General features: G+C 21.1%; 11 protein-coding genes across 11 annotated transcripts; 8 read left to right on the top strand and 3 right to left on the bottom strand.

Annotated features, from left to right (window-relative positions):
- Positions 1–353: 353 nt before the first annotated feature.
- On the bottom strand, positions 354–1,155 carry SRAE_0000047800 (Astacin-like metalloendopeptidase; the record flags this gene model as incomplete). Its single annotated transcript, XM_024646373.1, has 2 exons — positions 354–1,058; positions 1,096–1,155. 2 exons carry the CDS (start codon positions 1,153–1,155, stop codon positions 354–356), a joined length of 765 nt encoding a protein of 254 aa, XP_024500561.1.
- A 9,896-nt stretch (positions 1,156–11,051) lies between these two features.
- Positions 11,052–11,955, bottom strand: SRAE_0000047700 (Hypothetical protein; the record flags this gene model as incomplete). Its single annotated transcript, XM_024646372.1, has 2 exons — positions 11,052–11,336; positions 11,377–11,955. The coding sequence occupies 2 exons, from the start codon at positions 11,953–11,955 to the stop codon at positions 11,052–11,054; spliced, it is 864 nt and encodes a 287-aa protein (XP_024500560.1).
- Positions 11,956–12,751: 796 nt separating this feature from the next.
- Positions 12,752–14,713, top strand: SRAE_0000047600 (Hypothetical protein; the record flags this gene model as incomplete). Its single annotated transcript, XM_024646371.1, has 1 exon — positions 12,752–14,713. The coding sequence occupies one exon, from the start codon at positions 12,752–12,754 to the stop codon at positions 14,711–14,713; it is 1,962 nt and encodes a 653-aa protein (XP_024500559.1).
- A 7,592-nt stretch (positions 14,714–22,305) lies between these two features.
- On the top strand, positions 22,306–24,068 carry SRAE_0000047500 (Acetylcholinesterase; the record flags this gene model as incomplete). The annotated part of the gene is made up of 2 exons (XM_024646370.1): positions 22,306–22,404; positions 22,443–24,068. 2 exons carry the CDS (start codon positions 22,306–22,308, stop codon positions 24,066–24,068), a joined length of 1,725 nt encoding a protein of 574 aa, XP_024500558.1.
- A 3,484-nt stretch (positions 24,069–27,552) lies between these two features.
- On the top strand, positions 27,553–28,735 carry SRAE_0000047400 (Astacin-like metalloendopeptidase; the record flags this gene model as incomplete). The annotated part of the gene is made up of 2 exons (XM_024646369.1): positions 27,553–27,612; positions 27,650–28,735. The coding sequence occupies 2 exons, from the start codon at positions 27,553–27,555 to the stop codon at positions 28,733–28,735; spliced, it is 1,146 nt and encodes a 381-aa protein (XP_024500557.1).
- An 8,390-nt stretch (positions 28,736–37,125) lies between these two features.
- SRAE_0000047300 (LP14331p) lies at positions 37,126–41,083 on the top strand (the record flags this gene model as incomplete). Its single annotated transcript, XM_024646368.1, has 3 exons — positions 37,126–37,160; positions 37,208–38,175; positions 38,217–41,083. The coding sequence occupies 3 exons, from the start codon at positions 37,126–37,128 to the stop codon at positions 41,081–41,083; spliced, it is 3,870 nt and encodes a 1,289-aa protein (XP_024500556.1).
- Positions 41,084–44,611: 3,528 nt separating this feature from the next.
- On the top strand, positions 44,612–45,436 carry SRAE_0000047200 (Zinc finger, CCHC-type domain-containing protein; the record flags this gene model as incomplete). The annotated part of the gene is made up of 1 exon (XM_024646367.1): positions 44,612–45,436. The coding sequence occupies one exon, from the start codon at positions 44,612–44,614 to the stop codon at positions 45,434–45,436; it is 825 nt and encodes a 274-aa protein (XP_024500555.1).
- A 13-nt stretch (positions 45,437–45,449) lies between these two features.
- On the top strand, positions 45,450–45,653 carry SRAE_0000047100 (Hypothetical protein; the record flags this gene model as incomplete). The annotated part of the gene is made up of 1 exon (XM_024646366.1): positions 45,450–45,653. The coding sequence occupies one exon, from the start codon at positions 45,450–45,452 to the stop codon at positions 45,651–45,653; it is 204 nt and encodes a 67-aa protein (XP_024500554.1).
- Positions 45,654–46,260: 607 nt separating this feature from the next.
- Positions 46,261–46,986, top strand: SRAE_0000047000 (Hypothetical protein; the record flags this gene model as incomplete). The annotated part of the gene is made up of 2 exons (XM_024646365.1): positions 46,261–46,362; positions 46,486–46,986. The coding sequence occupies 2 exons, from the start codon at positions 46,261–46,263 to the stop codon at positions 46,984–46,986; spliced, it is 603 nt and encodes a 200-aa protein (XP_024500553.1).
- A 94-nt stretch (positions 46,987–47,080) lies between these two features.
- On the bottom strand, positions 47,081–47,314 carry SRAE_0000046900 (Hypothetical protein; the record flags this gene model as incomplete). The annotated part of the gene is made up of 1 exon (XM_024646362.1): positions 47,081–47,314. One exon carries the CDS (start codon positions 47,312–47,314, stop codon positions 47,081–47,083), a length of 234 nt encoding a protein of 77 aa, XP_024500552.1.
- A 1,752-nt stretch (positions 47,315–49,066) lies between these two features.
- Positions 49,067–49,984, top strand: SRAE_0000046800 (Reverse transcriptase domain-containing protein; the record flags this gene model as incomplete). The annotated part of the gene is made up of 1 exon (XM_024646361.1): positions 49,067–49,984. One exon carries the CDS (start codon positions 49,067–49,069, stop codon positions 49,982–49,984), a length of 918 nt encoding a protein of 305 aa, XP_024500551.1.
- Positions 49,985–50,556: the final 572 nt, after the last annotated feature.

The following is a 50,556-nucleotide window of genomic DNA, read 5'->3' as shown; positions in this document are numbered from 1 at the left end:
GTATAAAAATTTTAATGTTATACATATATGATTTATGATTGATAAAATATAATAGTTATTTTAATCTTATTTTAATAAAAATATAATTTTGTCTTTAATTTCTTATTGATATAAAGTGTTTTTTATTATAACTTATCTGAATAAAAAAAGTATTCAAATAAATAAATATTTTACTAATAATTTATTTTAAAATTTAATTTATTATAAAATAATGTTAATTAACATTTTTAAAATATGATATTCATTAAAAGTAGTTAACAAATTGGAAATAAATTTAATTTAAAAATTACTTTTACAATTTGTAAAATATATAAATTTTTTAAAATTAAAAAAAAATATTTTTTTAAATTGAATTAAACTGAACGATATTTAAGTTCCAAAAAGTGATCTTGACGTGTACCAACATAATGGATAAGCAATTGAGATCCTTCAGCAGTTATTTGTTTATTTTGGATAGATCCACAAAATGTTGGACCAGTAATAGTTACATCTTTATTAAATTTAACTTCAAGAGCAATTCCANTTGGTCCTATCCATGACCAACAACCTGGTCCTTTATAAATTCTAAGACCTGGTTTATTATTAAATGGAGCAGATTTTTTAAATGTAACACAAGTTTCTTTTGCAATATTTTTAAGAGCATTATCTACAACAGTTTGTTCAACACCAGCTTCAATAAAGTATGGAATTGGAAAACTCCATTTGTAACGTGAATCTTTTTTGTAAGCTCTATTTTTTTTAAGTTTTTCAACAATTTCTTTATCAACATCACTTCCTGTTTTATTTGATTTTTTTGCTTCTATTTTTAATTTTGCTTCATCAATTAAATAAGATGCTTGTTGTTCTGTTAAAAGCATATCTCCTTGATACAAAGATGGATTTCCTCTTGGTGTTATTTCAATTTCTTTTTTATCATCTGCACTTGAAACTTGTACATTATTAAGTTGATTACTTAAATTAATTAATTCAGCCATAGATTTTGCATGTTTATCAAATGCTTTTTTTGAATTTTCGCTCATTGAATCACGAGTGTTTTGTTGAATTCTCAAACTAGTAAGCTAAAAAAAACACTTAAATTCAATTAATCAAACTTACACCTCCAAAAATGAATGGAACACAAGTAAGAGCAAATAATATGCTAAATAAAAACTTCATTGTTAAAAATGATATATTTTCTAAATATTTTTTTTCTTTATATACCAAAATAAAAGATGAATATTTAATTAAATATTTACAACTTTTTTAACTGTTAATATTTTCTTTTGTAAATTTAAATATTGTTTAATTTAATACAATATAATAATAGCCTAAAAAAATTTACATTCAACCATTTTTGTTTTAACAAGTGTTATTATTGATACATTTATTTTTTTTTATAAAAATCAAATAATACAAAATAATCAGTAAAAAAATTTCAACTATTTGTATAAAGTTATATATTATTATTTTTATAATAATTTATAAAAATTAGCTTAACAAAGCAACTTTTGGTTTTTAATAATTTTGTCTCTCTTTCTGTTGATTATAAAAATTAATTTTTAATTTGGTAAATGAGAGAGTGTCGTTGAAATTTATCATTATCATAGCAAACAAGAGAAAAAATAATATATAAATTAAAATTTATTTATTGTAAGACATTGTTTATTTTTTAAGTTATTTATAATAATCTAAAACAGTTTATTTTATATAATCTTGTTATCGTATTCTTGTACATATTGTATTTATTAATTAATTCTTCATTATAATAATTTTAAGAATTAAACTTTTGAATTAATGTTGTCTAGAGTACGATCTAAAAATACTAAGCAGAAAACATGAGCAAATTTGAGGTAATGTTAAAAATAATTTTAATTATTTAGAACTTTTATAATATTGATTAACCTATAAAAAGTTAATAAGTACTAAAAAGTTTACGATTTTGTTCTTGCCTGATAGTAGCTAAATCACTAATAAAACTGTATTTATAAATTTTACAATTATTTAACGTTGATAAAACTAAAATTACTTTTTTAACATTAATAATTAATATAGATAAAAAAAGGTAATTGATATTTTATTTAATATTTTGTATATTTTTATTTTTAAATTTTAATATTTATTGTGAAAATTAAAAAAAAATATTTTTCTCTAATTATTATTAATGATAATATATTATTATAATTTATTTAGTAATATAGCAATCTATATTAGTTGTTTTTTTAACTATTAAATTAAAAAACTTTGGTAAGTTTAAAAATATAAATGATATAGAATGTCTATTTAAAGTTATTATCACTTCATTGTATTTTTTGTTTATCTAATGTTATAATTTTTGTACTGTTATTTATTGTATATTAAAAAGATTTATATAAAGACATTTGTATTATATATATAATTATCCATTAGTAATATATCATAAGAGATCGAAAATAATGTTAACTGTAAAATATTTTAATATAATAATATCATCAATTAAGTGATATCTTTTAATAATTTATTATATTTGTAAAAATATTTGGCTTTTGTTTAAATTTAAAAAGTGAAATTTTAATAAAATTTTTAATATATTTGGTGTTGTTTAGAAGTAGACTCAAAATCAGAAGTAACGACAAACTTCATATTTTTATTTTGCTATTTAAAAAAAAAGTTTTTTTTTTAACTTTATCTACTTTTTTTAAAATTACAGTGGTATGATGCTACTATATTTGCTATCTTTTTCTGTGCCTATATAGATATTCTAGGCTTTAAACTTTAATATTGTAGTCGTTAGATGGTGTATTATTGAAATCAATCTTAAGTATATTTAAAAGTAAAAAAATTCTGTTATTTGGTTTTATTTATTGTAAATTATCATATTTGCTTATATTAGTATTAATATTGTAATACTATATTTTTTTATAGGTTTAATTGTATTATACTAGTGTATGACCAATTAATAAGGGTCATCTAAACATATATATATTTTAGTCTTCAAGATTTACATTATTATGAAAATGTAAGTGAAATGATTTTTTATTATTTTAATATAACATCTAATAATTAAGGTAATGCTTAATTTATAGAATTATAAAATTGAGTTTAATTGATAATTATTAATTTGAATAAAAATTATATAAATTATTTGAAGTTATAAATTTTAAAATGATAAAAAAGCGATTAATTTTTAAAGACTACTGTTTTATATAATAAACTTTAAGTTTAATATTTCTTATCAGTACCCCACACCAACACAAATTATAAATTTTTTACAACAAGTAATTTTTTAAAGTATGTTGGACATTAAATAAATAAAAATATTAAAAACAGTTTACTAAAAAAACTTCTATTTTAATCCTATTCTAAATTCTAAATATATGTAAACGAGAATTGAAATAAAAAAATGTTTTCAAATATTTAATTTTTTTAACTTTTTCTAGATAAAAAATGTGTTAATAACGAAGAGTTTAAAAACCTTTTAAAAATATTACATCTGTATATGGATATTGAAGCAAAAATAAAAAATTTTTCATTTGCTACAACAATGTAATTTGATGAGTTTCTAGCAACTTTTTATAAAAGAATAAAAAAAAGGAGAAAAGAATGAAAAAAGCGTTTCCGGTTTTAATCTTTTGAAAAGATTTTTTTTTTAGTGACATATGATAATTTTAAGTGAAGTAAAAAAACAAAATTATTCAAAAATTTTCAAAATTATATAAAATTAAAAAATTAAAAAATACTTTGGGAGAATTATTTCCTGCACATTTTGAGTACTATATCATATCTATATTTTGGTTCATTCTGAAGGAATTTTTTTTTAAATTAAAAATTACTTAAATTTAAAAAGTTTTTTTTAACTTTAATGTATTATACCATTTTAAAACTTATTTCTACAATATATTGATAAAAATTAATAATTTATTTGTTCTTTTTAAAATAAAAAAAGTATCGTCTCATGTAAATAAACAAACATAAATCAAAAAAAGTTTTCATGAAGAATTTTTAGCTTTAGATTTTAAATACTACTAGTTTTTTAGATCTTTTTTCGTTCTTGAAATATTAAAAAAAATTTTTCCACCTTTTTTTGATATCAATTAATTTTTTAATTAACTATTACTTTTTATAAAGTTACTTTTTTCAATGTTATTTTAGATTAAATAAATAAGTTTGGTCTATATTCAATGTTTTAAATTTTTTTAAAACACACAATTTACAATAAATATGATTTAAATTAATAAGTGATTCTAATAAGTAAAATACAATATTTAAATTATTTTAGCCTATTGCAGAAAAATATCAATATAAAAAGTTGACATTAAATAAAAAGCAGTCAAACGGAAAACAATGATGTTGAATAAGTATAAATGTAGCAAAAATGTAAGAAAACAATCATTTTTATTTCTTTCTTTTTATACCAAACTATTATATAAGCGAATTAATTTATTGTAATTATAAAGCTTAGGATTGTTGAGAAATAACTCAATAATATATGAAACTTTAGAAAAATTTATAAAAACAAAATAGTAAGTAAATTAATAATTTTAATAATTGTAATAATCGCTATTTATATAGTTTGGCCAAAAATATTTGTTTAGTTGTAAAATTTAATAAATTTTTTAATCATTATTAGAGTTTCAAAGTGATCTTACTTTACCAATTTTTATTTTTTATAAAAAATAAAACTTCTACTTTTCTTTTATAAAACTTTAACAAATAAATTTAAACAATATTCTTATTACAAATTGTTAAGTATTTTAATATTCCTTATGGTGCCCATGGTTCTCATCTCTGTTGAGAAATGATGTAGCGGTGTGGGCTCTCCAAGGAGAATAGATGAAACAGATTTATTTATTAAATACATTTATTAGATTGATAACAACAGAAAAATACAAATAATAAATTAAGAATATTTATAAGCAGAGTTGGACTGGTATTCTCTTTATTAAGCAGACTAACTTTACTGAATAACAACTAACTTCTTTTCTTATTTCTTCTCCTTTTTATACTCCCTGTATCCGCCTATATAATGCCGTCTATCGACTGGCATTACTTATTTTATATTATAAAATAACATTCATAATAATAGTTTAAAATATAAACAAAATAATATTTAAAAGTAGAAATGTAAAGAAATTCATTTCTAAATAGTGTTTTGTAGACAGTTTAGCATGTCGCGATGGCCGAGCGGTCTAAGGCGTTGGACTTAAGTTCCAATATCGAAAGATGCGTGGGTTCGAACCCCACTCGCGACATTCATAACATTTTCTTTCTTCTTGAAATAAATTTTTTTTTATAAGTATAAATTTTATCAAACTTTCTTTAATGAATAATTTTATTTTATTTAAAAAATATTCTAATATATATCAAAAATTTTTAAAACTATAAACAAATTTTAATAAATATTATTTAAAAATTTATTTACTAAACTTTTTTGAATTAAAAAGTAATTTATTTAATTGTTATTTAAAAACATTTTTGTTAAAAAGTTTAATTTAACTTTAATTTAAAAAAAATGTGTATTTAAGTTGTTTGTGTTTATTTTATGCTAAGAATTGTTTTGTTATTGAAGACAAATATTTATATCTTTTTTTTAATGAACTTTTGATTATTCTTTAATAAATAATTTTTTTCTATATTTTAAAAGTAAATTTTTATTTTCCCTAAAGCTTCACAATAAATAAGACATAGAAATTAAGTTGATATAATAATTAAGATTTAATTTGTGAAAACTTTGACCTACATTTAATTTATCTTCTATTTAGAAAAATTTGGTAGATATTAGTTATATTAATAATGCATTACTTAAAAATAAAAACACTTAAACTATTAATAGAATGGAAAAAAGTTATTCAAATTTTTACATCTATTGTTAGTTATAGAAAATAATTGAATTACATTCATTAAATAATTGTACCAGTATAAAATGATGTTTATATACTAGTAGACTATAGAAGTCAAAGCGTTTAGAGGAGAAACATTTAAAAGATATTTTATAATTTGATATACTGTTGTAAAATTGTACAATATTTAAAACTATGTTCAAAAATTATAAATATATTGTATAATTAATCATTTTTTTTGTATTGTTTTTTTTATTGGAATACAAATATTGATATTAATTAAATTTTTACTTTGGTAAAATAATTTTTTTATACTTTTAAACAAAAACAAGACTAACTGATTTAAAAAAATAAAACTAATAAGTATTATTGGTAAAAAATAATTTGTTTCTTACAAGTTTTGGAAATATTAACCTTTTTTTCGCTATTTTAATTTAGCAGCTATTTAACTTTCTACTAATAAAATAATATAATTTATCACAATTTTTAAATGTTTTTTGAAGCTTAAAAAAATATTATATTTTTTTTTGTTTAAATTGTTGTTCTTGTTATTCAAATCTCATTTTTCAAGTGCAGGCGAAGTTTTATTTCAAAATTGAAAATTTATTTATTTTTCTTTTTTTATTTTTAAATATTTTAAAAAAGCAGAATTTGTTAGTTTTTTTTAAATCATTAATAAATTTTTATTTTTTTGTTGTTTTTTTAATAAACTATAATCAAATCGTTACAAATATTTTAATTATTATAAAAATTATTTTTATTAAATATAATAAAAGATTTTATTAAAACAAATATTTGCATATTTATAATTTACAATACATTTACAAAAATAATTATGTTACAAAATTATAAAATCTAATAATTATAAATATAAAACACGCGTTTTAGATATTAACATATTTTTTAATATAAATTATTTTTATAAACGTTTTTCTAGGTATATATATTATCATGGAAACTATTTTGAGTACAAAATTTATTTGATATAATTAATTTATTGGGAATCGTTAAATTCATTTTTAACTTAAGATTATCAAAATTATTTAATAATTTTTATAATTTAAAAACCATAACAATGCTATGAAATTTTATAATAAAAATAATAAGATATAAGTTAAACAATAAAAAAATTTTGTTACAATATTGCGTTGACCGGGAATCGAACCCGGGACTCCCGCGTGGCAGGCGAGAATTATACCACTTAACCATCAACGCTGTACACTTGAAATTTTTACAATATAGAAAAAAAAATTTAAGCTTAAAAATTTAATTTAGTTAAATTAAATGTTAAAAAATATATATATATATATAAACTTTTGCATATAATTATAAAATCTTAATTTAAATAATTATTATATTTTATTTAAACTTTTTTTATATTTGTTAAGTTTTTATATTTTTATAATAAATATTTTAATTTTTATAAAACATAAATGTTTTAAAAAAATTGTATAAAATTTCTTATTTCTTATTGTGTTTACAAATTTGTGCGTGTTTGAAACAATAATATTAAAAAAAAATAACGGTTTTATTTAACGAAATTACAATAATCCTAAAAAAAGTTAAAATAGTAATATTCACTATATCTAAAAATTTATCTAGTGGATTACTAATAATTAAAACAACTATTTTTTAAACTTTTTTTTTGTAAGTTAAAAATTGCATTAATAAAACAGTATTTGAATTAAAGTAACAAAAATACATAAAATAAATTAGATAATAACAATATGAAAATTTATTTATTTGTTAAAGTATAAATTATAAACAATTTGTTATAAATTAGTATTAAAAGTAACAGAACAAAGTCAATATTATCACTAAACATAATATTTAGTAATTTCATATATTTTAATATGTACAATTCAAGATATATTAATAATTATTAATCCACTAAATAAAGGAATAAATTATTTATATACGATATCAAGGCTAAATTTTTGGTAAGTAAATTAACATTATTATAATACCTTATTTTTATACATTTAGTTTTCTATTTTATCAAATATTATATAAACTTATTTAACAACCTTGTTGTGTTTTTATTAATTATTTGCTTTTTTTATTATTGTTTTTCTATTGATTTCAAAAATTATTGACTTAACAACAAAAAAAAATTTATTTAATAAAATTTTAATTAATAATTTGTATTATTTTTTAAATATAAATGCTATAATAGTGCAATAAAATTATTTTAAATTTTTAAATATTAAAAAAAATTAAATAACAATAAATAGAATAAACGATTTTTAAAAAAATTTGTATTAAAAAAATTAAAATTAAAATAATTTATACGTTTTTTCATTAATGTATTAAACTGATCTTGCGGAATCAAGCCTCATTAGTTCAGTTGGATAGAATGTATGACTTCTAATCATAAGGTCCTCGGTTCGAGCCCGGGATGAGGCTAAAAAACTATTTTGAAAAAGGACTTTTTTTTTTTAATTGTTAAGTTAATAAATTTTTAGACTCGTTCAACTATTTAAAAATATTTAAAATAATTAAAATTGATTAGAAAAATAAATGTACAATTTTTTTATTTTTATTCTTGAATATTACTAACGATGAATTATTTTTTGTTGTAAAATTTTGTCTAATGAATGAATTAAATAATTTTAAATTAAATTTGTAACTAAAATTGCAATAATTACAAGTAATTTTTTATGTTATTTCTTATAAATTTGTATAGTTTTAAGTTATTTAATAATTAAACAAAATTTATCTTAATATTATTAAAAAACACATAAAATATAAAAATTTTTAATTATAATAACGAAATAAACGTTTAAAATTAATAACACTAGATAAAAAAATAATTAAATGCTTCATCTCTTTTAATATCTAAAAAGTTTTTTAAAAAGCTTAATATTATATAATATAAATCTTTTCATTATGTCGTTGATTCCATCTATTATATAGAGTTTAAAAATTGGCAAATTTAGGTGAAAAATTCACTGAAATAGCCCCATTAGCGCAGTTGGTTAGCGCGTGGTACTTATAAGTTATTGTGCCTTACTAAGCAATGCCAAGGTCACCAGTTCGAGCCTGGTATGGGACATAGTTCAAACTTTTTAAATTTTAAAATTTAATAAATTTTTAATGATTTTTCAAATAATATTTATTATTGTATATTTTTTGAGTTCATTATTAAATAGATGTATGAATTCACACAATAAAAAGCCAAAGCATAATTTATTAGTTACATAATTTTAATAGTTTATACAAATAAATAATATTATTTTGAATTATGATAAGTATAAATTTAATTTTTGTATATTTCTAATAATAAAAGTTTATTTTTCTTTTTAGAAATTGTTAACACGTGAAACTTATATAAATTAAAATGTGATATTTGTTATATCTTACTATTATGTTTTTATTATCAATTTTGTATTTTATCTTTTGTTTTTTCACTAAATAATTTACATTTTACTTAAAACGTTTAATTATTAAGGTTAAATATTTTTTTAATAAGCATACTTTTAACATTTTAAAAATTTATTTGGAGTCAACTATCTAGAATATATAAATTTGTATTTATGATTTGAAATGACATTTCAAATACTTTGATAAAATTTTTTATATTAAGTTATAATTTATTTTATTTTAAAAATTTGTTTAAGAAATAAATATAATATATAATTTTAGTAAATTACATGATATATGATTATTCCGATATTTTTTAAAAGGATAAATTAACTAACTTTATACAAATATAATTATTATAACTGCAAAAATATTATAAATAAATTTTTTTCATAATGTTTGTATAAATTGTCATGTTTTGTGTGTTTTTAACAAAAAATTATACATTTAAAATGTTATTTAAAATATAAATTTTATGAAAAATATGATGTTTAATAAAAAAAATTAAAAAGATGCCACGAGCCGGGATCGAACCGGCGACATTTAGATCTTCAGTCTAACGCTCTCCCAACTGAGCTACACTGAGAAAGAAATGATCACTTCAAGGTGCTGTTTTCGACACTTTTTTGTCATATGCTTATTCATCACCTTGAAGTGATGTTTTTAAATTTTTTTCAAAGTGACAGTATACCAAAATTAAGAGTTTTGAGATCACTAATTAATTAAAAATATGAAATAATGTTAATTAATAATTTATTAAATATAATTTTATAAGTATATCAAAATTAAATAAAAAAACACTTCAAAAAATTAAAAAAATTATTTATTATAAACATTTTTACAATAATTTTGCGGCAAATTTAACACCAGAACTAAATATATAATTCTATTTTCTCCAGTAACAATATGTATCCTAAAATAAATAAAATTTTATCAATTAACAAATAACTTAAAATATTAAAACTTACAAAACAAAATACAGGATAGAATAAAACAATATTAATATCTAAAAATGAATATACTAATTAATTAAACTAAAAAGAAACTTACTTTACATTAATTATTCCAGTAACTGTATATACCCTAAATATAAATAAAATTACATTAATCAACAAAAAACTTAAATTATTATAACTTACAAAAACAATATACAGCTTAGAATAAAAGAATTTTAATATCTAAAAATGAATGTACTAATAAAATAAACAAAAAGAAACTTACTTTATATTATTCTGGTAACTATATATATATATATATATATATAACTTAAAATAAACAAAATTATATCAATCAACAAATGATTTAAAATATTGTAACTTACAAAACGAAATACAGGATAGAATAAAACAATTTTCATATCTAAAAATGGATATACTTATTTATCAAACTAAAAATAAACTTACTTTGTATAAATTACTCCAGTAACTTTATATATCCTAAATATAAACAAAATTATATCAATCAACAAATGATTTAAAATATTGTAACTTACAAAACATAATACAGGATAGAATAAAACAATTTTCATATTTAAAAATGCATATTATGTAAACGACAATAAACTTATTTTTATCCTACAAAAAATTTATAATTAATTATTATAAAGTAAAAATTAGAAACTTACAATTTTTTTCTAAAAAGTATTAATTATAACTTAAATAATAAATTAAGTTATAACTTAAAAAAAGTAGTATGAATGATGAAATAAATAAAGATGCATACACATTTCTCTACGTGTATTTTGATACAATGATCATAACACGCTTTTTTACAAACAAAGCATTTTAACTACACATACTACACAAAACTACAAACATCTACAACAAAAAGACTAAATTCTTAAATAAACAATAAATTTATTAAACGAAAAAAAAAATATAAAATAGAAATTAATTAAATATTCTTGACTAATTTATTATATTTTCTTGAATCCTTAAAAAATGCTTTTGCTGTAATGCCAAATTTAAAGGCAAAAAAAGATAGCAGTTTTTCAATTGTTTCATCTGGCTTGATGTTAGACTTTACCACAATAGTAACTGCTTTAACTATTATTTCACTAATTGTGGCACTTTCTTTTATCATTGTTTTTCCAACAAAAAGATATTTCTTATTTGATAAAAAAACAAATGATATTTGCTCCTCCATTGGACTTTTTTTCCATAAGTCTCTTGCATTTATCTAGAAATAAAATATAAATAAGTTATTAATTAAAATTTACCTTTAATTTTTCAAGCAAAATTGCAAAACTATCCCTTTGAGGTTGGCCAGGCAAATATTCCTCTTCAATGTAATTTTCAATTATTTCTTCAACCTTCTTAATATCTCCAATTTCTCCCAATTCATCAAGAAATTGAGGAACAGTTTTTTCTGCAAGATATGTAACAAAATCTTCATAACTGTTAATAAAAATTGAATAGTTCGTTACATTATTTTTCGAATTATTTTCTTCCTTTTCACGAAATTCATTTGATTGTTTTGATGTTTGCATTCTTTTTTGAGAAATTAAAGTTTCTGGTATTTTCAATTTCTTTTCCAATTCTTTAACAAATTCTCGAGCCATACCATGTTTAGATGCTCTTCTACTATTTTTAAATGATAAATAGTAAAGAATGTTGGCGAAATGTTGAATTCCTTGTTTCTCTTTATTATTAAAACTTGAAATATCATTTCTTTTCCCTTCAATGCATTCAGAAACTAAAGAAGGAACAAATCGCTTGTGATTATAAACTTTTTCTAAAGCAGCATCAAAATGTACTTCAATTCCTTTTTTAGCATCTTCTTTTAAATCAAAATTCATTTTACTTTCTGAAAAACAAAAAAAAATAAGTAAAAGTACATTTTTTTTTTATATATTATAATAATAAAAGTATTAAATTTTTTAGATTAATTTTAACATATGGTCTATACGAGAGATATAAAAAAAAATTTTTACACAATAAAAGTTCTGCTAAAGTATGATAAACAAATGAAATACATGTAGTAAGTAAAAAGCAAAGAAATGTTAATACACTGCACATAAAAACATTATTTATATCTACTAAGATAAGGAAAAGTATAGTTGATTTTGCAACAAAAATTTATGAAATTATTTTTGAAAATTGTTCTAATAAATTATTATATTTTAATGTTTTTGATATATTTATTTATACTTTTTTTTTTCTAATTATTTATGTAGTTTTAATTGTTAAAATAGTAAAAATTTTTATATATATTAATTAAAAGTTTTATTTGTGCAAATTAGGTGGAAAGAAACAAATTTACAATACAAAGTTAACTTATTTAATCAAAAATAAAACTCCCAGATTATAATTTTCTTTTGTCTTTTATATTTATTATTTCATGATTTTTAATTGGTTTAGCATCATTAATTACATTTAAAAATTTCTTTTTTTTTTTTTTTAATATATAAGTTTGTTATTAAATTTTTACTAAATAAAATTTTTTTATCTTTTAGTATCCGTGTAATATTATTTTTTCACATTTTCTTCAATTTAATTTCAAAATTTATTTATAGAAAGTTATTTTTAAGTTTATTAATAATGACAACTCCTAATTTTTTTTTCAATTGTCCTTATTGTAAAGAATCTAATTTTATGGAAGATGAAGAATATACAATAAAACAATTAAAAAAACACTTTATTGAATATCATAATTACAATGAAAATACAATCAACAAACAATTTTGTAAAGAATGTTTGAGAAAAAAGAATAATGGTGATCTTGATGTAAATCCAAAAAAAAATACTCCATTTGGTATGCTTAGACATATGAAACTAAAAAAATGTTATCAAAATATGAGACAAATTGAAAACTTACCTGTTTTAGAAGATATTATGGAAATTTCTGGAGAAAATAATATTGAAAGTGATGGAAATTTAGATTTTACAACTAATACTTTTAACCAACAAATTAGTATAACTGAAAACAGTGATTTATTTAATTTTTTAGAGGAAAATAAAGATCCTCAATTAAAAATTATAGAAATTGTTTTCAAAGGATTTTCAAAACTTTTAAATGAAGATGGAACTACAAATAAAATGTTGGAGCTCTATCTTGAAACTCACCAACAACATGCTATAATGTATGGAAATTCTGTTTTGGTAGATATAATTGAAGTAGCGCTTCAAACAGTTAGAAATGATTTTTTAAAAGAAATAAAAATTTGTTCGCCATTTGATCCAAATGAAATAATTTTAGAAAATTTTGAAAATTGTTTAGTAGAAGGATTAATTATGACTGAAAACAAAAAAAATATGGGTGTTATTGTAGATATGAAGTATCTCCTTACAACAATTTGCCAAAATCAAAGCAAAATTATCAATTCATTAAATGGAAAAGTTCCACTTCAGCTTTATTGCGACGAAATTAATATGAATCCATTTGCAGAAGGATTACTTCAATATCTTCATATTGCTTTTCGTATAAGTGGTGATTATGAAGAAATTTCGCAACTTGACTCAATTTATACAGTTGCACTTTTGCCAACTTTTAAATTGAAAAATTCAACTGAAAGTAGTAAATATACCCATTTTTTCAAACGTTTCAAGGAAAGATTTGATTCTTGTTGTCAAATATTATTTGAAAATAGCAGAATTACTTTTACAATAGAAGAACTTCTCGGTGATCATGCTTTTCTTGATCATTATTGGAAAATTAATGCTGCTAATGCCGATAAAGGAGAAATACCAAGCTGTAGAATATGTTTGATTACACCAAACAAGTATTCTGAAACGCTTACAGTTGAATCTTTGGAAATGAAATATCCTGAAATGAAGAGAAATAGTGATCCAGATGATCCTATTTTTAAAAAATGGCAAAAAATGACTTACAGTGATTGGTTTCATGATCTTCATGAAGGAATTATTCCATCATCATCATATGTAGTCATGCAGGAACTTTGTAAAGACAACAATGAATTTCCTTCATATCAACCTTTTGAAATATCAGGAATATTGTTGAAGCAGTTTAACAAAAGGAAAGCCGATGGAAAATGTTTTCAAGATATTAGAACACAATTGACGCAGAATATAATTGAAAAAAAATTAAGTATGAAAGAAGAAACGAAAAGAGTTTCAATTAGTTTTGGCAGCGGCTATGGAAATTTAGAAGCTATGTGGTGTTTACACGATGCAATTATGGAGCTTTTGTCATTGCACCCTTCTGAAAAACTTCTATTTTTAAAGAAAACATTATTTACATATGGGAAATTGTGTAATATCTGTTCAAAAAGAGGAATATTGGATGAAGCTGATTATGAAAATTTGAAGTTTCTGTGTAATGAAGCAGTTTCTCAAACACTGCAATTAACAATGGGAAGATATAAGTTTTCAAAAAAACTTCATTATCTTTTGCATTACGTAGAAATTGCAAAGAATTTCAATGGTCATTTAAGGAAAGTTGCAACAGACCGATTTGAATCAAAACATCAAAGTATTAAGAAGTTTTTTAGGTCGTCAAATAATAAAATATTTCCGGCAAAAACAGTGATAAAGAAGGTGATAATGCGTTTCAAATTATCAAGAATATTAGTTAATATGGGAATTCATTTTGTTTAATGTATTTTTATTTTTTTTAATATGGCAATAAAATTTATTTTTTTAATTTAAATACTCAAAAATTACTATATTTTGAGAAACATTATAAAAATCTTTAAAGCAGAATGTTAATCTTTTTTATAAAAGTTTTTTAAACATTAAAATTTAATTTAATATACTACCATATAATGAATAAAATTTGTTTTACAATTTCAATCATTTTTATTAATTTTTTAAATCCTTAATATAATTTTTTTTAAATGCTTTTAATGATAATATTTGTGAATAAAATTTTTTTTTTTACTGCGTCATATGTAAAGTAATAGTATAATGTAAAAAACATTTGTAAACTGTTGTATGTATGCAAAAAATATTCATCACTTCAAGATGATGTTTTGTTTTTTTTTAAACCAAATAATCACTTCAAAGTAAGGAAAAGGAAAAAAGCACCTTGATATGATGAAAAGGTTTTGTGTGTATCATGGCTTGTAAGAAGGTTTTCGTTATTTACCAAAAAAAAACATTGAAAAATATTCCCTATTTAACATAGTAAAACACAGATAACAAATAATTTATGTTTAACTTTTTTGAGGTATATATAACTTATTAAAAATATGTATACTATTTCTAAAATATACTCGTTTTGTAGCAAATTTTTCTATAGTTAACAGAAAAATAATTTATTTGTTTAATTAAGTTGTTACATAAGCATAAAAATTTATTTTTGAATTAATAAATAATCTAAAATTTAAATTTTATAACTTTTTCGCATTAATAAAAAAAACAGTTTAAATAAAGAAAGCAAAATTATAAAATTACAATAGAGTTGATGTATGCTATACGAAAAGTATTTTAACTATACTCAAAAAAAAATGAAGCATTAAGTAAGATTATTTTTTAAAAACTTATATATTATCTGAAGATTTAACCTAGTTAAAATTTTTTTAATAATTATTAATGTAAAGTATTTTTAAAAAAAATGTTAAATCATTAACAATATTTTTGTAAACATAATGCAAATGTATTTAAATTTGAAAATTCAATTTCAAATGATAAAATTTAAACAATAACTAATTTTTTCTAAAAAAAATCTTTCTTTTGCTTTATTAATAATAATAGAAGTTAAATGTATTGAGTTTTTTATTATTTAATTGTTCTTTTTATCATCATGTTATATAAAAAAATTGTTTTCAACTTTTTCTATACAAATATCTGTAATATTTGAAAATAATATTATTAAAAAAATTTTTAAAAAAATGCATTGTTTTCATCAATTAAATTGATAATGAAATAATATCAATTACGATTGAATATATAATAAAATTTTTTAAAATTTGTAGTGTGGAAGTTTTAATTGATTTAAACATGCTAGATAAAACAAGAACAAATCTATATAAATTTTTAATAAAAATTAATACAGTCAAAAATAGACACAATTAAATTCCCAGACTCAATATTAAGTTAATATAAAATTTAAACTAAAAAACACTGACTATCATTTTAACTTTTTCTCTGATATATTATTTTAACAGAAGGAAGGAAAGGTAAAAAATAAGAATCAAATTGTTATAATTTAATGCAGTGTTTTTCAATTACAATTATTGAAAAATTCCATGTTTCTTTTAACGCTTTTTTTTGCTAAATAAATAAAATAATTTTTCAAATAAATAACTTTTTATCTAGTTTTTTTTTATATCATTTTCAGTATTAATTATTTCTCAATTCTTTTTAATAATAATAATTTGCTATTTTAGACAAACATCTATAACAATTATGTGGTAATTTTTAATATTTTTTTAATTATTTTGGTAAGCTAAATCTTTTTATGGCCATATAATAGCAATAATCAAAAAATAATCAGAAAATATCATTTTTATAAAACAGATTTTTTCTAATAATTTTATGAATAAAAGAAACTGTTAAGAAAAAAGGTAAAATTATTGATGAAAATTATAATTTACTTGTTAATTATATTATTGTATTTTTTTGAATAATCAACTATCTTTTTTAGGAAATTTTTTTAGTTGCATATAGTTTATTTTTCTTTACGTATTTCATAAAGATACAAGTAGTTAAGGTACGATAAAAAGATTGTATAAAATTAATATATTGTGTAAATTTTCAAACCGGTTTTTAAATAAATATTATATCTATTTTTTTTCAATAACTATATTTATAATCTTTTTAAAAATTATATTTTATTTATGTAATATAAAAATAATAGAATATATTTTAGTAAAAAAAATGTACTTTTAATTTAAATTTGTTTATTCTTGATAAAATTTAAAAAATTTAATCGATTTAATAAGGTAAAGTTTAAAAAATAAAAAACATATTTTTTAAGAATGTAGAAATTTCACTTTCTATGGTCGTATGGTGTAGTCGGTTATCACGTCTGCTTTACACGCAGAAGGTCGCCGATTCGAGTTCGGCTACGATCATATTTTAAAACTTTTTATCATTTAAAATGATATTATTTGATAAAATAAACATTTTTTAAATTCTATTATTGATTATTTATTAATGAAAAAGTTTAATTTCTTTATAATTTATAATATAGTTTAAAATATAAAAAGAATAAATTCTGTGCTGTTATTTATAAAGGTTTTGATAAGCATTAATAAATTTTAAATACGAGTACATTACTAAACTAACATTTATTAATATTAAAGACAAAAAAAAATTTAAATGATTATAAAAATGGTATTAATATTTTTATAAAGTAATTTAAATAACCATTACTTACTATACTTTAATTTCTTGAGCTAGCTAACTTTTGGTACTCTTAAAATAATGTTAATTTTAAGTCTAGAAATAACGAAATTTTAACTATTTATTATTTTTATTTAATGTAACAATTGTCATCTAACTTGTTAATATTATAATACTAATTATTAACTAACTTAAAAGGTTATCTTTGTATAATATAAAAAAAGGATCTAAAAGTTTAATAATATAGTTTTCTAAAAATATTTCATTAAATGCAATTAAAATATTTATATAAATTGTAGAATAAAAATTATATATTTTTAGTTAACAATTTTTTTAATTTTTTGATAAAGTTAATTAATTATATAATGTACAAAATTTTTAACGTTATTTAAAAAAAATTAATTAGCTTAGATAATAACGTTTGCATTTTATGTGTTTTGAGGAAATTTAAAAAATTAATTTTTTTAAGTATGAAAGATATTTGAATTTTTTTATGGAATCTTAAATAATTTCATTGATAAAATTAAATAATCTATAACTTACACGATTATGTTTTGCGAGCAAGTATGGGATATGCACACACTTGTTAAACAATAGTTCCAAAAGAAAAGCTTTTTAAAGATATTTAAGAAATGAAATTTATTTAAAATCGTTTAATCAAAATTATAATGTCTTTTAATTTTGTTTAATGTTATTTTTCCACTAACATTTTAATTACACATATTTTCTATACTTCTTTTCGACAATGATTATGAGAAACAGATAAATTCTAAAAAAATATTTTTTTTATTTTAGTAAGTGCGGATGGTTTTTTTCTAAAACATCAACAAAGTTTATCTATTGAAACATTTATTACACATTATTTATTTTATGAAATATGAAAAAATGCTTTAAGTAAACATGAAATTACTATTTAAAATAAACAACACTTATCAAAAATAGTTTTGAAACAATATTGACTTTTTATTTGATAACATCACTACAACTGTAGATATCAGAATATACATTTCACAAGTTTCTTATCATAAGATATGTTAATTTCTGCAAAAATATCACAGTTTCAACTTTTTTATAAATCGTACTATTCAACAATTTATCATTTATAAACATTTTAACATTTGATTTAAAAAAATTGTATCATGATTAATTTACAAGTTAATAATTTAAAGTCAAAAGAAACTATTACATTACTTTGTAGCCAATAATCAATTATACAGTAAGATTTCATCTTACTAATCTATTAATTTTATATAAATTTGTATACCATTATTAAAGACGTGTTCCCTATAATAGATTATTTATATTATTTATAAATTAATTTTCAACTCGTACTTTAAAATGTATTCACATTGTTTATTGAAAGATTAAAAAAAAATGTAATCTTTATTAATGATTCTAATGCTAATCATCTTTATTTCTTATTATGATAATGCTATAGAGATGAATATTCAAGAATAAGGTGCCTGACAAATAATAAACCAAAAATAGTATGTATCTTAAAAGTTAAACAATAATTCATTTTTTTATCTAATTTAATACTATTTTTTTATGAAAAACAAAAAATACCTAACTTATTGAATATTCAATAAAAGATAGATTTAGAGATAAATTTTTTAAAAGTTGTAAAATGTATCAACAAAAGAACATTTTGAAAATATAGTCTACAAAAAAGAACATGATAACTGTATAGAAACAATTTTATTTATTTGTTTTATACAAAGAATTTTGAATAAAAAAATTTAATAGAAGTAAATAATTAGAAGAATAATTTTATTAAACAAAATAGCTTAATACATTTAAATTTTAAATTATAAAACTATATTTAAAATATTAAGTTAATTTTTGAAAATAAATTTATATGATTACACTATCTTGAAAATAAACTAAAATTTAAATATAGTCACAATTTTTATTAACAATTCAAAAAAATTATAAAAAAGAAGGCGGTATTATTTTAATAATGTGATAAAACAAATCATTATTTTGTAAAATTTAGTTTTTATAATTTTACATCCTCCAATCACTGTGAGTTACAAATTTTACATTAAAAAAAAATAAGTGAGAATATATTAGGTATAGAGATTTTTTATCTTTAAGCTATTCTTTAATCTTTTAGGTTAAAAATTTTAATCATTTTTATATTATATAAGACTTATAAATCTGATGGAAGAATATTTTCATCCATACAATATTTTTGTAATATTCTACTTAAATTATTATTATTTTAATTTTTATATTATAATTGTAGAAGTTTTATTAGTTTAGAGCAAGATGATCTGGACATCTAAATATATTTATAGTTGTTTTATAATTGTTAAATTTGGTTAAGAAAATGAGTAAGTTTAATTTTACATTTAATTTAGATAATATAATTTTAATAATTTAAGAAAGCGTTCTAGTTTTTTATTATAATGAAAATTTTAAAAATTCTAATTAAAAAAATTTAAAAAAAAAAAACTATATTATTATTATTAGACTTAAGTAGGTTAAAAATAAGTTATTTTTAAGTCTGACTACTAACAAACATCACAAATTTTGTTATGAGATTAAAATCAATAGACTAAATAGATTAAAAATATCTTTAATATTTGTAAAAAATTTAAGTTATACAGTATCAATGATTAATTTGGAATGAGAGACTTAGAGGTCTTTATAAGTAATTAAAAGAAAATGAAATAAACAGATAGTTAGAATATCGTAAGAAAAATTGGCAATTGCATTATCAAGTAAACCATTGAAAAGAACATAAAAATATAATACACAATACTGTATCTAATATATTGGCTAAATTAGTGATTAGTAATTAGTAAAAAGACAAAAAAAAGTTGTTTATGAGTAATTACCATAAGCAATTAATAAGAAGTTTTTTATAATTTTTAAAATTTAAACTCAATTTATTTTGAGTAATTAAACATTCTATCGTGGTCACGAATTAAATTACATTATTAAACTAATTATAGTAAATCTAGAACAGAATCATTATTTATTTTAATTGTAACTTGTTCTAGTGTTTCAATAATGTGGTTTCTAATAAAGATTTAACTATATAGGTATATTTTATTACAAGAAAAAAATCTAGCAATATTTTTAGTAATTAGTAAACCTTATACATTATAAAATTTTACTACATGTAAAGGAAAAATTTTATATTATTTATTATTTTATAAAATCGTTACTTTGTAGTGATAAAAATTATAATTTAATTTTAAGTTTATAGAATTTTAACTAACAGAAACTATTCATTATGAAACTAAATCCATAAAAAATTTTAAACTCATCAATTAATATAAAAAAAATTTTTTTCAAATTGATATTTAAATAATTATATTTGTTGGAAAATAATTTATTTGTAAATGTAATGTCAGAAGAAACAGTGAAAAATTTTAGATAAAAATAAAGGTGATTTGATTGTACAAAAAACTAGCTAATATTTTTATTAATATTAATAAAATATTAGTGTTTAGACCGAATATCAGTAAAGCATATACGTAAACAATTGAATTTAAATCTTATTACTATAGTAAGTTAGAATAAACTTTATAAAAAAGTGTTTGTTTATAAAAAATAAAAATAATGATTAAAATTGCAAAAAAAAGTGTTTAATAAGAAAATTAAAAAAATTCTATTTGCTTAATAATATAATCATCATAGAAAAATATTTGAAAAGCAATGATATTTCAGAGAAATCTGTAGAGAAAGTAAAAAATTGTTTTGTAAAGCCGGTTGCAGACAAAAAAATACAACATTTTTAGAATGTTGAAAAAAACTAGCTTCAGAAACTTTGTCAATGTTGGATATGTAAATGAAATATTAACAACTAAATAATTTTAAGTGTGATAATATAAAAAAAATATAATTGCAATTTTTTTAATCTAATAACAAATGTTTATGATGAGAACATCGTAAGAATTTAAAAGTCTATAAATAAAAAGTGATAAACTCATAATAAAAAATATATAAAAACATGTTAGAAGAATAAAATTTAATTTTATGTGAAAAAGAGCAAAAAATAATTACTTCAAATCAATTTTTAAAAATAGCACTTTTTATTATTTTTAAAACTTATTTTAATATATTATTTTTTGAATAAATTATGACATTTTAAAATTTGAGGAATAAAACTACAAAGTACAAAACAGTTTCTTTAATTTTTGATTTATAAATTTTTTTAATACAAAAAATAAAATATATGTGAAAAATTTTAATAATCATATATTAAAAGTTTAATTAAATTCAAAAAGATTGTAAAGTAAACAATTTTTTTTGACAATTGATAAAATAAGTAATATATTTAAATAACCAATTATTTAGATTTTAAAAATTTAATACTGATGCTACATTTCAACCATTAAAATATAAAAGCAATATTTAACAAAAAAGTTTTATTTTAAGCTTATTAAATATATTAAAAGTGGAATAATTATATATTAATTAAAAAATTTTATGATTTATAATATTATTTTCTATGTCAAATATATTTTTTTAAATAAGTAATTGCCAATTATTTAAACTAAAAATTTATTTTTATTAAAATAAATACAATTAATTTTTTAAAATTACTAAAAAAAATAGGCATGATATATTTTTAAAACAATTTAATTAATTTTAAAATTATACATTCACTTTATTTTCATTATCTTACAATATTAAATTTTTTAAATATTAAAAAAAAATTTATAATAAATTTTTGCTTTTCAAACTAAAATGAAGCATTTATACTTTAAAATTTACCTAATATTTATTTAATTTATATCAAAATAAAAATTTCAAAAAAATAAAATTATACAAAAAGGTGTATATTTTTCTGGTTATTGAAAAAGATTTATGATCATTATGAATATAAATGTAATAAATTGGATTAATATTATATTATTAAAAATTATATATTAATTTAACATTAAATGTTTATTTTTATATTAATATTATCTTTTTTTGCACCAGTAACAAGTATTTCTATTAGAGTTACCACTAGATTTGGAACCATAATAGGAAAAAAAAATGTAAGTTAGATGTAGTTTTAATTTATACTTTTTTTAAGTGTGATTCAAGGGATGTTACAGAGTTTTTAGGAGTTCCATATGCCTTACCACCAGTAAAACAATTGAGATTTAAAAAACCTGAACAATTAACCAGAAATTATTATGGAAAGAAATTTATAGCAACTAAAAAAGCTAAAGCATGTCTTCAACCAATACAAAAGTTTGGATTTAATGGTCTTGATGATTGGTATCCAAAGAAAGAAGATATGTCAGAAGATTGTCTTCAATTAAATATATGGGTTCCTAAAAATTCAAATGGAGCTGTTATTGTTTTTCTTTTTGGAGGACAATATACGTATGGATCACCTTCTTTAAAATTTTATGATGGTAGTATATTAGCTAAACAAACAGGTTCAATTGTAGTAAATGTTGGTTACAGATTGGGTGTATTTGGTTTTGCCTATTTTAAAGGTGAAAAAAAAAAAGGTATTCCTGGAAATTTAGGACTATTAGATCAACAATTAGCATTAAAATGGATACAACAAAACATTGGATATTTTGATGGTGATCCTAAACAAGTTACATTGTTTGGACAAGGTTCAGGAAGTGCTATGGCAACTGCTCACTTGTATTCTTTAAAAAGTACAAAATTATTTAAAAGAATTATTGCTTCTTCAGGAACAATTAAAAATCCATGGGCACACACAAAAACTGAATATGTTGAAGACAATTTTAGAAGATTAATTTCTAGATTAAAATGTAATGATTTCCACTGGACAAAAGAAATTGAATGTATGCAAAAACTTAAGGCTTCAATGATTCTTGAAAAAGCTCCCTATATTAAACATCATTTACAAAGCTTTTCTACACCAGCATATTTACCTGTAGATGAAGATGATGTCTTTTTTAAAAGTAATATAAGAATATTATTTAAAAGAAATGTATTTACTAAAGGAAAAGTTGATATATTATTAGGAAAGACATTAGATGAAGGATCACTTTTTATGCCATTAAGGTTAAATAATGACACTTATGGATGTAAATTAAATTTTAAAAAAAGTATGGAAAGTTCTGAAAATCAATGTGAGATGGATAGTAGAAATTTTAATAAAGTTGTTGAATTAATTAGATTTGACCATAAATTAAAAGAAAAAAGTGTAGCTGAAATTTTAGATCTTTATAAACTAGAAGCAAAAGAATTTAGAGATAAAGCACTTAGAGCTATATCAGATTTTGGTTTTAATTGTGATATTAGAGAATTTGCAGAAAACTTATTTTTCAATATTAGAGGAAAAAAATATATTTATACTTTTAATAAACGATCTTCATCAAATCCTTGGCCAAAATGGATGGGTGCAATGCATCGTTATGATTTGTTATATATTTTTGGATATCCATTTTTAAATCCAAAATATTATAAAAGCAATCAATTAAAGAATGAAAAAGATTATTCAGAAAAATTGATGAATGTTATTGGTGGGTTTGCTTTGAATGGTAAAATGTATAGAGAATTAGATAACCTTTATGCAACTTTTAAAGGCAAACAAGATTATGATAATAAATTTAAACTAAAAAAAATACGTGAAAGTTATTTTAGAGAAGATAATATTTGTATTGAAGTTAAAAAAATTGAACATAAGTATAGACTTGTTCATCCATCATTTGAAGATGATTATTATGACTAAAATACTATTTAAAATAGTTTTATATGTGATGCAAAACAATATAAAACAATTAAATTTTGTTTAAAAATGTTTATATTATAAGTACAATAATTTATAAAAAAGTTATTTTCGTATACTTATAAGAAAAGTAAAAATAATAACTTCTTACTGGTCTTGACAACCAGAGAAAATAGATATTTAAATAAAGAACTTTATTCTTAAAGATAGATGCATAAAAGATTATAAGTATAATAAAAGACGAAAAATTCTATTAAATACAAAATCAAGTAACCCTCGGTTAATATGAATTATGATTATTAATTTTTTTTTATAGACTATATTTATGAAAAACATTTGTGATGACTACTGTATGTCACTACTGAATAAATCAACATAATATCACAAATTTAATAATAATAATATAAATTGTATAAAAAACTCCTAAAATGTAAAATATTTAACATATTATAAAAAAAAAATGACATAATATAAATTACCACAATCTCTTAGTATTTTAATATTTAATTTAGTGAGACATAGAATTCAAATTATACTTTATTTTACTGTACTATTCGAATAATTTTTTTTTGAAACATTAAAATATTTGTCTTTTTTTATTGTAGCCTTATATCCAATTATTTAAAAATAATACATTCAAAAATATTTTTTGATTAAATAAGTTGTCGTTATAATAAAGTTTATATGCTTTTTTATACTTATGTATATATACCTTGCTACCTCAAAGTATAAAACACTTAGTTATCAATTTATATCTCTTTTTATGTAAGTAAACTTTTAAAAACGCAATTGGAGTACCTGTTGTAAAAAAAGCATGTAGAAGAAGAGTAAAAAATTATTATTTAACAAATTTAACATAATAATAACAATAAAATTAAAATGTACATACTTATAAATGCCAAAAATGATTATGTAAATATTTTAAATTTTTACTTATGTTTTCATTTGTCTTGCTTAACTATGTTTTTTTCGCATATTAAAAAAAATGAAAATGGTTTTTTTCTTTAAATTTTATCTATTTCTTGATTTTTTTGTTGTAGAATTAGGGTTGTATGGATATATACCTGCTTGTAGCATTCTAATATTATTAAATATAAATCTTTTATATTTATTTATTTTTAATGTAAGTAACCACAAAGTAGTTTAATTAACACATTTTGTTTTCTAATTTTATTGTAATAACTTTTTATAAACATTAATTTTAACGACGAATACAATAAAATATTGTTAAATTTATTAAATGTTTTATATATATTTTGAAATCTTTTTTCGACATTAGTATAATATGTATAATTTTATCATTATTTCATCTATATTTAATAAAATTATTTTTCATATTGTCTTTTTTAAAATATTAGGTTGTCTCATATGAAATGCAGTTTTTTTAATGCACGACGCTTGCAGCTAGTTTTAATTAATAACTAGCTATGTTTAAAAAATTTTAAAACATTTACTAGATTCATATGAATCTCCTATACATAATGACATAAAAATTATGCCAAAATAGAAAGTTTAATTATTTTTTATTTTAATTTTTTGCAATGCCTTCTAAGCGTCGATTTTCCAACATTTACCTTTTTGAAGTCAAAAATAAGACAAATGAAGCAAAAATAGAAAAAATCTTTGATAATATTTTTGAGGTAAATCTTTTCAATGCTTCTATTGAAAAAAAATTTTTTAAAAGATTCAGAGTGGGAAATAAGAAGCTTGAGAATGCGCAGCGTAAAGAAAAATTTCATTCTTTTATACAAGCGTCTTGAAACACGATTTTAAAGCCTATTTTTTGCAAATGGTCAGAAGGACATCTAGAGCTGAAGGATTTTCAAAATCTAGAGTTTCTAACCATTTGTAGTTAAATAAATACTCAAAAAAGAAAGATCAAAGGATATTGCCAGAGTTGAACATAAAGCAAACAATTCATCGTATTGATGTCTGTATTTTTTTTCAACTTTTGAGGGTAAAAATGACTCATTTTTTAAATGAAACATAACCTATGATAAGAATTGGATTCTAAGCAGCAATAGTATACACTTTTCATAATAGTTTCATAAAAATTATGCCTTAAAAACTACAATAAATCCCAAAGAAAGAATATGGTAGTATTTTGGTAGTTTTTTAAAAAAATTTGTGCACTGGAGATTTATGAAACCTAGTAAAACTTGTTGAAACTATGAATACTGAATCCAATTGTGCACAATTAAAAAAGTTTTAATAAAAATAGCTCTAGGGAAAATCTTTTTAGTAAAAAAAAACAGCTAATTGATTTTTACAAAAAATTCTCACTCATAGATTTTGGAAACAATGCTTTAAAAACTGAAGGATTTGAAATATAAAAATTTATCTTTTACCCAAAATATACCCTCAACCTTAATCTCACATACCCTCATTTTTTTAAAAATTTGAATCATTCTTAAAGAAGAAATTCTTCAAAAACGATAGAACCTTAGAATCTGCCCTTGAAGCTTCTATCGCTTCTAGTTTTTCAAGTTTTTATTCTAAACGCTTGAAAAGCTAGATATCCATTAGAAAACAATGTGGTGAATCTAATGACTGTTTTTAGAAGAAAAAATATTAATATTCCACTAAGCTACACGCATTTAAAAATTTAACAAAAAAAAACTACATTTAAAATGGGACAACCTAATATATCTCATGAATAAATAATAAAAGATTAGTTTAATTGTTTCAAGTGGTAAAAATTACGTTAAGAAAAACAACATCAATTTATTATTCATTTTGTTCTACATTTTAAAATATATTAATACTTAATTTTTTATAATATATGTAAGTGATTATGATTGTGTTTTTCTAATAAATTTCTGAATACTAACAAACACTATCAATATATTAAATTTTACTTGGTCAAATATATAATGAAATTGATCAATAAAGTTTGCTCAGAATTTTCATAAAAAATTACAATTATGTAAATTAAAATAAAATATAATGTTTATTTTTAAAATAATTAATATTTCTTTTGTTTAAGATGAATAATTTTAAATCAAATATAAAAAGTTTGAATCTATTTAAAAAAGTAATTATAAAAATTTACTTTTTATTAATTAATATTTAAAAAAATATATTTTAATTTTTTTAAATAATTTATTAAAAATATAAATTTTAATTATTAATTTTCATTTGTAAATAGTTTTTCAAATTAATCAACAATAATTTATCTTTATCATAAGAATAAATTTTTTTAATATTTTTTGAAATCTAATAACAATCATACATTTATTATAATCAATGCTATTCTTTGTTTGTACAATTTATTAATTTTTATTAAAATAATTTTTTTATTATCATTAAAATATTACTATAGTAAACAAAATAATTTAATATATAAAATATTTTTTCTACATTATAATTTTATATTTAAATTAAATATGAATAAATACCCGCAACTTTTAAATTTTGTTTTATTAAAGTAAATTCTAAAATATATTTTTATTATAAATTAAATAAATCATTTTTTCGAGTAAACAGTATGATAACTTTTCCTTTAATAATTATTTTTTTTAAAATTTTTAATATTGTTACAGGAACTGTAAGTTTAATAAAATTAGATAATATAATTTATATAGAATAAATCAACCATCAGTAATAATGAGAGTCAACGACAAAAAAGAGGAATTTTAAATGATCCATCATTTATTTGGAAAGAGAAAGAAATTTTTTTTTATGTTGATCCTATGTTAGAATATACTGATGTTAAAGTGGCACTTAATAGAATCGCAAAAGAAACATGTTTAAGATTTAAACGAGTAATAGATTATAGACAATCTTTGTTTGCTTATATACCTGGAAAATTTTTTGAAACAAATTTAGGAAAAAGAAATGAAATTCCTCATAAAATATTTGTATCAATATATGTAAGAGATGCTGGAAAAATTATTCGAGAAACAATGCGTGCATTAGGTGTTGATTATGAACATAATAGAATTGATAGAAATAAATATATAACAATTTCAAGAAGACAAATAATGTCAAATTATTTAAAATACTTTGATTTAAGATTTGAAAGAATGACAAATATATACGGTTTACCATATGATTACAGATCAATTATGCATTTTTCAATAAATGAATATGCAAAAAGTCGTAATAGTGTTATGCGAGCTAGAGATAAATTAATGGAGTTACAAATGGGTAAATCAAAATATCTTACTTTTTGTGATGCTAAACTTTTAAATAAAAAATATTGTCATTATCCATATATTCCACATCCATTTTGTTTATATGGTGGTTATCAAGATCCAAGAAATCCTACTAGATGTAAATGTTTACCATTTCTTATTGGTAATCAATGTCAGATTCCATTACCTAATAGCATGTTATGTACACAAGAAAACATGTATTTTGTAGCAGAAAATGTAGTAACAAGAAATCTTTTTATAGCACGAAAATGTTCATTCTTTTTACAAGCAGATTCAAGAAAAAAAATTAGTTTAAGATTAAAATTTTCAACTACAAATGCTCAACTTACATCACATTGTACTGAAGAAAATAGCATTGAAGTTAAAACTCAAAATGATTTGTCTATTAGTGGATATTTATTTTGTCCTAATGGTAAAGAATTACGTTTAATATCAAAACAAAATTTAATTTCAATCATAACAAATGATTTTCCATTTCATTTAATTTTGGAAGTAAGTTATGTTCAAATTTAAAATATCTCTCATGTTGAAACAATTTTTTTAAAAACACATAAATTCATCTTATGAATATGCTTATCATTCAGCATATTATTAAGATAATCAAATTCAAAAAAACATTTGAATTTTTTACAACTAAATTACAAAAATATTTATATAATAAATTATACTATTTAATGATTTTTAAAAATATCAAAATTATTAATATGTTAGTGGATAACTTTGAAAAATGTTCCGTATTCCACTAAGTCCAAAATAAACTCTAATACAGTTTTTAAATAATTTTTCATTTAAATTAAAAAAAACTTTTACATGTAATTATAATAGTAAAACACCACTACTTAAATTAGAAGTATTGTATTACATATTATTACAGAATTACTATACTTACACTTTTTTTACTTTTTAATAAATACAAGAGAATTAATAAATTATATAGATATTAACATAGATACCTTATGAGTCTTATTCTAATAACACTTCTAGAATTAAAAAAAATTAGTAATACAAATATCATAATTTAGGTAGAAAATAATGTGAAAATACAATAATGTTAACTTAAATATCATCAGATTCTCAATCATATTTATAAATTAAATTTGATTACAAAGCTAACTGATAGGATCAAAATATATCTTAAGAAATAAAGAATTTTTATTTTCATTAATTACCAAAGGTATAAAACAAAACAGAAAAAATTAAATAATATAGCTTAATTATATTACCAACTTGAAAAATTTACATGAAATTAAGTTTTTATAAACCAATATAATAAATTTTTTAAAAACATTATAAGTAACTGATACTAAAATAAAATATTATATTTCATTTGATATATTATTTACTTGTAAATAATGAATATTAATATTGAGTTACAATTGAAACATTGATAATGAAGTATAAGCGCTTATTTTATTCTATATTAAAAAAATGAATGACAAAATTTTCATTATGTTTAGCTAAACTTATGAAAATCAATAAATAGTGATTATAATATTTAAAGAATTTTTAAAAAAATATTAGATTTTTCAATAATTAGTATCTGTTTACTTATGTTTAAATAAATTTTTTAAAACAGTAATGATAACCAAGCTTTCATTCATAAATGCTTTTCATCAATATATTCATTATTTAAATTTTAATAAAAAGATTTTTTTTCGCGTCGAATATTAATTTTATATATTATTTGCGGTCTTTAACAAATTTAACTAATTTTGTTCAACTAATTTATTAATTATTTTGCATTCAAAAAGAAAGTTGTGTTAATATTAATATTTTTATTGTTTATTTGTATTTAAATAGAGGTATAAAAATCAGTTTTAATAGTAAATTTTAGCACAATAATTTTTTAAAAAATATGATTGTAACAGTTTTTTTTTAAATTATAAAGTTACTCCATAAAATATTTTTTTAAACTGTTTTATTTTAAATTAAACTTCACATTTTCTAATATACCACAGAAAAACATCTGTAATATAATTCTAATCAATGATACCAATATTATTTTCATTATAACAAAAAATTTTATTTTCGTTGCGTAATAACTTTGTTACCTATTTTAGCTATATTTTGATTTTTAACCTAAAAAAATTTTATATTTTTAAATAATGATAATTTAAAAAATTTATAAGTAAATTTTCTAGCATTATTATCATGTTCCTCTTTTCTACTTTTAATATCTTATTTAACTATTAAATCTTTTGATCAGTTATTTTTTTTATATTTGAAGAGTTTATTAAAAATGTAAAACATCTTAAAAACTTTTATAAATTTAATGTTTTATTTGTCTAAATTAAAAAAACTAAATGATAAGTATGACTTTCATATTTTTAATGTAATACAAATATATATCTTTAAGGTAGCATTTTTTAGTAATACTAAAATTTGAAACTTATTAGTTTTAAGAAATAAAATATATTTTGAAAAATTTGTTTTATTTTGCTTAAAAAATCAGTATTAGTCTTGAAAAATACCCAAAAATAAAAATATATTTTCATAGTAAATTAAAAAAACTTTAAAATAGTTAAAAATTATTTTAAAAAAGTTATAACTAGAAAATTTTCTATGTTTAACAACCCTTAATAGATCATAAAACTGACAAAAAATTTACTTCATAAACAATTAACATAATAATTGCAATATATAAGTATTAAGTAAAAAAAATTTTTTGATCTATTTAAATTCTTTACCATTTAGTTTGATTTAGATTAGTTTAAAATAAACAAATTTAATTGTTTTAATTAAAAATATATTTCAATTTATTGTAAAAAGCATATATCATTAAATAAAAGTGCCTTTATCTAATTTTTCCTACTATTTTAATGTCTTCAGTAAAAGACAAATTTGGTTGCATTCTAATACAGATTTCAACAGAATACAACAAAAATTAATGTGTAAAAAAGTTAAAATATTTTTATAGAAAAATGAAATTTTTTTTAAATTTTATTGTCATGATCTCGTTATCAATTGTAAAATTCACTAATAAAATATCTTTTTTGAATTATTCTTTTTCTTGCTAATTTTTATCGTTTTTAAAATTAATCCACTAAAACTGAATAATATCAAAAAATTTTTTACTATAAGAAAAATATTTTTAATTGGCAATCAACTAATGAATGTTTTCTGAATTTAATACAGCAAAAAATAATATAACGTTAGCCAGTAATCCTGATATATCCAAAGATGATTTTGCATACAAAAATATTTTCTTTTATTAAAATTATTTTTTAAACAATTAACTAACAACTATTTAAGTAAAGTACAATCAGACGTTACAACTGAAATTTATGTATTTCATTACAATTTAATATTAATAAATTGCAACTTATTTTAACTAAATAAAAAATTGAAGAATACTATAAAAATATTTAGAATGTGTAAAATCATTATGAGTTTTACTTTAATTGTAATTAATCTTTAGGACTATGAAAATTATTAATACATTAGTAAATTAAAGTAAAAAAAAAATGCTTAAAAATGATTGGATATATTTCATAAATTATGTTCATTAAAAAGACAATAAAATAATCATTTTAACAAAATAATAACTTATAAGGTTTAAATATTTATCAATTGTTAACTATAAAAACAAAGAAAATAAATGAATCTTTAATATGATTTATATTACATTACTTTATTTTTAAAATATTTACTTCTTATTTTTGGTAAGGTAAAATATTACAATTTGACACAACATTTAAGTAAAACTAAGTTTCAATTGCATAATACAACTTAAATATTAAATATATATAAAAAAAAATGAAACTAAATAGAATTTATTTTCAGCATGAAAACATCGTTTAAATTTTAAGTAATACTACTAATATATATTTAATTGTAAAAATTGTACTCAATTAATTTAATACAAATTTTACTGTAATTTCAAAATCTAATTTTATTAAATTATAAATTAATTATTAATTATAAAAATCTTTATGTAAGCTTACAATATAAATTTTAAAATTAATAAAAAGGACTTTACAATATTTTTTTATACTTATTTTTTTGTTCCCAGGCTATTTCTTTAGAAGTAAGTGACATTAACTCTTCATTCTTTTTTAATGATGATAAATGTTATTTTTATCTGTATATAATAACAATATATAACATAAAATAACTTTTTTAATTATTAAAACACTTTTTTACATTTTTTTCTTTCCATAACAATAAAATATAACTTTTATCAATATTTTTATTGTAGTAATAATTTTAGTATTTTAAAATGTATTATATTTAACATTTAATAATCTCATTTTTTAAATTTAATAAATATATTTAAATTTTGTAATTTTAGAAGTAAAATTCAGCAGTTATTAAAACTTTATTTTTAAAGGAAATAATTATTTATAGCTATGGCAAATTTATATTTTATCAATTTGTTTTAATATTTAGTTAAATTATATAATATATGAATTCATCAAATATTAAAAGTTTTACTTGATGATACAACACAAAGTAAAAAAAAAAAAACAAATAATAATATATTTTTGTTAAAAATTTGCACCAAAACGCAACACTCGTTTATTATGAAAAAACTATAGTTTAAATTGATTATCAATTCAATTTTCTTTTTTTTATTAAGAGAAAAAAAGTAAGCAAATAACAAAACTTAAAAAATTATCATTTAAGGCAGAGCTTTTTGTTTTATATTTATGAATCCACAGTATTTTTTAATAATCTCTTCTAATTTTATTTATAAATATATTTCTTTTAAAAATAACTAAAAATGTTTACATTTTTTTTAATAATATTTATTTTAAATTGATAAATTTTAAACCTTTTTATTATTTGTTTTGAAGTTCAAGAGTAATTAAAAAGATATAGAAACTCTGATAAATAATTTATTCATTATTTTATTAGTAATTATATTTTAATAAAATTAATAATTTATTTTCAGCAAGCATTATTTTATATGATTTTAAAAAAAAATATTAAAAGTGATATCTATTTTAATAATACATTTTTTTTATAAATCATTATAAAAAATTTAATTTAACGTTTAATAAATAATTATAAATTTTTAATATAACAATTAATATCTATTAATGCCAAAGAAATTTTATGAAAGTTTTGAACAATTTATCAGCATATTCATTTTATATCAACATAGTTTGAAAATTGTGATTACTTTTTATTTTATGAAACACTTATCTATTGATTATAACAATTTGTTATCTTTTAATTATATTATTTCAAAATATTTCTTTATGTATATGTTAGAAAATTTTTTATTATATAAATTATATTAAGTATAAATTTTCATATACTTTAAATGATATATTTCTACTAAGAGTCACTTTATAACTTCTATATCATTTTTAATTTGTATTTTTGATTGTAAATTAACCGTGTTATAAAGTTTAAGTATCACGATAAAATATTAATTAATAAATCAAATAAAAAAAAATTTTCTAATTTTTGATAAAGTAATGTACCAACATATCTTTTTAATTTAATATACGAAATAAAGATAACAAATTAAGAAAATTTATTTTATGTTTCAAGTTGAAAAAAATGACAATAGGTAAATATCTTACTACTTAAAATGTTTTTATATCATTATTATGACATTCTTTAAATTTGACAAATTATTATATAATAGGATATATTATTAAAAAATGTAATTAAATATAGAAATTTGTATAAAAATATTTATATTTTATATTAATTTAACTTATAAATAAGATAAATTTTTTAATGATTATTGATAAATTGTTCTTGAAGAAAATGTAAATATGATTTAAAATATATATAAGTTTATACTCTATAACAATGTTTATCATTAGAACTTTTATTTATAAAACTTTTTATATATAAAAAATTATACAGTACTAATTTTAACGTTAACACTTATAAACTATGATTGTGCTTTACTTTCATATTACATTTTTGATTTATTTAATACAATTCTTTTTACAAATTATAGAAAAGCTAATCAAACATATTTTTTAAAATATTTTTTTACAAGTAAAAACAAAAAATTTATAAAAAAAAAACAAGTATATATGTATGAAAAACTCATATTATAATTATTTTGGTTACATCATTTAAAATAATAATACTTTTTTAAAAAATTACATATAACAATTTTTGTATGATTTAAAAAATAAAAGTGTCATATAATATAAAATTTTTTAATAATAATTAATAGAATAATTTTTTTTTTCTAAAAAAATCAAATTTTTTAAAGTTTAATTTATGTTTATCAATTTTTTTATTGAAATCAATTATGTTTTAAATATATAATGTTTTTAAAAATAATTCAATCATAAATTAATTTAAAAAATGAAAGTATTTTGTTTAAAATAAATTACTTGTTAAACTAAAATATTTATGTATTATAAAATTTTTTTTATATAATTTATAAATTTTATATTACTATACTAAACATTTTCCTTCTTTACTAAATTAGAAATATATCAAAAATTTTATTAATTAAAGATATTAAATAGAAGATATAAAATATTATAATTTATAGTGAACAATTTATTCTAAATTGATATAAAATAAATATATTTACTAATTACAAAATTTTAAGTACTATTTGTTTTATTTTTTTTTTGCGACGCTGATAAATAAGATATTATTTGTTTACATTATTCTTCAACATATTTTTGAAATTTTACTAAATATTTTTACTCAATATTTAATTTAACTAATCAAAAAGTTAACTTCTTTAAATATTAAAAAATTATAATTATACATAATGTTGTAAAAAAGTTCAAATCTTTTAAGTATACAAATTCATTCTAACTTTTTTGTTTATCATTGTTAAAAATAAATGTTTTAAAGGTGAATGAATAATAAAATATAACTATAATATTTTAATATTTATCATTTAAAGTTTAATTAATAAAATTATATTATATTTTATTTAAGTTATAATGAATTATTAAAAAAAATAATTTATATAGATATATTTATAATATTTTTTTTAAACGCTAATTACTACTATCTAATTTATAAAATATGATAACACATTTTATTATGTAAAAATATATATTTATATATCATTAAAATATATGTTAATAAAAAAAATATAATCATAAACTATATAAAATATTTTAATGTTCAAATGCTCGTAAAATATTTGTCAATTTGTATTTAGACAAAGAATAAATAAAATTTATATGGCAATTGCATATTTTCTTACTACATCCAATCAATGTTGCTAAAAATATAATGCAGATATTTAAAAAAAAGTACAATTACATTTTGTACTTTGTTTATCACATTCGAAATCATAATATACTATGCAAGTAAATATTGCAAGAAAATATTGGCCATTTTCAACAGTATTATCATAACATTTATCATGTAACATACAACATTCATTTATCATATCAATAGGAATATTTGATATTCCAGGACCACACTAACATTCATAGTTGATTAAAAAATATATCAATTTTTAACCTATATGTCATCATTTTGTAAAGATTTAGTACTTCTAAACCATTTTTTGTTCATAAAAAATATTTAAAAATTGTACTGTTTTTTTTACAATAAAATAATGAAACATTTATTATAAACAAACAAATAATGGTATATAATAATCATAATTAAAAAGTGCTTAATTTAAGTTTATTTAAATAAACTTTAAATGTAATAAATATATATTTTTAATGATGAGAGAAATTAAGTTTTATAATTAAATTTTTACTCAAAATTTATAAAATTTAGATACAACAAAACTATGATACATTCATAAACCGTACATTATATGTTATTCTATTCTTATGTCAAAATTATAAAAGTATTAATATTTGATTGCGAAAAAAAATTTAAACACTTTTATATTACATATAAAAATTTATTATACCAATATTAACATAAATATAATTGAATTTTCTTGTTATAAATATATTAGTAAATAAAATTTATATTTAAAATAAACAATTTAAAATAGTTTTTATTAGTAAATAAAAAATTCTTTTTATAATATACTTTATAATTTTAATTTGTTTTTTCAAGATGAGAAATGAGAAAAATTTTTTTTTGTTTCAATTGAGTAAAATTTTCTATTCATACAAACTTCTTAAAGATGATTTTAAGACATATAAAACTTTTAAATAATAATTTTTTTTATAATAATCCTATTTATTTTAAAATTTTAAAATAGCAAATATGTAAATATTAATAATTCTTTATCTCGAAATTATCAGTATCATATCAAAAAAAAATTAAACGTCTTAATAGTGAAATAATTTTTTTCTCCAACGTAATAAAAAGATTAATTTAATGTTTTTATAAAAACATATAAATAAAAAAAGAAAATAAAATGCATGATTTTGAAATATTTCAATATAGTGGATAAAAAAAGAGGGAAAACTAATATTTTTACTAAACTATATGACATAGGCGGTTTAAGAATAAGAATTAACGCTATATAAAAAAGTTAGCATAGTCATATTATTTAGAAATTTTTAATTTAAACAATATATAACTATCATTCATTATAAATTTCTATATCGTTTTAATATATATAAATTTCAATTTTTTTTTTTTAAATCTTATTTTAATAAACAAAATGACATATTTATTTAAAAACTTTTTTAATCATTTTTTTTATTAATAAAAAGTTGTTGACTTTCACTTTCTTTATGTTTCCGCTTTCTTTATTTATCATTATTTATTCTCATAAAACACATTATCACAATATTAATCCTTAAAATCACTTAATATAATCAAATAAGTTTCATATTTTGTGAAAAAAATTGATTTTACTGATAACATCAATTCATTATATTTATTATATTCTTATCAAATAACATTACATAATGTACTTTGCTATTATCATTTCTTTTTTAAAAACTAATATACTTTTTGTATTATCAATTTCATTAGTATAAAATTAAAAGTATTCATTCATTATATCATTTTTAGTATAATTCATTTATAATAATATGGGAAATCGTCAAGGTTCTCAATCTGAAAATGAGTAAGTTATTAATAATAATAATAAAAATATTTTTTAATATATTTTAGAAATGACAAAAATAAAGAACCTGAAGTTAAAAAAGTTTCTTTAAAAAAACTTTATAGATATGCTTCAAAGTTTGATTTATTATTATTATTTATTGGTTGTTGTGTAGCAATTGTAACAGGATGTGGTTTTCCATTTATGTCAATAATAATTGGAGATATATCATCAGCTTTCATTAATTCTATGACACTTCAATCTTTAAATGTTTCAACTGATTTAAATAATTGCCATAATGTAGTATATCATAATATAGTTTTTAATTATACATGGTGTCAATTTCGAGACGATATAATGGCAAAATGTTATGATTATGTATATCTTGGATTTGCTATGTTTATAGCTGCATTTATACAAGTTTTATGTTTTCAGATATCTTGTGAAAATGTTAATCATATTATAAAAAAAAAATTTTTATATGCAACAATGAGACAAAATATAGCATGGTACGATAAAAATTCATCTGGATCATTAAATACAAAAATGTTTGATAATCTTGAACGTGTAAAAGAGGGCACAGGTGATAAAATGGGATTATTAGTTCAATTTGTAGCACAATTTTTTGGTGGATATATTATAGCTTTTACTTATGATTGGAGATTAACATTAATTATGATGGCTTTATCTCCATTTATGGTTATATGTGGTTTTTTCCTTGCTAAACTTATGGCTACAGCAGCAAAAAGAGAAGCTGAAAAATATGCTATTGCTGGTACAATTGCTGAAGAAAGTTTATCAAGTATAAGAACTGTTACAGCATTTAATGGACAACAAAGAGAATGTAAAAGATATGAATTAGCACTTTTAAATGCTATGAAAGATGGAATAAAAAAAGGTGCTGTTGTAGGTGGTGGACTTGGATTAACATTTCTTATAATATTTGCTTCATATTGTTTAGCATTTTGGGTTGGTACAGATTTTATATATGATGGAAAAGTTGAATCAAATGTTGTTTTTACTGTATTTTTTTCTGGTAATTTTATAATAATTTAATTTTAATATATTTTTTTAAAGTTATGATGGGTTCAATGGCTCTTGGTCAAGCTGGTCCACAATTTGCTGTTTTAGGTACAGCATTAGGTTGTGCATCATCTTTATTTGAAATTATTGATAGAGAACCAGAAATTGATTGTTATTCAGAAGAAGGTTTAAAACCATCTAAAATAAATGGTATTGTTGAAATGGAAAAAGTAGTATTTAATTATCCATCAAGACCTGAAATTCAAGTTTTAAAAGGTATTTCATTTAAAGCTGAAGCTGGACAAAAAATTGCTTTAGTAGGATCATCAGGATGTGGTAAAAGTACAACAGTTCAATTATTACTTAGATATTATCAACAATTAGGAGGATCAATTAAAATTGATGGATATAATATTGAAGATCTTAATATTAAGTATTTAAGAAATATTATAGGTGTTGTTTCTCAAGAACCTATTCTTTTTAATTGTTCAATTGAAGATAATATAAGATATGGAAATCCTAATGTAACAGAAGAACAAATAATGCATGCTTGTAGAAATGCAAATGCTGAAAATTTTATTAAATCATTACCACAAGGTTTAAAAACACTTTGTGGTGAAGGTGGATCACAATTTTCAGGTGGTCAAAGACAAAGAATAGCTATTGCTAGAGCATTAGTTAGAGATCCAAAAATATTACTTTTAGATGAAGCAACAAGTGCATTAGATTCAGAAAGTGAAGCTATTGTACAAAAAGCATTAGAAAAAGCATCACTTAATCGTACAACAATTGCTATTGCTCATAGACTATCTACAGTAAGAAATTCTGACTTAATTCTTGTCATGAAAGATGGTGAAATTTGTGAAAAAGGAAAACATGATGAATTACTTGAAAAAAAAGGTTTATACTATGAACTTGTTAATGCTCAATCATTTACTGATATCAATCCAAATGAATCAGTTGAAGATAAATTGAGACGAGAAAGATATATCAGTAGTTCATCTACTAGAAGTAGATCAGGAAGTATATTATCACTAAAAAAAGATGTTAAAGATTTAGGTGATCCTTCTTTATTTACAAAAAAAGATGTTGATAAAGATAATAAACCTGATGATAAATCTGAATTAAAACGTTTACAACAAGAACTTGAAGCTGAAGGTGCTGGAAAATCTGATTTAATTGAAATACTTAAATTTGCAAAACCTGAATGGAAATTTCTTTTTATTGGTTTATTATTATCAGCAATTCAAGGAGTTATTATGCCAATTTTTAGTCAAGTATTTTCTCAAATTATGAAAGTATTTTCATTGACAGATCGGGAAGAAATGAGAAAAGAAGGACATATTTATGCTATGATGTTTTTGGCTCTAGGTATATTTCAAGGAGTAACACTTAGTGTTTCTGCATTTTTTTTTGGTTTGTCATCAGAAAACTTAACTGCTAGACTTAGATCATTATTATTTAAAAATATAATTGGTCGAGAAATAGGATATTTTGATGATGATATACATTCTACAGGACGATTAACAACAAGATTAGCAACAGATGTACCAAATATAAAAAATGCTTTAGATTATAGATTAGGTCAAGTTTTTAGTGCAATTGTTAGTTTTGGTTCAGGTATTGGAATTGCATTTTATTTTGGATGGCAATTAGCATTATTATTAGTTGCTATATTTCCATTAGCTGGAATTACTCAAGGATTTCATTTTAAATATGTAAGTGGAAGAATGAATCAAGATAATGAAGGTAATGAAGAAGCTGGAAAAGTTGCTATGGAAGCTATTGAAAATATAAGAACAGTTCAAGCTCTTACATTAGAAAAAAAACTATATTCAAAGTTTTCAGAATATTTAGAATATCCTCATAAAACAGCAAAAAAAAAGGCTTTACTACAAGCAATGATTTATGGAGCATCTAGTTCTATAGTTATTTTTGTAAATGCTGCTGCATTCAGATTTGGTTTATGGTTAATTTTAAATAATGATATTGAACCACTTAATGTAATGAAATGTATATTTGCTTTTGGTTTTACTGCTCAATCAATTGGATTTGCTTCAGCTTATTTTCCAGAATATGTTAAAGCAAGATTAGCATCTGGAATTGTTTTTAAAATGTTAAATGAAAAACCTTCAATTGAATCATTAACTGATAGTGGTAAAAAAATAGATGTTGAAGGAAATATTAATTTAAAAAAAATTTATTTTTCATATCCTCAAAGATCATCTGTTCGTGTTTTAAAAGGTCTTGATATTTCAATAGAAAAAGGAAAATCATTAGCACTTGTTGGACCTTCAGGTTGTGGAAAGTCAACTTGTATAGGACTTTTAGAAAGATTTTATGATGTTTTAGATGGAAATGTTTTAATTGATGGTGTTGATATTAGAGAAACAAACATTCAAAATATTAGAAGTCAAATAGCATTAGTATCACAAGAACCAATACTTTTTGATTGTTCTATAAGAGAAAATATTCTTTATGGATTAGAAGATAAAGAAATTACTGATGAAGAAATAAATAAAGTTATTAAAGAAAGTAACATACATGAATTTATTGAAAGTCTTCCTGATGGATTAGATACAAATTGTGGTTCGAAAGGTTTAAGTAAACTTTCTGGTGGTCAAAAACAAAGAATAGCTATTGCAAGGGCATTAATTAGAAATCCAAAAATTCTTTTATTAGATGAAGCTACTAGTGCATTAGATACAGAAAGTGAAAAAATTGTTCAAGAAGCATTAGATAAAGCATGTGAAAATAGAACTGTTGTTATTGTTGCTCATAGATTGACAACAGTTCAAAATTGTGACTGTATAGCTGTAGTTAACAATGGTATAGTTGTTGAAAAAGGAACACATCAAGAACTAATTAAAAAACGTGGTATATACTATGATCTTACTGAGCGTCAAAATATCAATAAGTAAATATGTTACTTTGGTACTTATCATTTAGTTCCTTTAAAAATATATTTAATAAAATGTCGTAGAGAATTAAATTAAATAAATATTTTATTTTTTTAAATCATATTTTTCTAAATTGTTTAAAATTAATTATTTTTTTTAAATTAAAATTTGTTAAAAAATTAGGTAAATGAGCTTAATTATTATATATATTGCAAGATACAAAAAAATAAAATTTTTGTATTTAAAATATAGCTAAATAATTACTATATTATTTTCACTTTATTTTGTTTTCAAATTTAATATATAACTTTAGTTGTCTGAATATTTTTTAACACATATAAAAAATTTAATCATACAAATGTAATGTCATGAAACCATTATAAGCATTAAAAATAAGAAGAAAATAGATTAGTTTTTCTATAATAAATTATTATTAATAATGTCAATGGATAATAATTTTTGATGCATCAAATTATATAAAAAAAACATTCCTACATACTCACTTATACTTTCACAAAATTTGTAACACCGTTTATGATAAATAACTACTTTATCAAACAAAGCATACAATATAAAAATGTTTTTTTTTAAATCTTTAATGAGATTTTTTACAAAGTTTTAACTTAGATTACAATTGTACTTTAAATTGGCATAATTTTAGAGTTACTGGCGTATAAAATTTTATTAAAAAAAATTATTATTATTTTTTTCAATTTTATTTTATAATTTACTATTAAATTTTTTATATGATAATTTTGTTACTTATACAAAAAAATTTTTTTTTTAATTTAAATATAATAAAAAATTTTTATCAAAACTTTTTTAAAACTTTTTATCAATTATCAAATGTTGCATTTACTATATATCTAATTAAATTGTTTAAAACTTTTCAAACACTTTGTTTATTTAAGTTTTTTATTTCAGTACGTCAGTAACTCTAAAAGAGATCCAAATATAATATTAAAATTGTAATCATTAGATGTTTATATAATTTCAGAGTTTTATTATTATTAAATTAGAATAAAAATTATTATCTCAGCTTCAAAAAAAAAATAATAAGATTTAAAGAATTTAAATTATAATTAAATATATTTATTGTTTTGTTTTTAATAAATGTCAGAATTGTTTAAAATAAATAGTTTAGATTGATGTTAATACGAAATATGTTACAAAATAAAGTAACATAAAGCATTATTTGAGTAAAAAATCATTATCATGACAATACTATGGATTCTAAAAAAATCATGATTACTATTTATTTGTTCTAATTTACTTAGTAATATTTTTATTTATATTTATTAATGTATTTTTAATATAAACATTGAAAGAAAAAATGTTAGAATTAAAAGTAAAATTATATAATTTCATACTTTGAAACAAATAGGATAAAAGTATATTTATATTAATTTGTTCCATTCTTGGTATTTTTTAAAGTCTTTTGTAAAATTTTAATATGTAAAAGTTGTTAAAATATATTTATATATGTATAAATTTTATAAAATTTATTTGTAATTTAAAAATTTATACTATTTTAACTTTCACTAAAAATCTTGATAGCGAAAAATTTTGTTTTTTTGGTATATCCATTTTTATCTTTATTAAATTTTAAAATTTAAATGTTGTATAATTATAACATGAGTAATTTTATCTTTAAGCATCACCAAAAAATATGTAACAACAATTTATTACTAAAAGCAAATAAATAATTTTTTATTTTATAAATATTATAACAAAAATAAAAATTTGTGTTAGTGGAGGTATATGAACTAAATTTATCGCTACTAACAAACACTAATGTATATTTAAAATTTTATTCTATTTAATTAAATTTAATTACAAAAAAATTTATATATAATAAAAAAGAATTAACATTATCTAATATATTTTTTGACATATTATTATAAACTAATTTACTCTTTCAATAATTTAATATTTTTTTAGAGTACAAGTATATTAGTAATAATTTAATAAAGGGTTGATAGAGTCTTTTGTAAATTTCCAAAATTTTATAAGTTAGTAAAATTGGCATAACAATTAATTTATAGATATGAATGTAATATGATAGTAGAAATAATGATAAATTCATAAAATTTTCATATCTTATATATTCTCCAAAGTAATCTTTTTTATAAATATTATTAAATACTAAAGTAATTTTAATGTTTCTTTTTCATGCAAAGAATAAAACTAATATAAATTTATTTATATTACAATATTATTTTGTCTTCTTACAATATTATATAATTCTTTTATTTTTTATTTACATGTTTATTATATAATTTTCAAGAAAATATTCAGTACAGTTTATATTTGACTTTTGCATTTATAATTACCATTATTATTTTTTATAATAATATACAATATAAATAATTTTACTCAATCTTAATTAAATTATGAAGGTATACTTTGCGCAAAAGTAATATTTTAATTTATATGATATTATTATAAAATTATTTATGATGCAAAACTATTATTAGTTTGTACTGCATATGTTAAAAAATTTTAGAAACAAATGCAAAATAAATGCAAACTAATATTGTTATATTATATTTACATGTGTTTTTTTTTTAATTTATAGCCTACATGTAATGTTTTAAAAATTTGTTTGTTTAAAAGTATCTAATAAGGTGTATAAAAGTCTAATTTATTAAAAATAAGATGTCATTTTTATAAGTGATATTTGGAATTTTTTTAAAATATTTTAAAATTAAATTAAAAAAATGGTTTTTAATGTTATGAAAAAAGAATTTTAGATATATAATGCCAGTCTAAGCAAAAAAATTATATTTAATCAGAAGTATAACTATGAATAATTAAAAAATTAAAACAGAAAGACAATTAGTAATAACTTGTATACAATTATTATCAAAAATAAAACCACCTACCTATTCTAGTATGAAAATGTGAAAATAAAAAAAGAAATTTAAAAGAAATTAATTTCTGTTAATAAAAGCAGAAATTTTTATGATAATAAAAGTTTCTAGTCAATTTAAACTACTATATATATTATGAAACATTAGTAATGCCAGTCAGTAGACGGCATTATGTAGGCGGATTCAGAGAGTATAAAAAGGAGAAGAAATAGAAGACAAGTCAGTTTTGTTGTCCGGGAAGTTGGTCTGCTCAAGTACCAGTTCAGCTCTGCTCACTCTTAATATATTTATTCTTAATATTTTTCTGTTGTTATTATATTAATAAATATTTATATCAATCTTTCTGTTTTATTTATCTCCCTTCTAAAGACTAAAACCGCTGCATCATCTCTCAATAGAGATGAAAACCATGGGAACCATTAGGAGGTTCCACCGAGATTTGAGACAGAAGGGAGAATAATGGCAATAATTTACTAAAGCAGATGGATGATAAATGAAAGAAAAAGTAGGTCAACAGAAAGGTCAACAAGGGCAGAAGGTAAATTTAAGAGGTCAAGACTGTCAATTATAAAGAAGAGGATAAATCAAATAAGTTTATCAAGTTTATTCTATTAACCTACAAAGACTAACAATGGATAACAATCTCAAAAATTTATTGAAGACAATCAACCAACCTATGGGGTTACAAAGCTTAGCTGAATACCCGTTAAGCAACCCAGGAATGGAACCGTCAATCCGTTCATTCGACGAATGTATACGGATGTCAGCCAAAGTTCTCGACAGAGAAATGCTAAGTGAGGAAGAAAGAGAAGCTTATAATGAAGAAATACGAAACATTTTCAAAACAATATTGGCAAAACCAAAAGGAAACATTTTTGGGAGAACTTTTGAGGAAATTTGTGAAACTTACAAATATGCAAGTTACAAACATGTAGTCAATTTGACTAGAGAAACAATCATCAAAACAGCCCAGAAACATATAACAACCACTGAACAGGAGACTATTAAGCAAAAGGTTGGTGAGCCAGTATCGGAGTACACGAAACGATTTTATGAAGCAATGTATGCTTGCATGCCTGGATTAGAATTAAAAGTCCTTACTCAGGAAGAACCTGGGGAAGGAACAAACGATTGGGGAAACAAGGCATTAAGACAGAAGTTATATGGTAATTTTATGAATGGGCTTCTGCCCTCTATAGTGGAGAAAATTCCGTTGGTTCCAGTAAGCCAACATTACCTGAAGAACATAGTAGAACAAGCCCATACTGTAGAGGCAATGATAAAGCACAGAGGAGTCTATGGAGGAAAAGTAGCTGCTGTGGTAGAAGGAGCACCAAATAATCAGAATGGGAAAAAGTCAACAAAGAATGCAGCATGTTATAATTGCGATAAGAAAGGCCACAGAGCAAGTGAATGTAGAAACGTTGTGGTCACATGTGCTATTTGTGGAAAAGCAAAACACTTAGCTAAATATTGTTTCAAGAACAATTACCGAGAATAGAAAGGATAGTATAATGGAGGTAGTGGTAGCTGAGAGACCTGCAGAGAGAGAAGAAATGATGAGGACCACTACTAGGAGTACTACATTGGAGTTGGAAGTAAGTACTGAACGCAGAAGAGATACAGAAAAGGAAATAGTAGTAGTTGAGGGGCCTGGAGAGAGAAGAAGAGAACAACCAGAATCCATGATGGTTGTGAACGAGGTTGGGGACCAGTAGAAAGAAATGGAATGGTCCAAGAAGATGGCATGAATACCGGAAGGGTAGCATGGAAAAAAAAAAAAAAAAAACCCTGGAGAGGGATGAATTCTTAAAATTGAATCAAATTCCCATGGAGGTGAGAATTTGATATAGGAATACAGGGACGTATTCTGAGAGAGTAAACTACCGAAAAAGATAAGAGAAAAACCCTTGGAGAGGGATGAATTCTTATAATTGAATCAAATTCCTATGGAGGTGGAGAATTTGATATGGGAATACAGGGACGTATTCTGGGAGAGTAAACTTCCGGAGAAGGTAAGAGAAAAACCCCTGGAGAGGGATGAATTCTTATAATTGAATCAAATTCCTATGGAGGTGGAGAATTTGATATGGGAATACAGGGACGTATTCTGGGAGAGTAAACTTCCGGAGAAGGTAAGAGAAAAACCCCTGGAGAGGGATGAATTCTTAAAATTGAATCAAATCCCCATGGAGGTGGAGAATTTGATATGGGAATACAGGGACGTATTCTATGAATACAAGCACGATGTAGGAAGGTACAATGGAAATATAAAGCACGAGATAAGACTCAAGAAAATCTTATTTATTAGTCGTAGTGGACGACATGAGTAAATTTGTGGTAGTGGAGCCATTAGAGAAGGTTGTAGGTGAAAATATAATGGAAGCTCTTAATGCTAGAGTATTCGCTATATTCGGTATTCCTGAGGTAATTAGATGTGATAATGCATCTTATTTTAGTGCAGTAACTATTATGAAAGCAATGGAAGAATGAGGAATAAAAATAAGATATTCCAATAGTTATAACCATAACTCAAATGGGGAAGTTGAGAGATTTAATAGAGTAATTAACGAAACCATTGCGTGCTATCAAGCATCTCAGAGTTGGGATTTATATATACCAATGGTAGCTGGAGCTTATAATGGTCAGAAGCACTCAACAACGAGGATCGCACCAAACAAATTGGTACTATTTCCATACCACAAAGGAATTGAGATTTTGCATTATCCAGTATATCTGGATGAGCAAGAATATCAGGAAGAATATGATAGGGTGGTGGCTAATACCAGAAAGATAATGATGGGAAAAGGAGAGAATAGTAATAAAGAACATCAATTCAAGGAAGGAATGATGGTGTATAAGAAAGTGTTGGACACAGTAGGGAACAGTAGAAAACTTCAGGAAAGGTTTAAAGGACCTTATATAATAAAGAAGATAGATGAAGTTACTGGAGCCTGTGAATTAGTGCTAATCACTGCGAGAGGCAGAGAAATCAAATCAAGAGATAAGATATTAGCACACGTGAGGCAACTGAAATGTAGCCCACAATAATGAAGATAAAAGAAATAAATCTTTATTATAATTAAAAATTTATTAGGTAATAAAAATGGATTAAATAAGAATAAATAAAAAAAAGAATTAATGACTATACCAAACGTATATCACGATACTCTGGGAGTTCCAAGGAAGAGTGATTATCCATGAATGGTTCTGTAATAATTGGAGTTGCAGGTTGGGTAGGTTGAGCAGTTGAAGTTCTTCGATTTCTCCAGCAGTAAAGAAGATATTGATAAAAGTGAGAGAAAAGAATAGAGAGTACCATAATTATGAGGTTCTCTAAAATGTTGGATAATCCAAAGGTAGCAGGAACTTGGCACATGGTGCTACAGATATGACGAGGGTCATCATAACCAAATTTAGCAGTACAACTTATAGTTGATTGAAGTAGTGAAATAAAATTAGAATTTTGTTTTATGAAAAAAAGTGTGTAATGGCTACTTATATATTATGATGAAAAAAAATTACAGCGTGCAAAGAGAAAAGATGGACACAGGAGTAAGGAAATTTAACTGTGTAAAGATAGATCATCTAAGGAGTAAAACCAACGGGAAAAGCATGTATAGGTGTACAAAGATTGGATGATCAAAGATTAGAAAAGGATAAGAGGAAACATGGAACTATGGAGAAAATGGAGGACCATTTTCAAATTGGGGATGGAGGAGTAATGCTAGTCAGTAGACGGCATTATGTAGGCGGATTCAGAGAGTATAAAAAGGAGAAGAAATAGAAGACAAGTCAGTTTTGTTGTCCGGGAAGTTGGTCTGCTCAAGTACCAGTTCAGCTCTGCTCACTCTTAATATATTTATTCTTAATATTTTTCTGTTGTTATTATATTAATAAATATTTATATCAATCTTTCTGTTTTATTTATCTCCCTTCTAAAGACTAAAACCGCTGCATCATCTCTCAATAGAGATGAAAACCATGGGAACCATTAGGCATTTTTATACATTAAAGAAAAATTTAGTAAGTAATGCCGGTCATGGGACGGTATTAGTAAAAGAGTCGGATATAAAGAAACAATATAAAAGAAAGGAATAAAGGGAGAAAGTTAGTTTCTTCTTCTTGATCTGTCTGAAGACTTAACAAATTATTATTTTTATATTTAGTTGTATTATTTTTTTGATTAATAAAGATCTTTGCAATACTATTCCCCTTCTGGGAATTCTCGAGTTGCTGCTACATCATCTTATGTCTGGGATGAAAATTATGGCCACCACAAGAGGACGAATATGAAGTAGCTACAGCAAAATATTATGATTTACTGTCTATATTTTCAAATGATTCAATGATTATGTTTTTTTTTATAATCATAATGTTGTAATAACTAAAATAAAAAACAATTTTTTACTTTTTAAAACTTCAATAAAAAAAAATTTAATAATTACAATAAATTTGAAAAAAATGGAGGAATATCTAACAAATTTGCAACAATGAATAATTTAATTTTGTAATGCCCTAGCATTGAGGCGGAGTAAGAATAAAAGAGTATAAAAAGGAAAGAAAGTAAGAACTAAGGAATCGTTCTCAGGAAAGAACATGAAGATCTAATGCTAATGTAATTTAATTCTCTTATTATTATATTCTTTGTTCTAATCATTTTTACTAATAATGTTGTTAATAATATCTAATATTAATTTTTGAATCTATAGTATTAGATGGAAGGATTTGAGTATTAAACGATATTTTCATACAACTAAGATATGAAAACGTTTAAGAGGTTCCACCGAGATCCTTCCAGTGAAAATAGATTAAAGCAAACAATATATTGAAGAGAGAAATGCGGGCTTTTTGGAAATAGATCAAGAAATAATAAAGCCATCATCAAAGGGAGCTATCGCCGAACGATCTTAATGGCAATAAAATGTCAATGCAACAAACAGATGGAATTATAAACTAAAGCCGTAAACAAGCAGAAGGAAGCGATTCAAAACAGGGATTGACCTGCATCTTGTTTTTAAGAGCCAGGTAAAACGGATTAATGTTACACCTTTAAGAAGGGTACATTAGATAAAAAGCCAAGTAAATGGCATAATTAAAATAACTATAGTAAAACGAGATAAGAAAATAGATGGGAAAGACCGGAGTATATGAGAGATTAAATTGTCTACACGGTGGCTCTGGGATGTATGAATTATTACATCCCGATGCTTTGAAACCAGGACACACAATACTCTATAAAAGGGAACCCAACTTATGTAACCCCAGCAGGGAAGGAGTAAGAGAAAAGCCCCTGGAGAGGGATAAGTTCTTACAATTAAATCAAATACCTATGGAGGTAGAGAAGTTGGTATGGGAATATAAGGATGTATTCTATAAGTATGAGCATGACGTGGGTAGATATAATGGTAGTATCAAGCACGAAATCAGACTTAAAGAAAAAGTACAACCGGTAAGGTACTGGTTAAGAAAATATAGACTAGACCAAGAAAAAGCAATAATGGAGATTTTTGATGAATTGGAGAAGAATGGACAGATTGTGCAAAGCAGATCGGCATGGTCTTTTCCAGTAATAATGGTCAAGAAGAAGGATGGAACGTTAAGGAAAGTAGTTGATTATCGAAGGCTGAATGAACTAACGGAAGTAGAAACGAATATACTTCCACTAATAGAAGACGTATTAGAGAAAGTGGCAGGGAACAAATACTATACGACTATAGATTTGGCAGCAGGATTTTTCCAAATTCGATTGGATAAGAAGAGTCAAGCACTGACAGCGTTTATATCGCCAAAAGAGCTTTATGAATACACAGTAGCACCGATGGAGTTGTCTATGAAGAAATTCCACTATTATATGTACGGTAAGGTTACCGATATTTATACTGACCAGAGAGCAGTATTGGCAATCAAAGGAGCAAAGGAGAATCAAACCAAACTCCGGAGATATCAATTGGCATTGGCAGCATATAATTTGAGAATTTTCTATAAAGTAGGAAAAGCAAATGTGCTAGTTGATTTGTTGTCAAGAAATGTAGTCTTGGCAGTTTAACGGAATAAGATTGAAGAGGATATATTTACTATTATGAAGAAATTCAATTGACCGTATAACAGGAAGAATTGGAAATTAAATGAGCAAGAAAAAAAAAAATTAGTGAAGCAATTTGGAGAATATGTGAGAATAGTGGATGGAAAAGCAACCGTGAGAATAAAAGTACAAAGAACAGAAGAAAATAAAGAAACCAAAAGAATGCCATGAAACCTGGAAACTGAATTTTCGGAGGCCGAAAAATTTCTAGGGGTCGGAGGCGTAATGCCCTAGCATTGAGGCGGAGTAAGAATAAAAGAGTATAAAAAGGAAAGAAAGTAAGAACTAAGGAATCGTTCTCAGGAAAGAACATGAAGATCTAATGCTAATGTAATTTAATTCTCTTATTATTGTATTCTTTGTTCTAATCATTTTTACTAATAATGTTGTTAATAATATCTAATATTAATTTTTGAATCTATAGTATTAGATGGAAGGATTTGAGTATTAAACGATATTTTCATACAATTAAGATATGAAAACGTTAAGGTTGCATAACAAAGTATTATAATATAGTCCATAAAAATTTATATGTA

The sequence above is a fragment of the Strongyloides ratti genome, scaffold srae_scaffold0000003 (genome assembly GCF_001040885.1).
Source record: "Strongyloides ratti genome assembly S_ratti_ED321, scaffold srae_scaffold0000003".
In the NCBI taxonomy this organism is placed as follows: Eukaryota; Metazoa; Nematoda; class Chromadorea; order Rhabditida; family Strongyloididae; genus Strongyloides; species Strongyloides ratti.
Note: the sequence above shows the minus strand (reverse complement) of the source record. Positions and strands in the feature narration are given on the sequence as shown.